At 50.7% G+C, this 53,937-nt stretch overlaps 3 protein-coding genes and 2 pseudogenes across 4 annotated transcripts; 2 read left to right on the forward strand and 3 right to left on the reverse strand.

Annotated features, from left to right (window-relative positions):
• Positions 1-5,261: 5,261 nt before the first annotated feature.
• Positions 5,262-6,495, reverse strand: LOC107308565 (annotated as a pseudogene).
• A 1,741-nt stretch (positions 6,496-8,236) lies between these two features.
• LOC107308605 (olfactory receptor 51E2-like) lies at positions 8,237-21,096 on the reverse strand. 2 transcript variants are annotated; one of them, XM_032442301.1, is made up of 2 exons: positions 21,002-21,096; positions 8,237-12,564 (listed from the first exon to the last, which is right to left on the reverse strand). In XM_032442301.1, exon 2 carries the CDS (start codon positions 12,514-12,516, stop codon positions 11,563-11,565), a length of 954 nt encoding a protein of 317 aa, XP_032298192.1. In that variant the 5' UTR covers positions 12,517-12,564; positions 21,002-21,096; the 3' UTR covers positions 8,237-11,562. The 2 variants fall into 2 exon arrangements, with proteins under 2 accessions (XP_032298192.1, XP_015708094.1); XM_015852608.2 differs by lacking the exon at positions 21,002-21,096 and adding an exon at positions 19,612-19,701.
• LOC107308603 (olfactory receptor 51G2-like) lies at positions 14,063-19,709 on the reverse strand. Its single transcript, XM_015852607.2, has 2 exons — positions 19,612-19,709; positions 14,063-17,568 (listed from the first exon to the last, which is right to left on the reverse strand). Exon 2 carries the CDS (start codon positions 17,538-17,540, stop codon positions 16,566-16,568), a length of 975 nt encoding a protein of 324 aa, XP_015708093.1. The 5' UTR covers positions 17,541-17,568; positions 19,612-19,709; the 3' UTR covers positions 14,063-16,565.
• A 17,785-nt stretch (positions 21,097-38,881) lies between the features above and the next one.
• Positions 38,882-40,718, forward strand: LOC107308555 (olfactory receptor 52I2-like). Its single transcript, XM_015852523.2, is given in 2 exon segments — positions 38,882-39,704; positions 39,707-40,718. Coding segments are annotated over 2 exon segments (957 nt in total). The 5' UTR covers positions 38,882-39,649; the 3' UTR covers positions 40,609-40,718.
• An 11,097-nt stretch (positions 40,719-51,815) lies between these two features.
• Positions 51,816-53,453, forward strand: LOC116653148 (annotated as a pseudogene).
• The last annotated feature ends 484 nt before the right edge of the window (positions 53,454-53,937 follow it).

Below are 53,937 nucleotides of genomic sequence, written 5' to 3' on the forward strand. Positions count from 1 at the left end.
ATGGAGCAAATCATCTTGGGTGATATCACACAGCATGTGTGTGGCATCCAGGGGATCAGGCCCAGCCAGCATGGATTCATGAAAGGCAGGTTGTACTTGACCAATGTCATCTCCTTCTACGATTGGGTGACCAGACTGGTAGATTAGGGTAAGGCAGTTGATGTAGTCTACCTGGACTTCAGCAAAGCCCTTGGCATGGTCTCTTACAGTATTCTCCTGAGGAAACTGGCTGCCCAAGGCCTATACAGATATACACTCCTTTGGGTAAGGAACTGGCCAGTGGGCCGTGCCCAGAGGATAGTGGTTAATGGAGTTAAGTCCAGCTGGTGATCCGTTACAAGTGGTGTTCCCAAGGGTTCAGTGCTGGGGCCCATCTTGTTTAATTTCTTCACCGGTGACCTAGGTGAGGACACAGAGTATACCCACAGTACGTGTGCCGATGACACCAAGTTGTGAGATGGTATTGATCTGCCTGAGGGTAGGGAGGCCCTCCAGAGGGATCTGGATAGGCTGAATCACTGGGCTGAGGTTAATGGGATGAGGTTCAACAAGGCCAAGTGCTGGGTCCTGCACTTTGGCCACAATAACCCCATGCAGTGCTATAGGCTTAAGGCAGAAAGGATGACTGAAGAGCAAAAGGTCCTGGGGGTGTTGGTCGATGCTTGGCTGAACATGAGCCGACAGTGTGCTCAGGTGGCCAAGAAGGCCAAAAGTTCCTGGCCTGTATAAGGAATACTGTGGCCAGCAGGAGCAGAGAGGTGATCATCCCTCTGTACTCAGCTCTGGTGAGGCCGCATCTCGAGTACTGTGTTCAGTTTTGGGTTCCTCACTACAAGAAAGACATGGAGGCCCTGGAGCATGTCCAGAGAAGGGCAATTATATTGATGAGGGGTATGAAGCACAAGTCTTATGAGGAGCAGCTCAGGGAGCTGGGATTGTTCAGCCTGGAGAAGAGGAGGCTCAGGGGAGACCTCATTGCACTCTGCAGCTTCCTGAAGGGAGGCTGTGATGAGGAGGGGCTTGGCCTCTTCTGCCAGGCAACAAACAGGACCCGAGAAAATGGCCACAAGTTGCATCAGATGAGGTTTAGGCTGGACATATGAAGGAAATTTTTCTCTCACGGGGTGGTCAGGCACTGGAATGGCTGCCCAGGGAGGTGATGGAGTCGCCATCACTGTCAGTGTTCAAGAGGCATCTGGATGAGGAGCTATGAGAGATGGTTCAGTGGCTTGTGGTAGCAACAGTAATGGGAGGACGGTTGGACTGGGTGATCTTGTAGGTCCTTTCCAACCTTGTGATTCTGTGATCCTATGGTCAACGACTTAGATGAGGGAATAGAGTGCACTGTCAGCATGTTTGCTGCTGATGAAAAGCTGGGAGGAGTGTCTGACATGCCTGAAGGCTCTGCTGCCACTCAGCAAGACCTAGACAGTGTGGAGAGTGTGTGGGGAGAAATCACAGAATCATGGAACCACCAATGTTGGAAAACACCTCCGAGATCATCTACTCCAACTGTTCTCCTACAACCACTATTTCCTACTAAACCATGTCACTCAACACAACATCCAGTCGTTCCTTGAACACCCCCAAGGTCAGTGACTCCACCACCTCCCTGGGCAGTTCATTCCAGTGCCTGGCCTCCCTTTCTGAGAAGTAATATTTCCTAATGTCCAGCCTGAACCTCCCCTGCTGTAGCTTGAAACCATTCCCTCTGGTCCTATGTGTAATGACACAAGAGAAGAGGCCGACCCCCAACTCACTGCAACCTCCCTTCAGGAAGTTATAGAGAGCAATGAGGTCTCACCTGAGCCTCCTCTTCTCCAGGCTGNCAGGTCGGGGAATGTGACCACTGAGTGATATCACGGACCCAGGCTCGTTAACGCCTCTCTCTTATCATCTCTGCCTTTAATGGGCTAGACCACAGTCCTGTCGCTCCTTCCAGGCGACAACTTTCATTGCCTCAATCTGGAAAGGCTCTGGATGGAGACGCGGGAATACCGCCCACAAGTGAGTTCAGGTGGAAGACAGTCTCTATGAGAGCGCAGGCGCCTCCTCCATCTGGACTGTACACAAGTCCATGGGACCAGATGGGCTCCCTCACCTCGGGTCGCCTGATGGAGGCACATGGCTCCAACGGGCGGTACAATTGCTGGAACAGCACGCTCATCCATACCACATCACTAGCCAGCCGCTATCGCGGTTAACCTGAGAGGACCCCACGGGATTGGAGGCTTATGCTCATGCGATTCCCATCCTACAGGAAAGCGGCCCCATAAGGAAGCGAATTTGAGGCAACTACAGGCCTGTCCAGGTCCTGGCCTTTGGTTACCAGGTAAAGCTTATGGAGGCAAATCATTTCTTGGGTGATTATCACACAGCATGTGGTGTGGCATCCGAGGTGATCAGGCCCCAGGCCGAGGCATGGCATTCATGAAAGGGCCAGGATTAGTACTTGACCAATTGTCATCTCCCTTCTGCAATGGGTGACCAGACTGGTAGATGGGAGGGTAAGGCAGTTGATGTAGTCTACCTGGACTTCAGCAAAGCCCTTGGCATGGATTCTACAGTATTCTCCTAGGAAACTGGCTGCCCAAGGCCTAGACAGATATACACTCCTTGGGTAAGGAACGGGCCAGATGGGCCGTGCCCAGAGGATTAGTGGTGTAAATGGAAGTTAAGTTCCAGCTGGTGATCCGTTACAAGGGGGTCCCAAGGGTTCAGTGCGTGGGCGCCCATCTTGTTAATTCTTCACCGGTGACCTAGGTGAGGACCACAGAGTATACCCCAGTTTACGTGTTGCCAGATGACACCAATTGTGAGATGGTATTGATCTGCCTGGAGGGCAGGGAGGCCCTCCAGAGGGATCAGGATAGGCTGAATCACTGGGATGAGGTTAATGGATGAAGGTTCAAAACAGAGGCCAAAGTGCTGGGTCCTGCACTCTTGGCCACAATAACCCATATGCAGTGCTATAGCTTAAGGCAGAAAGGATGATTGAAGAGGCAAAAGTTCCTGGGGGTGTTGGTCGATGCTTTGTGTCGAACAGTGAGCCGACAGCACATGTTGCTCAGGTGCAAAAAGGCCAAAAAAGTTCCTGGCCGTTATAAGGAATACTGGTGGCCAGCAGGAGCAGAGAGTGATCATCCCTCTGTACGTTCAGCCTCTGTGAGGGCCGCATCTCGAGTACTGTGTTCAGTTTTGGGCTCCTCACTACAAGAAAGACATGGAGGCCCTGGAACGTGCCCAGAGAAGGGCAAATAAACTGGTGATGGGTCTGGAGCCCAAGTCTTATGAGGAGCGGCTCAGGGAGCTGGGATTGTTCAGCCTGGAGAAGAGGATGCTCAGGGGAGACCTCACTGCTCTCTGCAGCTTCCTGAAGGGAGGCTGTGATGAGGAGGGGCTTGGCCTCTTCTGCCAGGCAACAAACAGGACCCGAGGAAATGGCCACGAGTTGTATCAGATGAGGTTTAGGCTGGACATATGAAGGAAATTTTTCTCTCACAGGGTGGTCAGGCACTGGAATGGCTGCCCAGGGAGGTGATGGAGTCGCCATCACTGTCAGTGTTCAAGAGGCATCTGGATGAGGAGCTATGAGAGATGGTTCAGTGGCTTGTGGTAGCAACAGTAATGGGAGGACGGTTGGACTGGGTGATCTTGTAGGTCCTTTCCAACCTTGTGATTCTGTGATCCTATGGTCAACGACTTAGATGAGGGAATAGAGTGCACTGTCAGCATGTTTGCTGCTGATGAAAAGCTGGGAGGAGTGTCTGACATGCCTGAAGGCTCTGCTGCCACTCAGCAAGACCTAGACAGTGTGGAGAGTGTGTGGGGAGAAATCACAGAATCATAGAATCACCAAGGTTGGAAAACACATTAAAGATCATCCAGTCCAACCGTTCACCTATTACCAATAGCTCCTACTAAATCATGTCACTCAACACAACATCCAGTCGTTCCTTGAACACCCCCAAGGTCAGTGACTCCACCACCTCCCTGGGCAGTTCATTCCAGTGCCTGGCCGCCCTTTCTGAGAAGTAATATTTCCTAATGTCCAGCCTGAACCTCCCCTGCTGTAGCTTGAAACCATTCCCTCTGGTCCTATGTGTAATGACACAAGAGAAGAGGCCGACCCCCAACTCACTGCAACCTCCCTTCAGGAAGTTATAGAGAGCAATGAGGTCTCACCTGAGCCTCCTCTTCTCCAGGCTGACCATTCCCAGCTCTTTCAGCCTCATATGGCCTGTGCTCCAGACCCCTCACCAGCTTTGTTGCCCTCCTTTGAATGCGTAATTTTGAAATGTAATGAAATACAACAAGGGCAAGTATAGAGTCTTGCATCTGGGCAAGAACAACCCCAGGTACCAGTATAGGTTGGGGACTGACCTGTTGGAGAGCAGCATAGGGGAAAGGGACCTGGGGGTCCTGGTGGACAGCAGGATGACCATGTGCCAGCAGTTAGCCCATGTGGCCAAGAACGGTGTCCTGGGGTGTGTTAGCCACAAATATGATGAAGGGAGTGAAGCATCTCCCTTACAAGGAGAGGCTGAGATAGCTGGGTCTCTTTAGCTTGGAGAAGGATAAGACTGAGGGGTGAACTCACTGATGTTTCTAACTGTGTAAAGAGTGAATGTCATGAGGATGGAGCCAGGCCCTTCTGAGTGACATCCAGTGTCACCAGCCTCCAATAAGGAGGGCTGCAACAGGCAGGTCTTTTGGAGACACTCATGTCTAGGAGTCAGACTGGAACTGTTTGCATATGAAGAATATTTATTTGCCAATAGTGAAAGCATTTTAACATCCAGGAATCTGAATTTTGGGAGGTGTAATGCAAAAGTCAGACTGAATGTCTTTATGTTGTCTTTTATCACACAGTGAAAGGAAAAGAAACTCCAGTGATTCCATTGCCATCTTCTAGTACCTGAATGGTTCTTATAGTGAGAGTTGGGCAGGTTTCTTCTCACTAGTGACAAGTGACAGGACGTGGGGAAATGTCCTCATGTTGCGCCAGGGAAAGTTCAGGTTGGATATTAGAAGAACATCACTACAGAAAGGGTAGTTAAGTTCTGGAATAGGCTCCGCAGGGAGGTGGCTGAATAGCCATCCCCGGATGTGTTTAAGAGCAGTTTGGATGTGGTAATCAGGGATATGATTTAGTGTAGGGTTTTTAGAGTTAGGGTACTGGTTAGGCTGCTGTTGGACTTGATGATCTTCAAGGTCTTTTCCAACCTGGGTAATTCTATGATTTCCGCAGGAATGCTTTGCATGGACACCATGCATTAAAAAGGGGTATTTCTCAAAATAAGGGGTCAGAGAGTTCACTCCATAAATTTACTAGAATTTGCTAATACTTACACGCTCAGTGAATGGCACGTAGACACGGGTCAAATTCCCTTCTGCTGTAAAAGGACAGATATCTTGTCCCTGAGTTGCTTGGTTCTGACCCCGTAAATGATGGGGTTTAATGTGGGGGGCACCAGCATGTAGAGGTGGGCCACCAATGTATGGATCTGCTGAGGGATGCTGTGTCCAAAACGGTGGGTGAGAGAGGTGAATAAGGCAGGGACGTAAAATGTTAGCATGACAAAGATGTGGGATACACATGTATTAAAGGCCTTCAGCTGTGCATCTGAGGCTGACAGCTTCAGTACCACCCTCAAGATCATAGTGTAGGACACAGCGATCACTGTAAGGTCAAATCCTGACACTGCAAAAGCCACAAAGAGTCCATAAGCAGCATTGACTCTGGTGTCCTCACATACCAGCTTCACCACGGCCATGTGTTCGCAGTAGGAATGGGAGATGACACGATGATGGCAGAAGTCCTTCCTACGTAGCAGGAAACAGACAGGACTCACCATGAGGACTCCACGCAGCAGCACCAGGCTCCCCAGAGCTGCCACCACCGGCTGGAGAGGATGCTGGAGTGCCGCAGGGGATGGCAAATGGCAAAATACGATCCAAGGCCATGGCATGAGCACACCTGACTCCACTGCGGTGAAGTTGTGGACAAAGAACAACTGAACAAGGCAAGGAAAATAAAGCCAATCTCCCAGAACCCCCAGAAAATGGCGAGCCATTTTGGGCAACATGGAATGTAGAGGGAGGACAGGTCAGTGAAGGCCAGCATGGCCAGGAAGAGGTACATGGGCTCATGCAGGCTTGACTCTGTCTTGATGACGATGAGAAGGATGATGTTCCCCAGCACAGCTATGACATACATGATGCAGAAGGGGAAGGCAATCCAGAACTGCTCCTTCTCCATCCCAGGAATGCCAAGCAGGAAGAAGGTGGGGGCGTGGGAGGAGCCAGTGGAGTTCACAGAAGACATGGAGCCGTTCTTGTCTCTTGCCTACCCCGAGGGCTCTTACAGCCTGTAATAAATCACCCAGCTGCCCTCGAGATGATGTGGTCAGCAGCAAGCACAGACTGTGGGGAGATGCGGTGGTTTTAGAAGTACAAGAGAGTCAGCCCTGGGACAGCTGCTCGAACTGGTCCAGGACAGCACTCCTTCCACAAGCATCCTGTCCGTTCCCACCTACAAGTGTCCTTGTCTGTCCCACTGTACTGAGTGCTCATGGAGCAAGAAAAACGGATTGTCACTGATGCAGATGCAAAGCAGTACAAAGTAAACCTGGAAATGGGCACAGAGGGGATGCAAAGTCATTAGCAGCAACCCTCCAGCTCTGCAGAAGCTTTGTTCTGAAGCACTGCCTGCTCCTGTAAGCACAGGCACTGGGTGTTTGCTGTGGCTGAGAAACACCCACTTTGATAGCAAAGCCCTGAGGCAGTGCTATGGGATTTGGAGAACCCCCCTCAAAGGCAGTGCTCCAGCAGAGCCCATTCCTCTCCTGCAAACACTGCAGCTCACTCAGCCCCAGAACGCGGCTCAGCTCCTGGCTTTCTCCCCATAGGTGGGGAAAAGGGGTTGCTTGAGAAGCCCTGCAGCACAGACAGGGCAGTGCTGGTGACCTGGCAAGAGCCTTCAGAAATCATCCTGGGGCTGTGGCCTCTTCAATGGGAGAGTGCAGGCAGCAGAAAGAAGGGAGGGCAAGGCATGACCAGGGGGAGTAAGAGCCTCAGGATGAGTCAAGTTCTGCCCCAACCCTCAATACTCACCCGCCTTCTGCAGGTTTCCAGGCAGGGACTGGGTACTGTGGGGACCAGGAGATATTTATAAGCTGCCAGGTAAATCTTAGCAGAGAGTTCTGAATTTCCCCCGCCAATTAACATGTAATTAGGGAGAGCAAAAAGAAACAAAAGTCAACTTTTAATCACCCCAGTGCTGATGAGCTCATTGTCTGTAGTACAGTTTTGGCCTAAAACTTTGGTCAGTTTTATGGCTCTTTTCTTGCAGTCACTTCCATAGCGTGTTGAGTTACTTGCTCTGTGTTGGGGCTCATTGTGCCTCCCTGTGCTGTTTTTGTGCTGTCCACACAGTATGGAATCATGGAATGGTTTGGGTTGGATGGGACTCATACAGATCATCAGGGTCATGCCCACTGAGTGACATGCTTGGGCTCCAGTGACTCTCTGTCCTCTCTGCATCGTTGTGCAAACCATGCTCCCACCCTCCCCTCCGTCTCTCTTCTCATCCCACTCCTCCCCTATATTCCTGCCTTTTGCTTTTGAATTGAGGACTTTCCACTCCCTCTTGGAGACAGCTGGGCCCCACAGACAGCTCAGCCATCCCAGTCTATGGCTTCACAATCCTGCATGGGATTCTCCCTGAGACCTCCTGACCTGTGTGCCTGATTTTTTCTCTTGGTAACTGCTGCTGAACTCTACAGAATGCAATTCAACGCTATGGAGAACCCTGAAATGTAGGAAAATACTTCTGGATCTCATTTAGTTCCCGTGAGAAGCCCAGGGCAGTCACAGTGCTCTTTCCATTCTCTGGTCTGACCAAAGTGCTGTCATAGTCCTTGGAGCCGTACCACACTCATCCTCTGTGGTACCTGGGGCTGAATTAAGGCTGAATTAAAGCCTGTCCTTTCCCACCTCTGTCACTTTGACATAGTCATGGCAGAGGGAAGAATTCAGCTCTGTGCTCTGACTGGGGTCCTCTATTACTTCCGAATATTGTTGACATTTTCACTCCTGAATGGACAAGTGTGTCAGGGACCCAAAAGGTCCCTGAGGAAAGAATTTATCATGCCTCCCTTCTCTGTGTCTCTTTTAATAGTCTTTCTTAGAAATCGATTGTTCGAAAAAAAACCTACAGCATTTTCAGTGTGGTTCATCCATTTTCCTTTATTAATTTTTCTCTCAATAAAAAGGGAAACAAAATAAGGAACATATGGAGAATGAGCTGGAGCCATTTCTCAACATCACAGCCATCTGATAAGTGTTTGGATCCATAGAGCGCCTCTGAGAAATTTATTCACACTTCTCAAATCACATTTGGCAGGTATGGGTTGTTTCCATTTTTATGAAAATGCATTGCCTGTCAAGCTCTAATAAATCAGATTCTGGTAAAAGTGACAAGGGATGAAATTGCTTTTAAGTCCCATATAGAAACTACTTGTAACTTGCTTAAGTGGAAGTATTTATTTTGAAATAAGATGTGCTTCAGTTAAGGAGAAATACAGCAAAATGTGCTTCGTAGAGTCCAAAAGCTACAGAAATACAGACTACAAAAGGGACACTCCTTTTACTCCAGCGTTAGCTGGCAATCAGAAGAAACCTCACCAGACTCCTGTGTATTATCTGTCACCTGAAGGCCCTGGAGCAAAGCAGCATGTGTTCTGGGTGGGCATCCTCTTTCAGCTCAACTAGGTATTACGGACAGGATGCAGGACATCCTTGGTGCAACACAAGATCTGTGCCGGACAGGAGGACAGACAGCCATAAAGTTCTCTCTGGAATTTAATACCCCACAGATACAATCCCATAAACATAACATGCATCACAGGAACAGGTGGTGGTGGTGGATGGACAAGGTGCCACAGTGATAAACCAATGTCACACTTCCCAGGCAACCTGATGATGAAAGTTTCAAGGAAGAGCAGGGCTCCCTAGTCGTCTGCTCTGGATAAGAACCACGGCTGCTTCTGCGTGCCCACTCCTGGCAGCAGTGAGGGAGGAGAGCTCTTGAACCTCTGCACTTCTGGGGTGTGTGTTTACTTTTCTTTGCTTCCATTCTCTCTGATGGAAATAGTACATTTTCCTTATGCTGTTCTGAAAAATGCTCATTTTTTTAATAGCTAAGCCTAGTTCTGTGGACTTAGCAAGTATTCTGATCTATTTAACACTAAATGGTAAAGCATGTATGTTGTGAGCCAGTGCAGATTTACACCCCTCAGCATTTTTAGTTCAATCTTTTCTCCTTCTCTAGTAGTTCCTTCTAGTGTTCATTGTTTTGGGCTCTGGGCTGACCTTTCCAGACAGTGATAGTCCATGTCCTCGAGGGATTACCCAGCACTTCCTAAACCACATCTAGATAACAAATCTAGTTCTGGGATCCAGCACAAAAGAGGCATCAAAAGGGGGCAGCATATTCATCTGATAGCTAGCAGGGTGGTTGGGGCTGGATCAGTGCTACTTGAGGAAGAAAATAGGCTCCTTCAGCTTCAGAAGAGCGGCTTTGGCTCTTCCCAAGAGCAGAAAAGGAGCCTTTCTCTACCCACAAGGACATCAATGGGAAAATGAAGGCCAGGCTCTCACAGAGACACAAGTGTGAGTTGAAAGGAGAGGCTCAAGACAGATAAAAAGAGAAAAAAAAAAAAAAATCACAGTAAGGACAGTCAAGCACTGGAGTAAAGGCCCAAAGATGTTGTCCTACGTCGTTCCTTGGAGGCTTTCAGCACCTGAGTGGATGAACAGCTCCGCTACCTTGTCCGACCCTGAGGCTGCCCCTGCCCTGGTCGGGAGTTTGGAGTGGAGATGTTTGGAGCTCCCTTCCAACCCGAATTACCCCATAGATTCTTTGATAATATTCTGCTGGTAACAGTGTTCAAGAGCTCCTGGACCTCCTAATGGAGTGCAGAACATGAAAGTACCTGGCACCTCTGGTTATCTGTGAGATGTCCTGACATGAAGGGTTTTGCACCCAAATGACTTCCTCTCTGTTACTCACCTGTGTAGGGACAGCCAGCTAGAGATCACCCAGCCCTCTCACCATAGGAATTCCAGGGGATGCTCCAGAGTCGATCTGTTGGAACAGCAAACACATTCCTGCCCACAGCAATGCAGCTCAGATGGCTTCTGAAGGTCTCCAAGGAGGGAGACTCCACAGCTACCTCGGGGATGAAGATCACAGTTTAAAATAGCCAACAAGCAACAAGGTAAGAGTTTAAACCAAGAGGGAAAAGAAGGGATTGCTTTGATCTTTTTCAAGTTATGAAGAAGAAACCATTTTTATAAGGATTTCCAATGGATTAGGGAAAGAAAAGGTAATGAGCACATCTTTAAATCAGTATGCTTCATTGTGAAGGCTGATTATACAACATCCCTTCTCGAGATCTTCAGTCTTTTTCCAAATTATGAAACAGTGTCAAGAAAAATGTCGGGTTTTTTTTTGGTTTGTTTTTTTTGTTTTGTTTTTTCTTTTCTGTTCCCCAGAAAAACATTGTTGGTAAGCTACATTTCTAAGCATGTACCTGTGGACTGGTGAAAGCCAATCAGAACACATGCACTTCAAACCACAAAATCATCTGTGTCATCTTTCACATCTTCATTGGCTTCGAAAGCTTCCATCACATTAAAAGGGTTTTATAGCTTTTCACTGATAGAAGAGTGTGAAAGGAAAGGCTATGAGGTATTCTGATTTAATGCAGAATATCTTGGAATTATAAGAACAATCTGAAAGGTGGAAGTCTTGAGCTCCTTTGGAAATCCAGACACATGTGAAGTCAAAGGTATAAAACACCTTTCACTTGAAAATAGTGATTCCTTCATCTGGGGAATATCCCCCACATTTACAACTTCATAATTTTTCTATTGAGAGACCACTTTTCTAGAATATAATTATTAATGAAAATTATTTTCACAGCCATGAGCTGTGAAGGGTTGGAGTTGTGTTAACTGGACACCAATAGATCAGAACGAGACTACAGAGGTGGGGCGCTTTTAAAGTGCATTTCTGCACCTTTACTGTCACCTGTAATTATTTTACTGAGAAATAAATTTTAGCCAAAAACTTTGCTAAAATGTTTCTTGACAGTGAGCACATCACAGACACAAACCACAAATTATCTAAATAATTCAGAAACCACTGTGGCATTCACTCAGCTGTGCAAATGCTAGAGAGGAGATGGGAACGAAGACGTGCAGCGTCAAGACGTTGTTAGTTTGCCAAGACATTTTTCCTTCCCATATCTGCTGAATCAGGGTTGGACTTGTATCATCATAGTAGATTCACTCCAAGTCTGGTGGAATAAGCACTCTTGAAAGGAGTTTACAGCTTACATTGCAGTTTACATTTCCTTTTTACCCTGTGATAGCACCTTAGAGTTTCTTATCGTGTGCTAAGTGCTGCACAGAGGACAGCCCCAGCTCCAAGCACTCTGAGTGTAAAACAAGTAGAGACATTAAGAGGAAACAGGACACAACATCCAAACAAAGTCACTGGGCAGTTCTGTTGTTGTGTATGTGAATGAAATTCAGGATCCTCCTCTGTATCTGTTTAGTCCTCACCCCATAGATGATGGGATTGAGCACAGCTGGCACAAGGATGTAGATATTCCCCATGATGATATGGACCAGTGGGGCCAGGTCCTTCCCAAAGCGGTGCACCACGGACAGCCCGATCAGTGGCACATAGAAGGCCAAGACCACACAGATGTGGGCAATGCATGTGCTGAACACCTTGAGCCTCTCCTTCCATGATGCCAGCCGCAAGACAGACTTGAGGATCAGGAGGTAGGAGATGCAGATGAGGAGGGCGTCCAGCCCCATGACCAGCAGGATGGCGGTGAGGCCATACACCACACTAGGGGTGGTGTTGGCGCAGGCCAGGTTCATCACATCCTGGTGCAGGCAGAAGGAGTGTGACAGCACCCGTGAGCTGCAGAAAGGAAGGGGCAGGAGGAGCAAAGGCAAGGGCAGGAAGAAGAGAACTCCCCTGACCATGGCTGCCAGCCCTATTTTTGCTGTTGTGGTATTGGTGAGGATGGCAGCATGTCTCAGTGGGTGGCAGATGGCCACATAGCGGTCCACAGCCATGGCCAGGAGGATGGTGGACTCGATGGCTGAGAGCGTGTGTATAAAGAACATCTGGACAAGGCAGGCGCTGAAGCTGATCTCCCTGGTGTTGAACCAGTAGAAGGAGAGGACACGTGGCACTGTGGAGGTGGACAAGGCCAGGTCGATGGCAGCCAGCATGCAGAGGAAGAAATACATGGGAACGTGCAGGCTGGGCTCCGTCTTGACGATGAACAGCACCGCGCAGTTGCCTGCTACAGCCATGATGTACATGGAGCACAAAGGGATCGCCATCCAGAAATGGGCAGCCTCCAGCCCTGGGATACTGGCCAAGATGAAGGACGGGCTGAGGTCAGAGCTGTTGGGGAAGGGCATGGCATGCAGTGTGAAGAGTGGTCATGCTATGCCGTGGCACGTCCTCCACTGCAAGGGCAAATTCAAATAAAGAAAACAGATTTTTATTGCTCCTGCACAACCCATTCTGCTTGAGCTTTTCCCATAGATACTATACTGCCCTGTCAGAAACATATGCTTTAAGCTGCCCTTCTGTTCACACGGATCAGATTTTTAAAAATACTGGGATTTAAGGTGTTGGGATGAAGCACCAATTGCTGAAACAACAACAGGGTCACCACCACAGAGCTGTACATCTCCAGCTGTCTGGGGCAGTCTGGAAGGGCTTGAACAGAGATGCAGACCCTTCCTGACTCCCATAGCAAGGCTGTTCGCAGCATTGCTGAGCTTTCTGACAACAAATTCCACACCCCACCCATGTAAAACAGGGATGGTGCACGTTTATACTGCAGGTTATTAGTCCAAATTATTCTAAAAGTAGCATTTGGTCGTAAAAAAATAACTGCTTTTATTGCACATCTGCGGTGAGGCACTCGTCCTAAAATAGCAACCATAGCTTATTTCCCTGATGGGAGGTTATTCCATCCTGACAATACGACAAATAAAACTCATATGCTAGCTTTTTATAGACAGTTTACAAACACGGTAGGCAGACTGTTGGTATCAAGTTGTTTGAAAGCTATTCTATCAAGGATGTTTGCAGAAAACCGCTTACACAAAAATGCAAGTGGAACGCACAAAATGCTTCTGTAACTGCCAGCCAGTGTCTGAGTCAACTTACCTGCAGCCCACTGAAGTGCAAGGGCAGTATGGTCCTCACTGCTAAAAATCTGCCATCCTATTCATTTCTTTTGAGAGAATGCAACTGGGAGAGACACAATAAGCCTATGTTCCCTGGACACTTCAGTTGGTTTTCAGTCATTCAGTGCTGAGGAATGCACCAACGTTTTCAGAAGTGACTAAAGACTTTGGACTGCTAGTGTGATGAACGCTGTCCATAGAAGGAGCTTGCTTTATGCAGAGCAGAGAACTGGGTCCATACATTTTATAAAAGACCAGGGAGTGCAGATTTGCTTTTCCTGGCTGATCCTTGCAGCAGCAAGCCCCAGTGGCTGCATTTGGCAAGAGGTGAGCACATGCAGACAGTGAAGCCATCCCAGCCAGAGGACCACTAACAGCAACCACTGTGTCTGATCTCAGAAAATACTCATAAAGATTGACCAGGTTTGTCCCATGGAGTGAACTTCCCGGGATAAAGCGGGTGGTGGAATAGTCGTCACCACTGAGCAGTGCTCTCTGCTTCTCCCGTCCCCTGTGGCTGTGAGAAGGGAATGTGTTCCATTTCCTGGAGCTGTTCAGTGTCTCCCAAGGGTTTTGAAGTCTGGATGTGCAGATTTCAAAACCCGGGAACTTCTGGGGAATGGCTGATAATTTCATAGTGCTCACTGCTGTCTTTTCCTGGAACTGATCAGAATTTTTCATCTAAATTTTTTTTTTCCCCTTTAATTTCTGGAAATCCACACTGACTGTATGTTCCCCCCTCCCTTTCCACTCCTTCTCCCTTTCCATCCTGTTCTCCTGTTCCTCCTCCATCTCCTCTCCTTTCCTCGCTAAGCCATGCCTGTGATGTGTCTCATGCTGCTCTCTTGATTCATAGGAAATAAATCCATCGGTAAGTACTGTATGTGATCCTGTGGTACAAAGTGCAGAGCTCAGAGCATCACAGAATAGAAATTAGCCGGTTTAAATGGCTTGCCTTTTTTTCACTTGCACAGATGTCAAACCACAATTAACTTTCCCATTCCCAGAAGCAGACACTACGATCTGTGACTGTGTGTTCCTAATGGACAGTACCTTATACAGCTTCTCAGATCCTGAATGGCTGCCTGGTGCCCTCCAGATACTCCATTTGGGAAGGAAACGTGGAGGCAAATGAAGCTCTGCTGAACTGGGTGATGGAGGTGCATCAAACGCACTGCATCCTCACTGCAGCATACTTTCCAGCTGCACTAATACATACCCTGTGCATTTCCTCTGTCTCACCACCACCATCCAAATGCATGTGTCCTTGTTGGAGCAAAGGCACCTCTGGCTTCTGTTGCTTCTGAGAACAGCCTGCAAGTTTTCAGTCAAGGAACTGTGCTGTTTGAGGATCCTGCACTCTGAGCATCTCCAAGCAAAGCTCTTTTTTTAAGACTTCCATGCCAAAAGATTTACTTGTTCTCCTACTCCTCTGATAGCAGCTGGCTACCAGCACCAGGCTGGACCATAGGCATTCTGAGCAAAGAGCTCCCACCAAGTGCTACTCAGTGTGAGCAGGAGCTGCTGTGCCTACTGGTTGGACAGAAGCTCTTGTGATGTTCTGCTGAACAGTATTTCACCCTCTGTGAGGGCCCACGGGGGCAGTCAGCAAAACAACTAGCACAACACAATGCAAAGAGCGCCTGGAGAGTCCTCCCCTTGGGAATCTTCCCTTCTCCCTTTCTGTTTTCTTATGGAAAAGTATTCTCATTATTCTTCTCTGTCCTTATTAGAAGTGCAGATGCAAATACACCAAAAAAGAAAAAGACACCAATACTGGGTTAGTCTGAAGCTTAGCAACAGCCCAGTTCTGATATGCAATGCTGCCCCAATACTCTGCTACTTCACCCTCACGAGGTAAATGGTAACCATTCCTTCTTTGCATGAAGGCCCAGTCTGCCCCAAATGTGGCTTAAAACCAATAAAATACAACACACAGGAGGTATGAAACACCTGGGGCAGTTTCATTCTTTCTGTGGGATGAAGCAAGCCAAGAGGGTGGTGAAACCCTTCTGCTTGCCTGGCTGAGATCCATCTTGGTGAAGAGCAAGAAGATGCTTGGAGACACTGACACCTCAGTATGTGACCTGACCCTGGAGATCTCCATTTCCCATCCCTCTGAGGGGGGCTTCTGGTGCCTGGTGGATCCTAGCTGGAAGGATGTACTACAGTACATGGTCTGTAATGTAAGGAAGATTAACCACTCCTGATTTAGTTTTTAAGCTCTCTTCAGTAAGAGAGATATCCACACCCGACCCCCCAGCACCATCCTGACGCACACCTAAACTCATACAGTGCTGTACCCACGTACAGCCAATCCTGAAGACTTTAAACAACTCCAACCTATTATCTCTACATTAGATAAGCAGAAAAAAAAGAGGCTTTGTCTTTTTTTTTCTTTTTTTTTCCTTTTCAATGATATGTGTATTTTATTAGAATATATGGTAGACACACTTTACATTCAATGCAAAAAAACAATAGCTCAAACATTAGACTTGGTAGGATAGTAAGGCTCAATGAAAGCAAGAGGAGGCACAGAAGCAGCACTGTAAATGTCTATGGCAGTTTAGAAATACAGATGAATTATGTATTATGGTTGGACTAGATGATCTATGGTTGGACTAGATGATCTTCTAGGTCTTTTCCAACCTTGATAATTCTGTGATTCTGTGAAGGTTAAGGCTGAGCCATTTGTTAGGCAAACCGAGTGTTGTAGGTTCACTTGAAATGATGTGATCTCCCAAACAACAACACTGTGCTCAACCTCTGGAAATGATCTCCATCTTATGGGATGTTTCCAGTTGAACAAAATTACTCACTCTGATATGGAAAGTGAAATCAGACTCTTTTGGCCTCTGTCCTGTCCTGCAGAGCTTGTGGTCTTGACTAGTTATGTGGCAACACGCAGTGTGGGAGCCTAGGTGAAGCCTACTTATTATGTTGCTGCTGGATGCCATAAAATATATTCCATAGGTTCCTTGCTCCACTCCATTGTGTAACTCAAAAGGAGAAGCTCATTTTCCTGTAATTGCTCCCCCACAAGTGCAGCTTCCACGCCTGGGGTGTGCAGGCTGTTGGAAAGGGCCAAGCATCATGCTAGTATGAAACATGAAAGATCACAGCTCTGGGTTGGGGGATAATGTCTGAACAGACGTGCAGTTCCTTTGCCTGGCAGTGACACCCACAGGTGCAGCACTAAGAAACCAGTCCACCAGTTCTGACCAAGGAAAAAGTCCACCAGCATTTTCTGGCAGAGCTGGTGGAAGAGCCTACCACTCAGATTCACACTTCCTCCTCAGTGCCCTGATCAAAGCCTCGCGGATGTGGCTGGATTTTATGCTGTAGATAATGGGGTTGAGAGCAGGGGGGATTATAAGGTAAGTGTAGGCCACCAAAGTGTTAACCAGAGGAGGAAAGCTCTTTCCAAAACGATGAATCATGGACAGTCCAATCATTGGGATGAAGAATATTAGGACAGCACAGATATGGGAGACGCATGTATTCAAAGCCTTGAGACACTCCTCTTTAGTTGCTAGGCTGATAACAGTTTTAATGATCAGGACGTAGGACAGCACAATGCAGATAAAGTCCATCCCTACTGTTGAAAACAAAGCAATCATACCATAAAAGACATTGACTTTTATATCTGCACATGCTAGGTTCATGATATCAGGATGGAAGCAAAAAGAATGAGAAAGCTCAGTCTTCCCACAGTAGGTTAACCTCTTGAGCAAGAAGGGTATTGGAAGAAGAGAGACCATAGCTCTCAGTATGATTGTCAGACCTATCTTTGTGACAGTCGTCTTGGTCAGTATGGATGGGTATCTCAGTGGATGGGAGATGGCAATGAAGCGATCAAATGCCATTGCCAGGAGCACAGAGGATTCAATGAAGGACAGTATGTGGATGAAATACATCTGAGTGAGACAAGCATCAAAACCAATCCTTCGGATATTAAACCAAAAAATGCCCAGTGTAGTAGGCAGTGTACATAAAACCAGGCCCAGGTCAGTGACTGCTAGCATGGAGAGAAAGTAGTACATAGGTTCGTGAAGACTTTGGGTCTTCTTTATGATGAATAGGATCATGCAGTTTCCCAAGAGAGCAATAAGGTAGAGTACACAAAAAGGGATGGAGATCCAGTGATGAAAGGTTTCCAGGCCTGGGATGCCCATCATGAGGAAAGCTGAAGGCTGATAGAAGGAGCCATTGAATTCCCACGTGGTATGTGAGTCATGCTCCATTCCAGCTCAGATCTCACATGACCTCTACCTAAAACAAATCAACAACAGAAACTCCGCATAGTTGGACTCTCCACTGCATAGAGAACTGGGTAATGACGAGCCCCACATTATTCCACCTCCCCACTACTCGGAGGCCTCTGTGTCGCTTAGGACACTGCTATGTTTACCTTAGTGTTGCACATAACTACACTCTCAGCTGTCCATTAAACAATAACATTAAAAAAATTAAAATAAAAATTAAAACTTCACTTTTTTTTTCTTAAAAATAAAAAAAAAAAAAAAAGGACATTTTTACTGAATATTAAAGTTGCAGCATTCCTGGTGAGTGAAACTACCTTTTTTTTGTCCACAAATTCCACAGGCTGAGCTGCTCTTTTGAGCAAATGCACAAAGATGATACAGGGCTTGGAACATCTCCCATAGGAGGAAAGGCTGAGAGACCTGGGTCTGTTCAGCCTGGAGAAAAGACTGAGAGGGGATCTGATCAGTGCTTATAAATACCTGTAGGGAGGTGGGAGGCAAATGGATGAGGCCAGGCTTCTTGGTGATGTGTAGCAATAGGAAAGCAGTGATGGCCTAAAACTGGGACATAGGAAGTTCTGGACTAACATCTGGAAGAACTTCACAGTAAAGGTGACGGAGCACTGGCACAGGTTGCCCAGAGAGTGGTAGAATCTCTTCTATGGAGGTATTCCAGACCTATCTGGATGCACACCTGTGGGACATTTTGTAGGGAACTGCTTTAGCAATGGAGTTGGACTCAGCACTATCTATACTGCACGAGAGACAATGCACCCGAAGATGCTGGAGAGGATTACGGTGCTCCTGAATGACAGAATCACAGAACCACAGAATTGCTCAGATTGGAAAAGACCTTCAAGATCATCAAGTCCAACAGCAACCCAACCGTCCTACCCTAACTAACAGCCCTCTGCTAAATCATGGACCAAATGGTTTTTAAGCACGTCCAGGGATAGTGACTCAACCACCCCCCTGGGCAGCCCATCCCACTGCTTAACAACCCTTTCTGTAAAGAAGTTTCTCTTGATATCCAGCCTAAACCTCCCCTGGTGCAACTTGAGACCATTTCCCCTTACCCTGTCAGCAGTGAGAAGAGACCAACCCCACTCTGCTGCAATCACCTTTCAGGTATTGGAAGAGAGCAATCAGGTCTCCCCTCAGCCTCCTCCAGACTAAACAGCCCCAGTTCCTTCAGTCTCTCCTCATAGGCCGTATTCCCCAAGCCCTTCCCCAGCCTTGTTGCTCTTCTTTGGACCTGCTCCTGCTCTGAGCTTTCTCTGTGCTTCTGTGACTGACAGAGTCTTGGTGTGGATGAGGAAAAATAGTGGAGGGGGAAAACAAGAGCTAATTCATGACAATAAGTATTTGTGGCTACAGTCTTGATATACTTTCTGTAGGATGCAAAGCAAGCAGGTCAAAAAGTACCTGAATTATGAGCAAGAGGTTTTCCTGCAACACAGTTCATTTTTGAATAAACACACACATCCTCCATGATGTATCTATTAATGTTCCTAATATGATTTAGCTCCATTAAACTTTCAGCTTGCTTGCAACTGTGGCAATGAAACCCAAAGCTCAGTGAGGATAAACATCTCCAGGCTCCAGGGCCAAGGTGACATGTAACCAACGGCAAGTGAGGAAGAGCCCCAGGGTCATTTCCTTTCGACGTTGGAGCCCAACGTCATTTTCCATGACTTGCCTTTGCCAGCAGGCAGCCCCGTGTTCAGCTGCCAAGGGGAGGAAGAAGGCAGAGCCACACACAGCAAGGGGGATGGAGAGAGATCATCCTTAAAGCCTCTTCCAACCTACACCACTCTGTGATTCAGGAGGACCCTGGCAGTGTAAGGGGCAGCTTTGATCACATCCAGCAAAGGGCAGCTGGTGCTTTCCCTGTGGCATGGATAGTGGCTGATGTTGGGAAAGGAAGAGGTGTGGAGGGACCTCGGGTCCCAGCTGGCAGCCTGGTGCTCCCTAAGGTGAGAGCCGTCCCTTTCTGCTGATGCCACAGCATTTGATACGTGAGAATTAATCTGCTGCCATCCAGACTCACCTGGAGAATGAGGGTAAGGAAGCAACTGTGTGCAGGCGTTGGTGCCTGACTGCCTGTGTCCCTTCCAGCAGCCTCTGGCAGATGTCCAGGATTCAGAGATATCGGGGTTCAACTGTTCTCCAGAAATATGGAGGTGGATAAAACAAAAGGCTGTTAGCATCCACTGGGAAAGGACAGGGCGTGAGCAAACTGTGGTTTGTCATGGATTCTCCTTCTTCATAAAAGCCTTTGTGCAAAACTGGCTTTCTCAGACACTGGAAACTCCTGCCATGCTGCACAAAGAAATGGGCTTTCCTGGCTCTGCTGAGCTGTTCTGATTTATGGTGTGCTCCTATGGGTTATGGAGAGGGATCTTCTTCCAGGACATTTGTTCCCTCCATGTTTTATGTGTGTATGTGTGTGTACAAAAGTAACATAAATACGTATATAGAAATGTACAAAATGCCTGGAGTATATCAAATACATAAACACACATCTCTGTTTTTGTGCATTCATATATAATACTTAAATTATTATACTTATGTATACTTGTATATATGCTACATAACACAGAGGTATACATCCATGTCCCATCTGACAATGTAGGGACAGCACTTACACCTCACACTGTAGCTGAGCCCTGATGAGGAAATCAACACCCACTTACAGGGCATGAATTGAAAGAGTAATGGCAGCACCCAAGCAGCACAGGATCCTGGGCAGCCCATAAGGACGTGGTGCTGCAATAGAGGGCTGTGCTCCTGCTCAGCACCCTGGGGTGCAGGGTAGGGGCTGGTGGGCATGGAAATGCCTCATGGAGGGCACACACCGGCTGTGCATCCCTCACAGGTCACCCCACTGCCTGTCTCTGACCTCAGTTTTTGCCAGTAGCTTCAGCAGAGTGCTGGTGCTTTAGGGGCACCTCAATGTAGGCAAGCACAGGGGCTGGGGAAGGGTGAGACCAACACATCTGTGGGTTTATTTTTCCCCAAGAGGAGACTTTGTTATTTCCACAACTGCTTCCAACTTAAGCATCCAGGTGGAGGCTCAGCCCCTCTGTGGAGTGGTGCAGATTAACAAAGGGGACACAGCACCCATAAAGCCCAAGTCCTGCTGGCTTTCAAGACAAGAACAGGAATGTGCCATTTCCACCACCCAAGCCAAGCCACAGACAGTGGGAGCACAGCCCGGCTCATGCACAAAGCCCACAGCACAGCAGCACCACAGCACTGTTGGCCCCACACCCACCCATCCCACCCAGTGCTCCCAGCCCTGAGCAGCCCTCACATCCCCAGCAGCACTGGGAAGTGCAACCCCATCCACCCCAGTGTCCACCCAAAATACATCACTGGGGTGAGCAGGAGCACAGTGTGTGCCTGGTGGAGAGGTTACTCATTGCTTGGGTACTCACCAGGAGCTGCAGTGCTGGCCTGGGCTCCTTATGAGCCTGGGTTCCTTATGAGCCTGGATGCGGAGGGGAACAGCCCAGGTCTCAGCGTGGGGAGGGCAGGGTTTATAAGGCGCCCTGAGGACTGGCCTGTCCTGGCCTTGCAGCCAATCAATCGGAGCTGCTGGAGCCCAGCTCCCCGTGCGTAAACAGCGCGAGGCTGACGAGTGAAAATACTGTGTGAAGTAAATGATCTTTCCCATTTATGATGCTCTCCCAGCAGGCACGGGTGTGTTTTTTTTTTCCTGATGGTCTGTTGGGCGACGTGTTTATAGCTCCCTGTGACTGATGCCTGGCAATGTTGCTGCACACTGGCAATACTCACCATTTTTATTGTGAGAATGGATCTGTAATGCAAATAATAATAAATTTTGCAAGAAGTGTGCTTGCAGCATCTCTCCAGGGGAATAACAGAGGTGAAATGGTGCTGGCTGTCCTCCTTCCATAACCAGCGAGACATGAAATGTTTAATTAAAATCATAATGCGTTGCACAATAAAAGCAAACTCAATATTACAAAGCTAAACACAGACAGATTAGCAGATATCCCCTCTGATGTCCCAGCAGCCTGTTATATCTAAACGTCTCGTGGTAATAAATTTATCTTTATCACCTCAGCTGTAAGGTGGAAATCACTCTTAACCCCTGTTTCTGTGCCTGCCAGACCGAGGCTTGTCAGAGCTAATCTAATAGTCCTCCCCCCTGGGCTGCCCCACAGCTGCATGGCAGTGGGTTGGGAGCATGGAATAGATCCCAAAGAAGTGGGATTATTACACAATGGCTCTTCAGCCCTAATAAGTGACGACAAAGCAATACAGGATATATATATATATATATATATATATATATATATATATATATATATATATATATATACAATACTCTGAGAGTGGTGAGGTGCTGGAACAGCTGCCCAGAGAGGCTGTGGATGCCCTGTCCATCCCTGGAGGTGTTGAAGGCCAGCTTGGATGGGGCCCTGGGTCCTTCAATGTGGAGGTTGGTGGCCCTGCCTGCGGGGGGGTTTGGAGCTTCATGATCCTGGAGGTCCCTTCCAACTATTCTATGACTCTATGGTTCTATGATTCAATGATGAAAAGGTCCATAAGAGAATGAAAAGGGAAGAAAAGATAAATACAGAATGTTTCTACTCTATAATGATGCAGTGGGAGATGGAAGTACATTTAGCTGTAATGTAGATGTGGTACATGTTAGGAAATTAATGCATGGTTTCTATTGGTTTCTACTGAACACAATGGCCAAGGTGTGGCTTCCTGTTTAGGAAACCTCTGTGTTCATTATTGGCCACAGGGATACACATCGTGGGAAGGACCACCTGTAAATAACCTTCCTGAAGGCCATTAATGGCCATTCTTCAGTACAAGACAGCAGGCTGCAGAGACCTTTACTTCCATCTAGGAGAGTGGTTCTTATGGTTGTCAGTGCCAACCAGCCTCACCCAGGGAACATCTTCACATCAGAAAGTGGAAGAGGAATGGCAGGTGGCCACGAGGAGCACAAAAGTCAGACGTGGTGCGGTGGGTTGGGAGCAGCTGAGATGCTGTGGTGGCAGCAGGGAGAGGACAGAGAGTGTCCTGCAGCAGTGCAGAAAGACACTGCAAGGAGATGGGGATAACCACCTGTGGGGCTGGGACACAGCCTTGGGAAGGCAAGCCAAGGTTAGACAAGGGGTGGGTGTAGGAACAGGGGTAACAGTGCATGGACATGGAGTCACCACCACAGGTGGTGAGTATTTCTCAGTAATGGTTTCAGCTGAGACTGTTTTGGGGCAAAGGCACAGAAGAGATATTCCCCCATGGTCCTGCCAGACCTGTTTTTGCTCAGGTGTCTGGAAAAGGCATAAACTGGAGTCTAAAAGGCATAAGCTGGAATCTCTTTGGGCTAATCCAATCTGAAGGAACAATGCGGTTTCTCTTCTCTGCTTTCCTTATAGCCCAAGCTTCATGCACATCCTCTTATTTCATGCACCCTGACACCTCTAGTTGTTTTCCCTTGGGATTCTGACATCATTTACCCTACATTCCAGGCAGCTTCCAGCCTCCTGTGCTGGGAGGATGCAAACACTGCACTGAGCGGGGAGGAAGCAATGATGGTCTGCAAACTTCAGCATCATCCCTGGGAATGGCCAAGGAGAACATTTCTACTCCTTGCTCACCCTGTGTGCACTGAAACAATGACCCACTTCTGGCATGAAGGGGGAGGTTCCTTCATGGCCATGGGCATGCATGGTAGCATACATTGGCACATGGAAGGGGTTTGTGGAGTGTTCTGGAGATGTCCTGGAGATGGAAATGACAGCTCAGGGTTACCCAGCACAACTGAATGAGGAACCAGACTCAGTCTTCCAGTATAGAACACTCAATGCTGAGTGTTTCAGAATCTAATTCACCAGAATCTAAGTAACTCTATAATATATATATGGTATATATATATATAATACAGTGTCAGATTGATTTGTCTCATGCCAGATATGGTCAGAATCTTGTATTTCCCTCTGATTTGTGACTTGAGTCACTCATGCACATGGGGCTGCCAGCTGCAGTCTTTGCGTAGCGCATTCTCACAGAGCTGGGCTTTCTGGTTTCCTGCTTAAATCCTTTTCCCAGAAGCACAGAACATGTATATATATATAGGAAAGGATGTGAGGTGTCCATCTGTCTTCCCATTTGAAAAAAGAAACTTTCCCAGAACCACATATGAGGGGGAATGCAGCTGCCACTTGGCACAATATCAGTCTGTTTGCTGGAAATGTTTATGGCTTGAGCCTAAGCCAGTCCTAATCCTATTTACTGCATGGGGCAGAGGTCAGTGCTTGATATCTGATGCACTGTGAGAAAGGATGGCGAGAAGGGGAGGAAGAGGTGGAAGTTTGGTCCTCCCATGAAAAGCCTATAGATGCTGTTCAAAACAATGCTCATTTGAGATAGGCAAAGGAATAAGGAAGGGGCTTAGTAAGATCCAGGAGGGCAGGAACACCACGGCTACCTGAAATCACCCTATTGGCATCACTTTTGGCTTTATTCCTCTCTCCTGGTGAGAGACTCTTCAGAGGAGGGTGATGGACTGACAGTGAGCCAGCCCTGTCCAGTCACAGACCTGAGAGGTGAGGATGCGCTGCTCTGCAGTGTGGGCAGGGCAGGAGCCTGGGGCTGGGAGAGGGGTGGGATGGGGACAGGGATGGGGATGGGGAGGTCAGTGTTTCTGGCTGCTCCCTGCAGTACTGGGCACAGTGCAGCTGGGGAATGGCTCTCAAACCAAGAGCAAACTGTGCTGCTGCCAACGTTTCTTGTGTCTGCAGCGCAGCACTGGGTTGAAGATTGCTCCGGACCATGGAGGTTCCCTTGCACAGGGGAAGGAAGGAAAGCAGTGCATGTTCCTCATCCTTCTCTGCTCCAGAAAGCTTCAGATATGCACAGGCAGTTTGATCATGTTTGTTTGATTATGTTTTCTTTGGCCACAGTGGCTGTGCTGAGCTGGAGGGGCTGCAGCACAGAAGGGATGTCCTCTCCTCCTTGGGAGGATCATAGAATGATAGAATGGCCTGGGTTGCAAAGGCCCACAGTGCTCATCCATCCCAACCCCCTGCTGTGTGCAGGGTCACCAACCAGCAGCCCAGGCTGCCCAGAGCCACATCCAGCCTGGCCTTGAATGCCTGCAGGGATGGGGCATCCACAGCCTCCTTGGGCAACCTGTTCCAGTGCGTCACCACCCTCTGGGTGAAAAACTTCCTCCTAATATCCAACCTAAACCTCCCCTGTCTCACTTTAAAACCATTCCCCCTTGTCCTATCACTGCCCCCCCCCCCCTCCCCCTGTAAACAGTTGTTTACAAGGAGGATTTACAGCAGAGGATCTCCTCTGCTTCCACCAGAGGGGCAGCTGACCACATTGGAACCAACAGCTCTGGGCTGTGTTGCACCATTTATCCACATTGTCCATCTGCTGAGGCCCAAAAGCAGCTTTGGGGATGAAAGCTTAGCAGGACTGGGGCTCAGAGCAGCTGCATTGATGTGGGATCCCCCAGAGGAGTGGGCAACCATCCTGCTTTGGGGTCCTCCTGCTTGGCTTGCAGTGCGTGGGGGCAGGATTCGGGTGAGGGGCAGCTGTTAGAGACGGAGTTATATGAGGTATTGGATCAGGATGTGGAGAAAGGTTTTGCCACAGAAAATCATTTGCACAATGTTGTGTGAATGTCACCTTTTCACACCTGGGGATCATCAGCAAAGGGGGAAAGGAGGTCCCCTCTTCTGATCAGCACCTCATTGCTGTGCCTGGTGCTGACCCCTGAGCAGCACCACATCCCAGCTTCCCCTTCTCTTGTTCCCTTGGCAGTTCAGACCACAGAACTCCAGCCACCATTTGAGATATGCCAGGCATTTCAGTGCGGGGCTTCTGGGCAATTTCCAAGCTGCAGAAGCCCTGCTGGCTCCAGCCCTGTGCTGTGTGCCCTGCAGGAAAGCACTGTGCAGTAGCTGTGATTATCCCCCCCCCAGCCCCTCCTAGGCTCTGCTGTACAAACGCATTTCTCTGTTTAGTGTTTGTCTTCCTGTTGCTCGGACATTTTTCAGTTTCTGTGAGTTTGCACCCACAGGGACAGCTCAGTTCACTTGGAGTCAGTGGGCACGGTGGGATGAGCTGGGTCAGCTTGTTGAAAGAGGGGATAACAGCAGGACAAGGGAAATGGTTTGGAGTTGAAGGAGGGCAGATTGAGGTTGGATGTCAGGGGATGTTGTTTACAGAGAGTGGTGAGGTGCTGGAACAGCTGCCCAGAGGCTGTGGATGCCCCGTCCATCCCTGGAGGTGTTCAAGGCCAGCTTGGATGGGGCCCTGGGCAGCCTGGGCTGGTATCAGTGTGGAGGTTGGTGGCCCTGCCTGTGGTGGGGGGTTGGAGCTTCATGATCCTGGGGGTCCCTTCCAACCCAGCCATTCTGTGATTCTGTGTGTGGCTGGGGTTGGATTTGGGCTTTTCCTACCGTAAGCATTCCACAATTCCATGATTCTGTGATTCTGGGACTCAGTGATGCCTGTGTCTGTGATATCCAGCAGTGTGTGCAAAGAAACTCTTCATTCAGTGCTGCTGATAAAAGTCATCTCTCTGATGGAGCTCTGCAGTCTCCAACTCTCTTCTCCATTCCAGCCCACCCCATTTTAACTTCCCCGCCTGTTGGAGAAGGGGGTGACCTCAGCACAGAGCCTGGGGCACACAGTGCCTTGCAGCACCTTCTGCTGCAGGGAACAAAGAGTTAAAGCCCTACAAAGCTCTTTCAAGCTCGTGCTGCAGGGGGACGAACCATCTGGACTTTTCAGCAGAAAAAAATAGTGTCTCTAATTGAAACCACCACAAAAGCGCTGGGTGAAGCGGAGTTGTGTCAGCCAATTTCCTGTGCTGCCGCGAGTGGCACGGATGAGATCCTCAGCCACAGAGACAGAGCGCCTGCATGGGCAAACATTGACACATTTAATGCCTGGCTGACCACAGCAGGTAAATAATTCAATGAGGGGATTCGGAAAGTGCAGAAGGGACGGGGAGTTCTGTGCAAAGAAAGCAAACTCTCTGCTTTTAGTGTGTGGGGTGGAAAATCAAACAAGATGAGAGAAATCTGCAAACACTGCGAAGCCCTCCATCTTGTTTTCCTATTTAAGAGAAGCTGGTGGGCAGAGGTGACTCAGAGCAGCAGAGAGGTGAATGTGGGTCAGCACGACCTGCAGATGGTTTGGTGAAATGCAGGAGCAGCACCATGTGCAGCACGTCCCAAACCTCCACCAGCAGAATGATGCTCTCTGAGGGCTGCAAACAGGAGCTGGGATGGAGTGAGTTCACCCTGCTTGGGAACACTGAGGCAGAACTGAGGCACTCGCTGCTCTGGGCAGCACCTCATCACAGTGGGCATGGCCAGCAGCAGGAGGGGGCATTGCATGGGGACGTGGCTGGTGGGAATGGGGGGGATGGGCTGGGGCTGCATTTGGTCACCTTGGATGTCTTTTCCAACCATAACAGTTCTGAAAGCTGTAGAGACCATTCAATTGCCACAACAGCATGGAAAGCACCTACAGCCATTTAGGACAGCGAAACTCAATGAAATAAAGGAAAAATCAGTGTGGGAAGAAAGGATTGTTCCATGTACCAGCATCATCCTGACTAGGAAGGCAGTTTTTGCCTTCCTTTGTGTCTCCAGTAGAGAGGGAAATGTCTCCTGTCATGAGATGTGAGCTGCTCTTTTCTTGCTAGAGGTGACAGAGGGGGGCTCAGGCATCTGTGCTCCTATGGGAAACCTTCACTGAATTCCTAAAATGGGGTCCACTTGTTGGATGCAGGAGCAGACATCACCTGCTCTGCTGGGGTGTTTCCTTCTTAGAAAGAAACAGAGGTATGGTACAAATCCATTAACACATGCAGTCTCCAGTTCGTCTGGTCCCATCTCAGTCAAGGTGGATGAGAGCAATGGCCTTAAGCTGCACCAGCGCAGGGTCAGGTTGGATATTAGGGAAAATCCCTTTTCCAAAGGATGTCACCAGCTCCAAGGGTCGCCATCCATGGGGACGTTCCAGAGCTGTGGGGATGTGGCACTGGGGAATGTGGGCAGTGGGCTGCGGTTAGGCTGGGGATCCTGGGGGGCTCTTCCAGTCTCAACAACTCTGTGGTTCTCTGGTTCTATGAACCACGGTGCATGTCTGCCTCAGCAGCTTCACATTTGTCTTTGCCAGGTGTAGATAGATAAAAGATTCCAAAACGTCATTCTAAAAAAGTGGGAAAGGCTTTGGGTTTTCATGTCATCAAAGCTTTTCGTACTCTCAAGCTTGAAATCATTTCATTCTGATAAGGTCAAACGTGCTGATTCACATTGATCAGTCTGCTGGCCAGGCGGGTTGGCACGGCCCCTCAGAAAGCAGAGCAGCAGTCGGACTTATGCTGTGGTTTTAAGATATCACCACTGGGAGCAGAGCTATGAGGTGGGAAGTAACGACGTTACTCTGCCAAACTGTTATTGCTTTCCAAAATGAATTACCGTGACATCACCAGGCTGGTGGAAATTCAGGCTGGAGGGTGAGAGATGTTATCAGGAGGCTGCTGCTAAAAGGGAGCACGATAAGAGCTGAGCAGATCTGATAATTGAGATATGAGTTACTGCTGTCGAGTGAAGTCATAATCTCATTGCTGCTAACAGAATTGCTTCTTTTTTCTAGCTCATTAGGATGGACATCTCATGATTGAAGACACTTGTTGCTGGGCAATAGTTTCTGGCACTACAGCCCAGAGTTGTTAATGCAGTGCCCTGCAATGGAAGAAATGAATGCCCACCAGCTGCCCAAGATCATCAAAGCCACAATGCTACAATTCCGTGCTGCCCATCCCGTGCTAAGCACAGAAATCATGGGCAGTTTGGTTAGAAGAGATGTGAAGAGGTGAAGCTGCTCCACGTGGTGATGTGTGAACATGTGGATATGGGGGTGCAAACAGGATGCTGTGATTTAACACCAGGCCAGAAGGGGAATTCACGTCCAGTTCCAAAGGAAAACCAAACTGCGTGGTTTGCTCTTCCAGTAGCAAATCTGCACACGATTACAGTGTAAGATGGGAAAAAAACAATATGCATAGAATCATAGAATCACAGAATCACCAAGGCTGGAAAAGACCAGAAAGATCACCCAGTCCAACCATTCACCTATTACCAATAGCTCCCACTAAACCATGTCCCTCAACACAACATCCAGTCATTCCTTGAACACCCCCAAGGTGACTCCACCACCTCCCTGGGCAGTCCATTCCAGTGCCTGGCCACCTTTTCTGAGAAGTAATACCTTAATATTGATCAGAATAAGGGGCAAGTGAGGCACTGATTGGACGTGGTTTATTTCCACATCCCTTCATAGCATCATCAGAGCCGCTGCGCTGAGGGTGTAAAGCTGCCAATTAACACTTCTTGCTGGCAAGAGAGGATCTGGTGAACTTGCAAACGTAAAACAGAGGTGGAGGGCTGAGTGAGGGCGGAAAAGAAGAAGGGGTGGACAGCTGGAAAGCACAGAAAATTGCGAATGTGAGTTATTACTTTGGGCACCGCTGACGGAAAGTCAAACACTGGAAAGCAAACAGTGGGTGTCAGGAAGGCGCGTGGTCCTGCCGGTTATGGCAGGGAGGCTGCACAGGGCTGTGACTCAGAGGCAGGGGGGAGCTGAACTGATGCACATTGCAGGGCTGTGCTTCCATTGCAGACCTGCATCCACAGCAGCAAGGTGTGTGGAGACATTAGTCCAGGAAGGGGGGCGAGGTGGTCTTAAAGTAAATGCAGATGTAGAGCAGGAACAAATTAACATCACGGTAGCATCATGCAGAGTGTGAGTGAAGGGTTGGGGTCCTTTTGGAACTGCTGTATGGATGGCAATGGAGAGGTGTGGGCTGGGTGGCGGCTCAGGGCCCTGCTGTCACCCAGCACTGCTGTCTGCAATGAACAGAGCGCATCCCATGGGCTCCTTTGTGGATTCTGCCTGTGGGGAAGTGGTTAAATCCGCCACCAGAGCCGTCAGCAGTTGGCTGCCATCAGTTGCATTGATCCCAAAGCAGCCCAGGGAATCGCTTTGCACTCACAGGCTGCAAACAGCAGCCTTCCTCTTCCCCCCAGCACCTGAAGTCTGAATCACTGCAATTAGCAGAACACTCAAACTCCTGTCAAATTGCCTGTCTGCAGTACTGCGTGGGATGCTTGCACAGCATCACACAGCTGGGAGCTCAGGACTCCATAGGAAGGTCAACCCAACCTTGTGCAGGTCAAAGCAGCTTGGGGACCTCATTAGGATGATGGAAGCAATGGAGAGCACTGTGCAGATTCCCTGCATGAAAATCTCCCCATCTTCATTATCAGGGACTCGTCAGGACAGACCGTAGTGCAAAGAGTGGCAGATAGCAATGAAGCAGGCAGAGACCATGGGCACCAGGACTCTACGGTGGAGATGCAGATGAAGTGCATCTGAACTACACATGTCTCAAAACAGATGGGGGTGGACTTAGACCAGAAAATGGCCAACATGGTGGGCAGGGTGGAGAGAGGCAAGCCCAGGTCTGCCATGGTCAGCATGGAGAGAAAACAGTGCATGGGTGCACGAAGACTGGGGTCAGTCTTCATCACATAGAGTAAGGTGCCATTCCCCAGGAGCATGAGGAGGGACAGGCAACAAAGAGGCAATGCCATCCAGTGGCTGCTCAGCAGCACACCAGGAATCCCAGTGAGGGTGATGGTCAGGGAACTGGTCTTGGTCCTGTTAGAAGCCAACATCTCATGTGCTGAGGGTCCAGGGGTTGGGAAATAACAGAGCATCAAAGAATGACAGCCCTGCTGTGAAACAACCCACACACCCCACTGCAGCAGTGTGGGGAGGACCAGCTCCTGAGAGCCAAGAGCTGTTGCCCTTAGGCGGCACATCATAGAATCATAACGGTTTGAGTTGGAAGGAACCTTTAAGGGTCGTCTCGTCTAACCCCCCTGTATTGAGCAGGGACACCTACAGCTCCATCAGTGTTCAGTGCCCCATCCAGTCTGACCTTGGGTGTCTCCATGGGGGGGACACCCACCACCTCTCTAGGCAACCCATGCCAGTGCATCACCACCCTTATTATAAAAAACTTTTTTCTTATACCCAATCTAAATCTCCTCTCTTTTAGTCTGCCCACTGACTGCGTCCCTCAGTGCCACATCCCCACAGTTCTGTACATCTCCAGGGACAGTGACCCCCCCCAGTTCCCTGTGCAGCTGTTCCACTGCTGACTGCTCTTTGGATAAGAAATACTCCCTAATATCCAGGGAGAGGAAGGCAGAGAAATATCACTGCGTGCCCTGACCCCAGTGCAGTCTGACCATGAGGGGTAACGCCTCACTCTGAGATGAGAAGGATTGTATCTGCACTGATTTCTTCTCTTTTTTGTTTAGGTGTGGCAAAATGTGTAATGTTTTAGGGACCTTTATCAGCAAACCTGCAGGATGTTTAACCAAAGTATGGAAGGAAAATGGAGTCATGCTTTACAGCTGATCAAAAGGGTTAAATGGAAAGGAAGAAATTCAGAGGCTCAGCTATGGCCGAGAGCCTGGAGTGGTGCTTCATCTGCCCGAGGCTGCAATAAAATCTGATGGCAAACACTGCAAAAGCAGACTGTAAACACTGCATCTCCGTTCAGTGCTGTGGGCTGCCTGCGAGCAGCTTTATCCCTCCATCAGCCACTCAGACACCCACTGCGGGAGGAGATGCAGGGATGAGCATCAGCTCTGACTGCCCATGGGAAGAAGGAGGACAGCTCCTCAGAACCCAGCCAAGCAGTGGGGGGATGGAGATTGGTACAACAAAGGGGCTGAGAGCATAAAGGACCTAAAGCTGAGGATGTGAAGACCCTTCTTGGGTCACTACTGCCCTGTAGCACCCACCCGCACTGCCCCAAGCACAGCAGAGGACATTGAGTGCTCCAGGAGCACTGCAGCTGCTGCATGCTCTGGTTGTTGTTCTCCCCATGGGTGCCCCAGCAGTCCCAGCTGGCTGCTGTGCAGGGTCTGTAAGCACCATGGCTCTATCCAGGCAATGCAATGGATGGATCTCCCCATTAAGAGGGAGGATGGATGCTGGGGCTCATAGAATCATACAATGATAGAATGGCCCGGGCTGAAAAGGCCCACAGTGCTCATCCAGCTCCAATCCCTTGCTATGTGCAGGGTCACCAACCAGCAGCCCAGGCTGCCCAGAGCCACATCCAGCCTGGCTAAGGCTGCTGTGTGTGTGACTCTCAGGGACATCACCTGGTGGAAGCACTCCCTGCTCATCAGTGAGCACATTGGTCCCCAGAGCTTCATCATCCAGCAGCCTGCACGTCCCCTCCAGCCACCTCCTGGTGTTGTCACTTAGCTCTGGTAACTGATGGTTCCCTTCAGTCCCTAAGTGAAGTCCCCAAAGGGCTCCCAGAAAAGATAGATCAACCCCAAATCGCCAAACAATAGGATCACTGTCTTATTATATCATATTATAATCACAGACTTCATCTTGAGAAACTTGCAGAGTGTGAATGGTGCAGGGCTACAAACCACCTGGGGACTGTGCAGGGTTGTGGCTTTGCCATGCCTTGTAACCAGAGGCCACCAAATGGAGCTGGTGGTGGGGAGGCTCATACCAAACAAAGCTTAGCAAGGTGGTTGATAGATGAGAGGAGCTCCTTCCTGAAAGCTGATGTAGGTCTGAATTATTTACATTGAGTTCTAAAGGAGAAAGCCTTCAAAGAGGGCTGCCTGAAACAGAGAACCCCCTCCTGAAATGAAAGCTGCAGGAGGCTGGGGGAGTGCTGAGAGCTATAGAACCACCTCCCCAGTCCTGCAGCACCTGGAGTCCTTACTGCGGTGGTTAAGCAGCGTTACCCCCTGTGCTGACCCTTGGGGTTCTGCAGTGGTGTCACAGAGTGGAGTCCTCTGCAACTTTAATTTACGGTCCTTCGTCCTTTCCTGAGATGTCTGTGTTGTGTAAGGTAATGTTTGCTTGCCATGGGACAAAGCCATTTGCTGCCACTTCTTTCATCCTCCAGCACCACTCCTCTGTGTCTGCCCTTTGGGAGCGCAGATGTTTGCAGTTCCTTCAGTGCTCACAGCCCCATCAGTCTGACCCTGGTGTCTCCAGGGATGGGGCACCACCACCTCTGTGCAATCCGTGCCACTGCTTTACCACCCGTATTAACTTCAAGGCTGCATTGATCCCCGACATCTTTCTCAGAGTGAGAACTTCTCACTTCTGCTCCACCTGTTTCACTGTGAACCACATCATCCCTTATGCAATGTGACAGGTTTGAAGCCCATGTGCTTTTTCTTGGCCATGTTGTCCACAACTCCTTGTCTTCAGGGCATATTGTGCTGGACGTATTCTTCTTGGAATAGGTTGCATCACTTGTTTCTCTCGTCCCTTCTTCATCCATTCCTGATGGAGATACCTGCTGCTGGCCCTGGGTGGTGGCTTTGTGGCAAAGCAGAGCCTCCTGCAGCAGAACTCAGTTTTAACTGCTTAAATAATGACAGCAGGGTGACTGGTGTTTATGTCCCTCTCTCAGAAGAGAAAGGTGCTCCAAGTCCCAGGCTGGATGCTTACAGCACTGCAAAGAGGCTAAGCTGCAAAAAATGGGAGATTGTTATTTTTAAATCGATGTACAATGATGGACTGTAAAGGGCTGCACTGTGCTGGGTATGGTGCTGGGCACGATCCTGGACATGGTGCCAGATGTGGTGCTGGACACCATCCTCAATACCTCTCTGATCTCCCAGCCCTCAGGGCTGTCACTGTGGGAGGAGAGGCTCAAGGTGTTCAGCACCTGCATTGCCCCCATCTGCGTGGTCTTGGCCTTCTATGTGCCACTGATGGGGCTGTCTGTGCTGTGTTGGTTTGGGAAGGACATGGCCCCGCTGTGCCATAACACCATGGGGGACATTACATCCTGAAGGTTCATCATCCATGGGGTGAAGATAAATAAAGAGGAGGTTCACGGAGTCAAAGTGTTTGGAAGGGGCCTTTGGAGATCCTCAAGCCCAACCCCTGCTAAAGCAGGATCCTGATCTTATGGACAGCTTCCAGTGACAGAACTGCCCATTGAACCTCACCCAGCTGCTGATTTTCCCTTGCTTGGATGGATACCTTTGGGGACGAGGAATGCAGTTCTCTCCCATTGCTGTGCAGAACGCTGCCCTGCCCTGGGCTGGCTCTCAGTCACTCTCATAACACAAATAATAATTTATGGCTGGAAAATGTAGAGCAAATATACTTTGTGCAACCAGAGCCGGTGCTGTTAAAGGCTGCACAGCTCTGCAGGAGGAGGGCTGTGGGGCTGCAGTCCTTCAGCAGGTTCCTCTCCATGGAACCTGTTCCTTTCCTTGCAGTGACCTCAGCACATCCCAGAAAAGCAGCAGCAGAGATGGATGTTACAAACTCCTCTCCTCTTTGCATGGCCCAGATGTAGAAATATGCCAGACATGCAGCAAAACACATTTCTTGTTCTGGATTTGGGGGAAACAAATGAAGGATCTGCATTCATTCCGTATAAAAATGATGGATTCTGTGGGTTGACGGAAGGCTGTATTTCTGTGTGCAGTGTTTGAAGCTCTGACCTATGAATCAGATCCGTGGCAGCCTCGTGCATCAATAAATAACTCAGGCAACAGAAGTCACGCCTTTGTTTTTGGAGGGGAATCACGAGCAAAATGAGAGTGAAAGACCCCGAAGGTCACCCACTGCCCACGCAGCTGACACAGCCTGATGCTGCTGCCCCTCTTCCCCCTCCAGCAGCACCAGCAGCTCTTTGCAAGGGACCTGCAGACCCTCAGCTCGGTTTCTGAGCACACAGAAAGGAATGAAAAGCAGCCAAAGGAGCTCAAACAAGAACGTTATTTACATCCAGCTCACTATCAGCACCGTGACGTCAAAGCTGAGCGCTCCCAAAATTTTCCAGTCCTCTGGATTTAGCAGCAGGTTCAGTTTGCCAAACAGCTCCACTGCTCGGATGAGGAATTGCTGGATGGCTGCATTCAAGGACCCACAGTTCAGAGAACAGGTGGAGAATGGAGACGAGCGGCAGCTTTAGGAGGAAGTTTTTCACGCAGAGGGTGGTGACGCACTGGAACAGGTTGCCCAAGGAGGCTGTGGATGCCCCATCCCTGCAGGCATTCAAGGCCAGGCTGGATGTGGCTCTGGGCAGCCTGGGCTGCTGGTTGGTGACCCTGCACACAGCAGGGGGTTGGGATGGATGAGCACTGTGGGCCTTTGCAACCCAGGCCGTTCTATGATTCTGTGATTCTTTAGTACTATGTGACATCCTTGACTGTAAATTGGAGGGAAGTGGATTTGTTAGAGGGACCACTCTGAGGGTGAGGAATTGGCTGATGGTTGCACTCAAAGGATCAAGGTCAGTGGCTCAGTGTCCAGATGCAGACCAGTAGTGTCTTCCTCAAGGCTCCAGTGCCCTTGTCAGCAACATGGACAGTGGGGCTGAGTGCACCATCAGCAGGTCTGGGGGTGACATGAAGCCAAGTGAGGCATAGGCTGAAGAGAAGGGATGCCATCCAGGTGGACCTGGACAGGATGGAGAAGCTGGCCTGTGCAAACAACAAGTGGTTCAGCAAGGTCAGCTGCACAGTCCTGCACCTGGGTAGGGGCAACCCTAAGGATGAATAGGAATCCTTCTCTGCTCTGCTCTCAGACCCCTCAGCAGTGCTGTGATCAGCTCTGGAGCCAGGACGTGGAGCTGCTGGAGTGGGGCCAAAGGGGGTCTTGGGAATGCTCAGGGGCTGCAGCACACAAACAGTCCTTGGAGATGACATGGGCAGAGCCAGCCCAAAGCCCTGCTGTGAGCTGGGTGGAAGGTTGCGTTTAACCCAGGGCTATGCCAGTATTTTTAAGCATAGTGCCAAGCTCTGAGCCAGGTTCAACCCTCAGCCAGACTGAGCTGAGCATAAAGCAATCCGCCCTAAAAGCCACCAAATATGCCAATATATATGTGAACTTTGCCTCTTACTGGGTTAATGATCTACTTAATTACTTCCAGACATCATCAGTTAAGTGAATATTGGGGTGGAGAACTGTCAGCTATAGACCCATGACCTCAATTAGCCTTCCTGCATGGATTCACTGCATCAGTGCTAATTATTTGGACACAGGCTTTTCCAAGGTTAAACCACCTTCAAACAAGCTGTGGGCACGTAGGTTTAACATCTGGTGATCCACCCATCTAAGATCTGCCATTATCTGATCATAGCTCTGGTCCACTCCTTTTCACTCAAGGAGAATGGCAAACATCATCATAAAGGTAATGAGTCGTTCTTGTTCCCTATGGACAGGACCAAAGCCATGAGCTCTGGTGAGGAATGGGCTTGGGCAATGGGAAAACGTTCTGGAATAGGTGCTCTGGGGAAAGGAAGGTGTGGATGATCAGGTTGTACATTTATCTATCGATCAGAGATGAGCTGATCTTGCACTGGGGATATGATGGGGGCTGGATGGTTACCAAAGGTCTCTTGAGATCAAAATTCAAGAGATCTTTGACTCTTGCTGACTCTTGCTGAGTGGCTGTTAGTTGGTTGCAAAAGCAGCCAGCTGTGTGTTTTACATGGCTGATAGACAGACCATGTCTGAGAACTGCACAGAAATGTGAAGCCCATCAAATCTGGGTGATGCAGTGATCACTGTTTGGCAGCAGAGAAATATCTATACAAAAAAAAAAAGGGTGGGGAGAGAGTTAATATCTCAGCTTCACATCCAGGGGCCTATGGATCTATTCAGTCCTCGTAAGGGCAGGAGAGCTTTGCCGATCTGCAAGCAACCAAATGTGGCAGCTCCTGTGGTGCTTTGTGTGATCCCGAGCACCTCATTTAAGGTTTGCTCTTTAATGTTTGCAACCAGTCTGATGGAGCACAGCAGGCCATGCAAGGCAGGCTGCTAATGTTCCTCATTTCATCAAAATTTGCAGGATTTTGACCACTGCAACGATTGAAGCTCGTCACTTCATACATTACTGAGCCGACACATTGCATGAAGTGTAACCCTATGGGCTTTTCAAACCAATGAATTACAAAGAAAATGCTCTGAAGTGTGTCAGTGGAGCCTGGAGTGCTGCTCCACCCAAAGCCTCAAAGTGCTGCTCCCATGGTTGGTGTTGGATATACAACTCAAAAGTCATCCAAATTACTGCACCCTAACATGGTGCTCCCAAATGGGCTGCAACTGCAGCTGTCCTTGGGGTCTGCTGGTGGGAGCAAAGGACTCCATGCAGGGCTGGGCTGGGGCTGAGGACATGGGGGGCACATCCTCTGTGTGCATAGCTCTAAGCTGGGCTGGGGCATGGCCCCAGAGTGCTGCCCCCATTGCCTGGGCCCTGAGGCACTGCGTGAGGCTGGTGGGCAAATAGGAGAGCGCATGAAGCATAAGGCAGCTGTAAGATGGGTGAAACTGGAGGGCAGTGGGGAGAGCTCCCAAGAGGGGGCAGGTTGGAAGGACTGAGCTGAGGGTGGGGGGCTGCTGTACATCAGATCTACACTGTGAATATACCAGAAAAGGGCAAATCAAGGCAGCACGTCCCAGGAAAAACTGTTCTTGATGCTCATCAAAGAGCATCTTTGAATCACCTGGATGGGTTGGTAATACAGGGTAAGTAACAAGTAACACTGACCAGAACAGCACGCGGGATTTGCAAATTACCTCTGAATGAGAGGAGGGAAAAGCACCTGCTGCTTGCAGCAAAGGATTTTAGGATCTGGGACATATTTGCCCTCCCCAGACCTGCAGTTCCAGCAGGAGGCATGTTTCCTGCCGAGCTGGCTCATGCCATGTATGGCTCTGCATCCCTGGATCGATGGCCGAGGTGTCTGACGGCACAACAAGGAGAGGCCTCTGCAATGAGCTCTTATGGCCAGCAGTGCCTTGGCAGAGCTCCCATAGTATTGGCTTCATGGTATTGGCGTTACACTGCAAAAAGCAGTGACTGGAAACAGCCCGATGTGCCTGTTGGCTTGTGTCATGTGGACGGATCAAAGCACTTCGGCAGAGATTGTGTCGAGGTCAGGAAAGTCAAATGTTTGGAACACCAGGGAGATCAAAGGAGTCCCTTTGGTACAACGGGGGAAACGGTGCCTGAATAAAACATGTACCTCTTCCCATTCAGGCTAATTTCACCTTCTGTGCATCTGCTTTCCCTGACAGTGCCATTAATTTGTGAAACTCCCTGATTGGCAGCATAAATGATACAACTTGATCCACAGTCCTAGATGGATTTTGGGATGGGGTGGATAAAAATGGAGAAACCACATCCAGAACTGAAGTCCCGGAGCTTCAAATTGCTGGAATATGGGCAGGAATATGAGGGAAGCACGAGAGGAATCAGTTCTTGCCTCCTTCCCTACAGGTCGGCTGCTGGTGCTGGAAACAGGACGAATATGGAGCAGAATCACTGAAGTTGGATAAAACAAAGTTGGAACTTCACTGGACCGTCGTGATCTTCCCAAAACGAGGGATAAAGAGCGGGCAAACCATCAATGATCTCCTGGGGATCCCAGAAGACTGAGGAGGCGGCTGTTGTGGTTCTGAGCTCTCAGAAGAATGGAAACGCGTTGTCCCAACCCGCCGCGCTCTCTCCCCATCAAAGAGCTCTTCGTTTACTTCTGCTGCATCGGTCCCGCGAGCCCCATGCAGGCACTGGGGACTGCCGTGCCCCCCGGCACCCAACGGCGCAGCACCGCGAGGCAGAGCCAATGGCAGGAGCTGCAGCAGCCCCGAGCATCCCCTCCTCCTGCAGCGCACAGCCCGGCCTCACCCGGGGGCTCCCAGGGGCTCTGCGGAGCGCACATAGCGCACATCATAGCGCACATCATAGCGCACATCATAGCGCACATCATAGCGCACATAGCGCACATCATAGCGCACAGGCATAGCGCACATAGCGCACATAGCGCACATCATAGCGCACATAGCGCACACAGCGCCAGGCCGTTCCGCACACGCACCGCTCTGCCTTCCAGCCGGCCGCCCCACCGCGCTCCCACCGACAGCGCAGCCTCTGCTCGGGCTGCGGGGCTGTGCGGGTGCTTTCCCCCAGCCCGCCCAGGACGGCGCAGCCCCCGCCTCGGGCCCTGCGGCTACCAACCCGTGAGACCAAGCGCACGCACGGCAGCGGCTTCCCAAGGAGCACCGGCAAGAGGATGAGAGCTGCTGGCAATGCGCATCTGTTTGTCTGCACCTGGCTGCACCCGGAGGACCCAGCTCCGGCTCAGACAGCACGGCAGGGACACATGTCTTGGCTGTGTACCATCCTTGCTCGTGTCTGTAGCGGTCTGCCTGCAGTCCCCCGCTCTACGGCCCAGGGCACTGCCCTGCACGGGAGGGGCGGACGGCGCTGCGCTCTGTGCCCCTCGTTGCAGCTCCTCTCTGCACCCGCAGCTCAGACCCGCGGGCTGTTCTCCCACTGCCCCTTCCTGGGGGGCCGCAGCCCGGGACCCGCAGCATCCCTGGCTTCGCTGCAGGGTTTGTGCTGCCTTCAAGCTTCTCCTGACACAACAACACCCGACTGTGCAGGCTCCACGTGTGAGTGACCGAAAGAAGGAAGACGGAGCAGGGAATGGCATTGACACGGCTGTGCTGAATGTCCCACAGCTCCTCCTGACGCCGCATCTTGCACGTCTGCAGGAGCCCCGTGTGGTGCGCGGTGCAGGAAGCCGGGGCCGCTCGGCAGCAGAGCCCGAGGGCAGCTGAGTGCTGAGCATCCCCTCCTCCTGCAGCTGACTCCAAGATCTCAGCCCAGCGGTGAGCAGCCAACAAAGAAACGCGTCCGCGAGCAATGGAGTGAAGGAGACTGTTGGTCAGCCCCGCTGGCACGGTCTGAAACGTGAGCAGCACCTGAAGTTCCTTTCCATCCAGCAGCCCCATTCCAGCAGCGGTTTTGCTCCGTTCCCTCCTCCCAATCACATTATGCCATCCAGGTCCCATCTCACACGGATCACTTACACTCTGGGTTCCCTATTTGGCACGTGCATCCATGCGTTTGCCCACCTCAGGATCCCACTCTGGGGCCTCCTTCCTTCCTAAGCACAGAAGCAAGATCCTCCTGCATGGCTTCTGGCCCCTCCAGCCACCCCAACAGCAGCTCCTCCTTCATCCTGGCGGGTGTCCCACCCTGGAAGCTTTCCCCAACTGCCTGGGCATCCTTTTCTGCTCAGCATACATCCTGGCCCTGCTGGCAAACAGCTCGGTTCTGCTCACTCTTGTGCTGGACAAGTCCCTGCAGGACCCCATGCACTGCTTCCTGGCCATGCTGGCCGCCATCGACGTGGTGATGGTGACGTCCGTCGTCCCCAAGCTGCTGGGCATCTTCTGGTTCCATTCCAACCAGATCGGCTTCACCGCCTGTTTTGTTCAGATGTTCTTTGTTCACTCCTCAACAGCGGAGGAGTCGGGAGTGCTCCTGGCCATGGCTTTTGACCGCTACGTCGCCATCTGTCACCCCCTCAGGTACAGAATGATCCTCAATCGACAAACAGTTGCCCGGATATGTCTGGCCATCGTGGTGAGAGGGTTCCTCGTCATGGTCCCATTGTCAGGGATGGTGACAAAGCTCCCCTACTGCCATTCCCTCGTGGTTCCCCATTCATACTGTGAGCACATGGCTGTCACCAGTCTGGCCTGTGCAGACCCCAACCCCAGCAGACTCTACAGCGTGTCTCTGTCCTCTCTCATAGTAGGGATGGACACGGCTTTCATTGCTGCGTCCTACCTGATGATCCTGAAAGCCGTCCTGGGCAAGGACTCGTGCAGGAGGGCCTTCAGCACCTGCGGGTGCCACATGGCTGTGATGCTGCTGTTCTACATCCCCGGCCTGGTCTCCATCTACGTGCAGCAGTTCAGCCGCGCTGTGTCCGTGCGCGCACAGGTTCTGCTGGCCGACCTCTACCTCACCCTGCCCGCCGTGCTCAACCCCATCATCTACAGCATGAGGAACAGGCGGATCCGGAAGGCGATGTTCAACCTGCTGCTCCCCAGGAAGGCTCATTTCTGTCGCAGCACTCAGTGACCTTCCCGGTCTGTTCATCCACAATCAGAGCACCCATCCCATTCCCATTGGGTGAACACAGAGATCGGAAGCCAGGAGGGGCTGGGGGGGACATGTTGGTTTTAATGACTGTGTGAGACCCTACAGTGCGACAGGAGGAGTTTGGGTCTGTGAGCAAATGCTGCTGTTGCCCTTCCTGCTCACCAGGAGACAGAGGGTTAGCCGCCAGCTTTGGGTTTTGAGATGTTCTCAGTGCTGTGGGTGTCCCTGTGATCATTTAACATTCACAACTGCATGTCTTTTTGTGTCAGTAAAGAGATTCTATTTCAAAATGGAGAAAATTTCTTCTATGGGTTCTTTTTGACTCAATGCACTGTGGTGTTACTGCTTCAAGGTGTCCGTATTTTGGGAATAATAAATGAAAATAAACACTGGATCTGCTTGCTGTTACCTACTAAGCCACCGTCTGCTCATTGCAGAGTATATGAGCTGGTGAATTTCTACATCTAGTTTGAACTTGAGCACAAAGGGCAGCATGCTGTAATCAAGTGCTCTGAGCCATGCAGCTATTGCTGCTGGAAAACATGTCTTCCAGGTATTTCGAAAGACCCCTACACCAGCAAGTCAAGCAGTGACAGCACGTCCAGATATAACAGCACAACAGACCAGGAGAGTTGCTGGTTTACCTCCGTCCCGGAAGCCAGATACCGCCAGGGACGTCCTCCAGGGAGGTCCCATGCAGTGACCTAGATGTATCTGCGTACTGCCAACACAGGGAGCAGCTCTGAGGCTTTGCACCCCAGGTTGGCAGATGGAAGGTCCAGCTCTGAGCTGAGATGAGAGATGCCCTGCAGCGTTGCTTTTCAGCTGACACTGAGGCTTCCTGCGGGAGCACAGTGAACCAGAACATACATGTCCACAGAAACTGCCCAACATTCCAGCGCCAACGCATGTCCCTGTATCAGACCATCCCTCAGTACTGAGAGCTTCATCAGGGACACCCACAGGGGTTTCTGCCCCTCAGAAAAGGAGGGTGCTCTAATAGCAGAGCATCTCTAACCTGACTCCTGTGCCCTGACTGCATTCTTCTGTGGCTCAGCAGCACTCAGCCACCAGGAATGGTCAAAGTCTGGGGACAAAAGCAGCACTGTGGCAAGGCTTTATCTTGGAGAAATGTCAGTTACAATTGGCATGTTAATGCCATGTCAGTAAGAAATCACCATAGAATCATAGAACAGTTTCGGTTGGAAGGGACTTTTTATCCAGTTCCAGTCCCTGCTGTAGGCAGGGACACCTCCCATAGCCCAGGCTGCTCACAGCCCCATCCAGCCTGGCCGTGAGTGCTTCCAGGCAGGGGGCATCCACAGCCTCAATGGGCAACATGTGCCAGCACCTCAACACCCTCACAGGAAATAATTTCTTCCTGATATCTGCTCTAAATCTACCCTCTTCCAGTTTAAAACCATTTCCCTTCATCCTGTTGCTACATGACCTAATAAAAAGTCCCTCCCCCGCTTTCCTGAAGGCCTGTTCATGTCCTGGAAGGCCTTTCCCTATAAAGTCCCTTGTGAGCCTTCACTTCTCTGGGCTGAAGAGCCCCATATCTCTCAGCCTGCCCCCATAGTGCAGGTGTTCCAGCCCTCTGATCATCTTTGTGGCCCTCCTCTGGACCTGCTCCAACAGCTCCATGTCCTTCTTGTGTTGGGGGCTGCAGAACTGGATGCTGTACTCCAGGTGGGGTCTCAGGAGAGCAGAGCAGATGGGCAGAATCACCTGAAGCCACGTTGGTTGCCATCAATCACCTCATCTCTATTTTCCATGTACTCTAGTAGGGCCTCCAGGAGAATCTGCTCCATGATCTTGCCAAGCAGAGAGGTGAGACCAACTGTCCTGTAGTTCCCTGGAACTTCTTCTATTCCTTACTTGAAAATAAGGACTATTTTTCCTCTTTTCCAATCAGTGGGAACTTGACCAGGCTGCCATGACCTTTCAAGTGAGGTGGATGGCAACGTGGTAACTTAATCTGCCAGTTCCCTCAGAACACGGGGATGGATCTCATCAGGTCCCATGGAATTAGTGGCCTTTTATGATGGTATCATTACAACAGTGGAGAAGGAAAGAGCCCCCGATGGCATCCATCTGAACTTTGGTAAGGCCTTTCACACAAGGCCCACAACATCCTTCACTCCAAATTGGGAAGAGAAGACTGGATGGGTGGACTCTTCAATGGACAAAGAGCTGGCTGCAGAATCGAGTCCAGAGAGTGATGGTCAATGGCTCCATGTCTGGATGGAGATCAGTGATGAGTGGTGTCCCACAGGGGTTGGTGCTGTGGCTGATACTCTTTAATATCTTCATCAGTGACATCAACAGTGGGGTCAGGTGGCTGATTGCAGTTTGCTGATGTTCCCAGTCTGTGGGATGCGGTGACACAGCAGAGGGATGGGATGCCATCCAGAGGGACATGGCTGACATGACATGACAGACAGGCTGAGCAGTGGGGCCAGGTGTTCCTTGTGAGGTACAACAGAGACAAATGCAAGGTCTGCACCTGGGCTGAGGCAACCCTCTCAACCAATACAAACTTGAGGATGTAAGGATTGAGTGCAGCCCTACAGAAAAAGACCTGGGGGGTACAGGTGGATGGAAGACAAAACAAGGGGAAATGGCTTCAAGCTCAGAGAGGGGAGATTCAGGTTGGATGGAAGGAAAAAGTCTGTTCCAGTGAGGGTGGTGAGGCACTGAACGGGCTGCCCAGAGATGTGGGGGATGCTCCATCACTGGAGACTTTGTAGGTGAGGCTGGAACAAGCCCCGGGCAACCGGATCTACCTGTGGTGTCCCTGTGTATTGCAGGGCAGTTGGACTCCATGGCCATTATAGGACTCTTCCAACTCTAAGGTTTCAGTGATTCTAAGCTGTGTGACTTATTGAGTCACTGAGATCTCACAGATCACACGATCACAGAACTGCAGCAGCTAGAACAGACCTTAAGTGATCAGGTCCAGCCCCACTGCTAAAGCAGGTTGGCTGCAATAGGTCGCACAGGTGTGCGTCCAGATGGGTCTGGAATATCTCCATAGAAGAGACTCCACCACATTGCTGGGCAACCTGTGCCAGTGCTCCATCACCCTTACCATAAAGATCTTCCACATGTTAGTACAGAACTTCCTATGCCCCAGTTTTAGGCCATCACTCCTTGTCCTATCGCTATACACCACCGAGAAGGAGACTGGCCTCATCCATTTGCCTCCCACCTCCATACAGATATTTATAAGCACTGATCAGATCCCCTTTCCCCAGGCTGAACAGACCCAGGTCTCTCAGCCTTTCCTCCTATGGGAGATGTTCCAGGCACTGTATCATCTTTGTGGCCTCTGCCGGACTCCTTCCAGGACATCCCTGCCTTCAGAATGAACTGGGGAGCCCAGCACTGGACACAGGATTCTGAATGTGACCTCAGTTGGACAGAGTAGAGGAGGAAGATTGCCCCCATTACTTGCTGGTAATGCTGTTTTGAATGTACCCCAGGATCCCGTTGGCCTTCTTGCCCTGAGGACACACTGCTGGCTCACGGTTACCTGTCCTCCACCAGGACCCCCAGGTCCTCCTCCATGGAGCTTCTCTCCGTCAGCTCACTATTGACCTGTACTGATGCTGTGGTTGTTCCTCCCCAGGTGCAGGACTCTACATTTGCTCTTGTTCAATCTCATTGGGTTCAGCCCTGCTCAACTCTCCAGCCTGTCCAGGTCCTGTTGAATGTCAGCACAGCCTTCACGTGTGTTAGTCACTGCTCCCAGCTCTGCACCATCAGCAAACAGGCTGAGGGTGAAATCCATCCCTTCACCCAGGTCATTGGTGGAGATGTTTAACAAGGCCAGACCCAGCACTGATACCAGGGCAATACCACTAGTGTTCTGGCACAGCATTGCCTGGGGATCCCAGCAGACTGAGGAGGCGGCTGTTGTGGTTCTGAGCTCTCAGAAGAATGGAAACGCGTTGTCCCAACCCGCCGCGCTCTCTCCCCATCAAAGAGCTCTTAACAAGCGTCCGAGAATCGCGCAGCAGCTGGGGACGACGACCGTCCACAATCACCACGTCGACGGCGCCAGGCGAATGGGCGAAGCAAGTGCATGGGGGCTGCAGGGACTTGTCCAGCCACAGAAGTGAGCAAGACCGAAGCTTGTTTGCCAGCAGGCCAGGATGTATGCTGAGCAGATAAAGGATGCCCAGGCAGTTGGGGAAAGCTTCCAGGGTACACCGCGCCAGGATGAAGGAGGAGCTGCTGTTGGGGTGGGCTGGAAGGGGCCAGAAGCCATGCAGGAGGACGTGTGCCTCTGTGCTAGGAAGGGGGGAGGAGCCCCAGAGTGGGGATCCCTGAGGGTCGGGCAACGCAGGTGCACGTGCAAATGGGCCCAGAGTGTAAGTGATCCGTTGAGATGGGACCTGAGGCAGGACGTGACTGGGAGGAGGGAACGAGCAAAACCGCTGCTGGAATGGCTGCTGGATGGAAAGAACTTCAGGTGCTGCTCACGTTTCAGACCGTGCCAGCGGGGGCTGACCAACAGATCCTCCGTTCACTCCATTGCTCGTGGACGCGTTTCTTGTGTCTGGCGGTGCTCAAGCCGCTGGCTGAGATCTTGGAGTCGAGCTGCAGGAGAAGGGGAGCTCAGCCCACTGCGCGGCGCGGGCTCGTGCTGGCGAGCGGGCCCCGGCGTTCCTTGCTGCACCGGCCGCACGCACACGGGCTCCTGCAGACGTGCGAGATCGGCGTCAGAGAGCGTGGTGGGATATGTTCAGCACAGCGTGTGGCAAGTGCCGATTCCCGTGCTCCTCTTCTTCTTTCGGGCACTCACACGGTGGAGCCTGCACAGTCGGGTGTTGTGTGTGTCAGGAGAAGCTTGAATGCGAAACCGCTGCAGCGGAAGCCAGGGATGGCTGGCGGGTCCCGCTGCGGCCGCCCGGAGGAAGGGCAGTGGAGAACGAGCCCCGGGGTTTGAGCTGGCGGGTGCAGAGAGGAGCTGCACCGAGGGCAACAGAGTGGGCGCAGCGACCGTCCGCCCCTCCGTGCAGGGCAGTGCCCTGGGCTGAGCGGGGACTGCAGGCAGCGCTCAGACACGGAGCAGTGATGGACACCAAGCTGTGTCCTGCCGTGCGTCTGAGCCGGAGCTGGGTCCCCGGGTGCAGCCATGGGCAGCAAAAACAGATGCGCTGCCAGCAGCTCTCTCCCTCTCTGCCGGTGCCTGGAAAGCCCGCCGCCGTGCTGCGCTGGTCTCACGTTGGTAGCGCAGGGCCCGAGCGCGGGGCTGCCCGTCCCGGCTGGGGGAAAGCACCCGGCACAGCCCCGCAGCCCGAGCAGAGGCTGCGCTGTCGGTGGGAGCGCGGTTGGGGTCCGGTCCGGCCTGGAAGGCAGAGCCCGTGTGCGCGTGTGCGGAAACGGCCCTGGCGCTATGTGTGCCGCTATGTGCGCTATGAATGTGCCGCTATGATGTGCGCTATGTGCGGCGTATGATGTGCGCTCAGTGATGTGCGCTATGTGCGCTTATTGTGGCGCTAGTGATGTGCCGCTATGATGTGCGGTCTATGATGTGCGCTATGTGCGCTCCGCAGATGCCCCTGGGAGGCCCCCGGGTGGAAGGGCCGGGCTTTGTGCGCTGCAGGAGGAGGGGATGCTCGGTGGCTGCTGCGCTCCCTGCCATTTCGGCTCTGCCTCGCTGGTGCTGCGCCGTTGGGGTTGCCGGGGGCAGCGGGCAGTGCCCCCAGTGCCGTGCAGTGGGGCTCGCGGGCTAGCACCCGATGCAGCAGACAGAAAACGNCTACATCTAGTTTGAACTTGAGGCACAAAGGGCAGCATGCTGTAGATGCAAGTTTTCTGAGGTCTGCTAGCTATTGCTGCTGGTAAAACAGTGTCTTTCCAGACATTTCTGAGCCCTCCTGACAAGCCAACAATGTCCAAGCTGGTGACATCGCCATCCAGATATCACAGCACACAGCACAGGGAGGTTTGCCTGGGTTTCCTCCTGTCCTGGAAGCCAGGATCCAGCCAGGAACAGTCCCCCAGGTGAGGTCCCCCAGCAGTGACCAGCTGTATCTGCGTGCTGCCAACACAGGGAGAAGCTCAATGGAAACCTATTAGCGCTGCCAGCAGGAGACTGTCAAACACTGCAGGGACTGTAGTGTCAGTTCCCATTAGGATGTGTAAGATCAATGAGTGAGAAATCATCATCTAATCATTGAGATCAAAAAAGAACTCCAAGATCCCAACCCAAACCTTAACCCAATCTCACCCCACCATACCCACTGACCACAGTACCACAGGAACAAGGACTCCTTCATATTGGATCATAGAATCATATATAATAGAATCATAGAACATCCTGATAGCCAATTTCAGGCTCCTCTGATGCTGCTTCATGCCATTCCCTCTGTTTCTTTTGCTGGACAGTTGTCCTTCCTGCTGCCTGGGCACAATGCTGGCTCATATTCAATTTGCTGCAGAGACCCCCAGACCTCTTTCCACGGGGCTGCTCTCCATCCCCTCGTTCGCCTCTGGCAGAGCTGAGTGCTGTGGTCAGCAGTGCCGGGTCTGGCTGGAGGATGTAACTAGTGGTGTTCCACAGGGGTCTGTGCTGGGTCTGGCCATGTTCAGTGTCTCCATTAGTGACCTGGATGAAGGGATAGGGTTCCCTCTCAGCACATTTGGTGATGGACTGTGACAGTCCTGGTGGAGGAGGAGCTCTTTAACTGTCTCCACCTGAATCACTGCGGGTGTATTCCGCGTTCCATCCCAGACTTTCAGATCGAGGCATGAAGTGCCCTGAGGACAACTGTTCTGCCCATTAAAGGCAGATGTAAAGAAGGCGTTGAGGACCTCAGCCTTCCCCTTATCCTCAGTGGTCACATTCCCCCACTGCCTCAAGTAAGGGTGGACACTTTCTTTGGTTCTCTCTTATCACTGAATATATTTGTAAAAAGATTTTCATATTCTGTTTACTGTTGTGGCCAATCTACAATCAAGTAGGGCTTTGCGCTTCCTAATTCCTCCCTCAGTACCTATAGTAACAACCTCCTTGTAGTCTTCCCAAGTAAGCTTGTCTCCTGCTTCCAGAGGACATAGACTCTCTTTTTTCTCCTGAGTCTTCAACAATAATATCCACACCAAGTCGTCCAACCGCGTCCTGTTCTTCCGCCTGCAATCTTCACCGTGCATAGCCATTCAGGGACACGCCTGTTCTTGGTGCCTTTAAAATTTCCAACTTAAGGAGCATCCAGGCTTCTTGGACCCCCTTCCCTTAAGGAGCAACTCTCCAGAAACCCCTGCAACAACTGTCCTGAACAGGTCAAAGTCCGCCCTCTGGAAGTTCAGGACAGCAGTTTTGTGCTCACCCTTCTGACATCACCAAGAACAGAAACCTCTACCATTTCATGGTCACTCTGCCCAAGACAGTCCCCTGCCTTCACATCACCCACCAGTCCTTCACTGTTAGTTAAGAGCAGGTCTAGCATGGCATCACCCCTGGTAGGCTCAAGTACCAGCTGTGTAAGGAAGCATCTTCCACAAACTCCAGAAACCTCTTGGACAGATTCGTCTGCGCCATATTATTTTCCCCACATATATCAGGGAAGTTGAAGTCTCCCAAGAGAACGAGTGCTGGTGATTGTGCAACTTCTGCAAGCTGCTCATAGAATGCCTCATCCATCTCTTCATCCTGATTAGGCAGTCTATAACAGACCCCCACCAACATGTCACCCCTGCAGGTCTTTCCCCTGATCCTTACCCACAAACACTCAACTTTATAATTTGCATCCACAAACTCTCCAGTTTCAAAACAGTCTTTAACATAAAGGGCCACACCACCACCCTTCCTTTCTCGCTTATCCCTTCTGGAAGAGCTTGTACTCACCCATCACAGCACTCCAGTCATGGGAGCTGTCCCGCCACGTTTCAGCGATAGCAACCAGGTCATAGCTTGCCTAACACTCAGTCCCTTCCAGCTCCTCCTGCTTGTTGCCCATGCTGCGTGCGTTGGTGTACATGCACTTCAGCAGTGTCTCCTGTCTCACCCCCAGCTCAGGCTCTGTTCCCCTACACTCGTTTCTTGTAAGCCCAGTTTCGTCCCCTCCCCCTGTCGTAGCTAGTTTAAAGCTCTTTTGATAAGCCCTGCTAGCTCCTGTGCTAGGATTCATTGCCCCCTTTGAGATAGGTGGGTTCCATGGCCAGGACCTGGGTAAACTCTCCTATGGTCAAAGAACCCAAAGTTTCTGGTATGACACCTGCTTCTGAGCCATTTATTCAATACATGTAGTTTCCAGGACTGTTCTACGTCCCTCACTCCCCCTGAAGGTATGGACCAAATAATGACTTGAGGTCCTGCTCCTTCAAGTAAATGCCCTAAACCCCTGAAATCTCTTTTCATAGTTCTCAGGCTTCTCTGAACAATTTCATCACTGCCCACCTAAACTATTAGAAATGGAAAGTAATCAGTGGGCCTAATCAGCTTAGGGAGTTTCCTGGTCATGTCCCTGACCCGGCCCCAGGAAGGCAGCACACGTCCTGATGGCACGTCTCTGGTCTGCATATGGGGCCCTCTATTCCTCTGAGAAGGGAATCACCCACCACAACTACCCTTCTTTCTTTCCTGGCAGAGGAAGTCTCAAGGTATGGGGGTGGCCGCCTTGCCTTAGGCTCCCTCTTAGGCAGTTCCTCCATCATCTCACCACTCACCTCCCCTTCGATTTCCAGCACCTGAAACCTGTTGCTTAGAGGGAGCAGTGGACATGAGGTAGGCAGGCAGGGGGAGCACCCATGATGCTGAGTTGGGACTCTCTTCCAACCCTCCTCATCAGTCAGGTCTGTCCTCCTGTGACAGGGCAGGGGGTCGCCGCTTTTCGGGGGTATCTCTGTGGTCCTCTTCCTTCTGGGATGCCAGAGAGTCACTCCACCAGTCGATCTCCCTCTCGCACTCCCTGATGGTCCTTAGCCTCTGCACCTCCTCCTTGAGCTCCACCACCAGGCTGAGCAGCTCATCCACCTGCTCACATCTCACACAGATGGAATCCCTGCCACCCTCCCCAGGCAGCAGCAAGCCCAGGCACTCTGAACAGCAGGAAACCTGAACTGACACATTTCTGGGCTGGCCCTCTGTCCGGGCTGCCATAATTTTTGTGGAGTAGGACCCCTGTCTGGTGGAGACCATGTTTAGGCCTGCAGTCTCAGAGACCACCAAGAGGAAAGCTGGTCTCCTGAGCAAGGAGGGACAATACTTACAGTCCTCACCACTTGACCCACCTCCTACACCCACAGCTGTATCACCCTACGGGCAGTGCTCACTCACTGAACAACTCGGCTCACTATGAGCAAAACCAGTGGCCACCAACCTGGGACGAGCTGTGGGCAGAAGCTGGCTCCGAGCTCCTTAAGGCCTTTTAAAGCCTGTGGTCAGGTGCTGACCTTGATGGCAAGTAACAACACGTTCTCGGGCTGTTTAAACTGCCTCGACTGTGTCAGCTCCACCCCTGATGACCAGGAGCCTGCCCACAAGCTGACAGCTCCCCAGCACAGGCAAAGCACTGTTGCTGCCTTCAGAAAAGCCTTAAAAAGAGCTTTTCTGTTGGCTTTTTCTACTCCAGATCCCTTGCCCAGTGCAGTCTTACCTGCTCTGAAGCTAGTCTCCACAGTAAAATAACCCTCTTATCCTTGATATACCTGGAGACAGTGCCTGACAGGTCTGTAGTTACCCGGGTCCTCCTTCCTGCCCTTTCTGAAGGCTGGAGTGACAATTGCTTTCCTCCAGTCCTCAAGCACCTCTCCCATTCCCCACAGCTTACCAAAGATGATGGACAGTGGCTTAGCTATGACTTCCCCCAGCACCCTCAGCACCCATGGGTGCATCCTATCAGGACCCATGCTATGGATGTCCAAATTGCTAAATTGGTTCTTAACCCAGTCCTCATCAACCGAGGCAAACTCCTCCTTTATTCCCACTTCCTCTGGGGCTTCAGGGCTATGGGGCTCCTCAGGACAGCCTCCAGCACTATGGACAAAGAAGGCATTCAATAACTCTGCCTTCTCTGCACCTTCTGTCACCAGGGCACCCACCTCATTCGTCAGGGGGCCTACATTGCCTCTAGTGCTAGTTTTATTTATATTATCTTTGAAGAAGCCCTTTCTGTTCTCCTTGACTTCTCTCATAAGGTTGAATTCTAAGGAGGCCTTGACTGTTTGACTTCCCTCCTTACATCCTCTGACAACAGTCTTCTATTCCTCCCAGGCGGCCAGCCCCTCCTTCCATGATCTGTAGACTCTCCTCTTCCACTTGAGTTTGCCCAGCAGTTCCCTGTTTAACCATGCAGGTCTCCTGGCTCCCTTTCTTGACTCCCTGCCTGTTTGGGATGCTCTGATCGTGAGCTTGGCAGAAGCAGTCCATCAATGCTAACCAACTATCTTGGGCCCCTTTACCTTCAAGTACCCTGTCCCGTGGGACTTCCCCTAGCAATTGCTAGAAAGGATCAAAGTTGGCCCTACTGAAGTCCAGTCAGCTGAGCGTGCTGATTTCATCCTAGGGGGATGGGAGGCCTCCTGGTCTTCATCAGTACCACAGTGCTGCCCCACCAGTGCAAGCCCAGTTACAGCCACATTCCCATTCAAATCCAGTTCAAAGCTCTCCAGAGGAGTCCTGTAAATTCCCGTCCCAGAACCCTTTTGCCCTGGGAGATAAACCTCTCCCATGTATTACTGTCAGGACTGGTGTCTTAGAGAACCAGCCGTTATCAAAGAATCCATAGCCCTGCCTACAGCACCAGTCTCAGAAGACAAAGAGTCACAGGAAGCCCAGCATGGCACCCAGGGGACATGACCCTGATGACCTGAATGAGTCCCTTCCAACCCAAACCATTCCATTATCCAATACTGTGTGGACAGTACAAAAACAGCACAGGGAGGCACAATGAGCCCCAACACAGAGCAAGTAACTCAACACAGTATGGAAGTGACTGCAGGAAACAGCAATTAGAAAGAGGACCAGGAGGTATTTGACAGACGCAATAAACTAGTACTAAATCTATGAGCTCATCATCAACTGGGGATTCGAGAAAAGTTGACTTTTTGTTCCTTTTATTGCTCTCATGCCTAATACATGTTAATATAGAGCAGGGGAGAGAGTTCAGAACTCGTCTGCACGTCCAAGATTTACCGGTGGCAGCTGTATAAACATATCTCCTGGTCCACGAATGGCCGGCAGTCCCCTCCTGGAAACCTGCAGAAGGCGGGTGAGTCAATTGGAGGCGTTGGGCCGCGAGAACTTGACCTCGGTCCTGAAGAGAGATCCTCACCATCCCTCCAGTACCGTGGGTCATAGGCCGTGCCCTCGCCCTTCTTTTCTGCTGCCTGCACATCTGCATTGGAATGGTGGCCACGGCCTCCAAAGGAGAAATTCTGAGAGGCTCAATCACGCAGCAACTGCCCTTCTCGTGCTGGGCAGGGCTTCCCTCAAAAGCAACGCCTTTTCTCCCACTATGGGGAGAAAGCCAGGAGCTGAGGGGCGCGTGTTCAGCGGGCTGAGTGGAGCTGCAGTGTGTTGCAAGGCGAGGAATGGGCTCTGCTGGAGCACTGCTTTGAGGGGGGGTTCTCCAAGAGTGCCCAATAGTGTCTCTATCTGCCCTGTCAGGGCACGCTTTGGGCTCTCTAACCTGGGTGTTTTTCAAACGCCACATGCAAATCACGCCAGTGCCTGTGCTTACAGAAGCAGGCAGTGCTTCCAGAACAAAGCTTCTGCAGAGCTGAGGGTTGCTGCTATGCTTCGCATCCTCTCTGTGCCATTTCCAGGTGTACTTGTCTGCTGTGCCATGCTGCATCAGTGACAATCCGTTTTTGCTTGCTCCAAGAGCACTCAGTACAGTGGGACAGACAAGGGACCCTTGTAGGTGGGAACGGACGAAGGATGCTTTTGTGGACAGGAGTGGCCTTGTCCTGGACCCCATTGCGAGCAGCTGTCCCAGGGCCTGACTCCTCTTGTACTTCTAAACCACTCGCATCTCCCCACAGTCCTGTGCTTGCTGCTGACACATCATCTCGAGGCAGCTGGTGATTTATTGCAGGGCTGTAAAGAGCCCTCGGGGTAAGGCAAGAGACCAGAAGGTCTCCCATGTCTTCTGGTGAACTCCACCGGCTCCCTCCCAACCCCCACCTCTCCTGCTTGGCAACTTCCTGGGAATTGGAGAAGGAAGCAGTTCTGGATGTGGGCCTTCCTCCTCCTTCTGCATCATGTACGTCATAGCTGTGCTGGGGAACATCCTCCTTCTCAATCGTCCATGCAAGACAGCAGTTCAAGCCTGCATGAAGCCCATGACCTCTTCCCTGGGCCAATTGCTGGCCTTCACTGACGCTGGTCCTCCTCTACATCATGTTGCCCAAAAGCTTGCCATCTTCTGGTGGGGCTCCAGGGAGAATTGGCTTTATTTCCTGCTTGTTCAGTTGTTCGTTTGTCCACAGCTTTCAGCCGCAGTGGAGTTCAGGTTGTGCTCAAATGGCCATGGCCCTTGGACGCTATTTGCCATTTGCCATCCCCTGACCGGTCACTCTCCAGCCTATCCTCTCATGCCGGTTTTTGTGGCCGTCCGGGAGCCTGGCTGCTGCTGCGTGGGCTAGTCCTCATGGTGATTCCTGGCTGTTTCCTGCTACGTAGGGAAGGACTTTCTGTCCATCATCGTGTCATCACTCCCATTCCTACTGTGAACACATGGCCGTGGTGAAGCCTGGTATGTGAGGACACCAAGAAGTCAATGCTGGCTTATGGCCTCTTTTTGTGGCTTTTGGCAGTGATGGGATTTGACTTGCAGTGAATCGCTGTGTCCTACACTATGACTTGAGGGTGGTACTGAAGCTGTCCAGCCTCCAACACACAGCTGAAGGCCATTTATACATGTGTAATCCCACGTCTGTGGTCATCCCTTACATTTTAATGTCCTCTGCCTCTTCACTTTCTCGCCCACCGATTGGAACACAACATCCCTCAGCAGGAATTCTATCAATATATGGGTGGCCACACCTCTACCTTCTGTTGCCCCCGTGGTTTCAACCCCATCATTTATGGGCTGAGAACCAGGCAACTCAGGGACAAAAAATTGTTGTCTTTCTTCGCAGGCAGAGGGGAATCAGATTTGTTGTTCTGTGTCCTCAAATGGTTCTCAATTAGATCTACTGATGACTTTCATATATTTGAACAAGTTCGTGCTGTGTCTCTTTGTTCCAGGAAATACCCTTCCTCAGTTCATGGAGTACATGCGAGAGCATTCTTGGCTCGATTTTCCTTTTTCCTTTCACTGTGAATTAAAGATGGTGGAAGGCTTTCAA

The sequence above is a fragment of the Coturnix japonica genome, chromosome 1 (genome assembly GCF_001577835.2).
Source record: "Coturnix japonica isolate 7356 chromosome 1, Coturnix japonica 2.1, whole genome shotgun sequence".
Classification (NCBI taxonomy): domain Eukaryota; kingdom Metazoa; phylum Chordata; class Aves; order Galliformes; family Phasianidae; genus Coturnix; species Coturnix japonica.

Excerpts from the sequence above, each read along its gene's own strand:
- LOC107308603 (XM_015852607.2), bottom strand. The coding sequence starts at position 17,540 with ATGGAGCATGACTCACATACCACGTGGGAATTCAATGGCTCCTTCTAT.
- LOC107308605 (XM_032442301.1), bottom strand. The coding sequence starts at position 12,516 with ATGCCCTTCCCCAACAGCTCTGACCTCAGCCCGTCCTTCATCTTGGCC.